General features: G+C 39.5%; 1 pseudogene; it reads right to left on the bottom strand.

Annotated features, from left to right (window-relative positions):
• Positions 1-12,943: 12,943 nt before the first annotated feature.
• Positions 12,944-43,341, bottom strand: LOC128069590 (40S ribosomal protein S3a-like; annotated as a pseudogene).
• Between the last annotated feature and the right edge of the window lie 28,748 nt (positions 43,342-72,089).

The following is a 72,089-nucleotide window of genomic DNA, read 5'->3' as shown; positions in this document are numbered from 1 at the left end:
TTCCAGTCTGATTGAGAGGATTCATGATGCATTTCAGATCTTTCCTCTCTCTTGACACTTCCTGTCATTTTCAAGACACATCTTGTCATGTCTGAGACTCTCCCTGATGATAATGAGCCCCTCCCCCTCCCATGTATTTGAAACACTCTGTGACATGCATGACCCTTCTTGATGTATTTGAGACCCTCCCTTCTGGACAGGTATGTGAAGTATTTGGGACTGTTCCTGAGACATGTCCTGGCTTGTTGGAGATGCTTCATGATATGTCTGCAACTTCCTGACTTGTGTGAGATACTTCCTCATGTTCTGGAGACTGTTCCCTACACACTTGCTATTCTTTCTGATAGTTTTGAAAATCTTCTTGCTGTCTTTGAGACACTTCCCAACTGTTTGAGACCATTCGTGACATATCTGAGATTCTTCCTGTCTCTCTGTAATCATTCCTGACAGATTTGAGAACGTTCCTTTCCTATTTGTGATTCTTCCTGACGTATTTGAGAGTCTTCATAACATCTTTGAAACTCTTCCTGACATCTGTGAAATCTTTTCTAACTTGCTTGAGACTCTTCCCAACTTATTTGAGAATCTTCCTGACATGGTTAAGACTCACAGATGAACTTGAGCCACTTCCTTCAGTTCAGTAAACCTGGGTGATTTATTTATGGTCCATCCTTACTACCTTGAGAACATTCCTCACTTATTTGAGATGCTTCCTTATGTATTTGAGACTTTCCGTCTCTGTTCTAGACTGTTCTGGAGAAGTTTGAGACGCTTCCAGTCATGTGTGAGATTTTTCATCACATATCTGAGAACCTTCCTGACATATTTAAATCCCTTCCTGACATGTTTTAGAGCATCCATGACTTCTTTGAGACTCTTCCTGATATACTAGGAACATTTATTTCTACTTGCTTGAAATCTTTCCTCCTTAACGTACTTGAAACCTTTCTTGACAAGTTTGAGACTCTTCTGGAGGTATTTAGATGTCTTTATATCTGTCTGAGACCTTTATGTATTTGTTGGACTTGTTTGAGACTATTCCTGATGCATGTGAGACCCTTCCTCTCTACTTGCGACATTCCTAATAGGTTGGAGAAACTCCTTGACCTGTGTGCTACTCTTCCTGATGTATTTGAAAGCCTTCCTAATTCATTTGAGTCCCTCCCTTCCTGAGATGTTGATTCTCTGGGTTGTATCAGAGATACTCCATTTTCTTTCGAGACTCTTACTGACTTAATCATAACTCTTCCTTATTACTTTGAGAAGCTTCCAGTCTGGTTTGAGAGGATATGTGATATATTTCAGATCCTTCTTCTCTCTTTGTGACACTTCTTGTCATGTTTGAAGCACATCTTGACACGGTGAGTCTCTTCCTGTCCACTTGAGATGTACCTGCTATGTTTGAAACACTTACAAAGTTGAGGCTCTTCCTGACTGACTTTATCTGATTTGCCCAAGACCCTTCATGACATGTTTGAGACCTGTATTTATTTCTTTATTTGACACTCTTCCTGACAAGTTTGAGACATATCATGACCTTTCTCAACTATTGGAGACTGTTGCTCTCAGTCTGAGGCATTTACCTATTTGAAACACTTTCCAACTACTTTGAAAGTGTTCCTGGTTTGGTGATGGTTGAGACACTTTCTCTAATTGTGACCCTTTGTGTTTGAAAGGGTGAAATACTTTTGAAACACATTTCAAAACACGTTTGAAAGGGTAAAACGTGTTTGAAACACTTCCTGACAGTTTGAGACCCTTCCTAATAGACGACACTTTTTCTAAATTGCTGGACTGTTTAGGACCATTAGAATGGGCTTCTCTGGTGGCTCAGACAGTAAGAATCTGCGTGCTATGCGGGAGACCTTGGTTCAATTCCTGGGTCAGGAAAATCCCCTGGAGAAGGGAAGGGCAGTCCACTCTAGTATTCTTGCCTGGAAAATCCCATGGACAGAGGAGGCTGGCGGGCTACAGTCCATGGAGTCACAAAGAGTTGGATGCAACTAAGCAACTAACACTTTTACTTTCACTTTAGGACCATTAGAGACATATTTTACATTCTGCCTGACAAATTTGAGATACTTCCTTACCAGTGTCAGATCCTTCCTGGCTTGTTTGAGTTGACTCAGTTCAGTTCAATTCAGTTGCTCAGTCATGTCTGACTCTTTGCAACCCCATGAACCGCAGTACGCCAGGCCTCTCTGTCCATCACCAACTCCCAGAGTCCACCCAAATCCATGTCCATTGAGTCGGTGATGCCATCCAACAATCTCATCCTCTGTCGTCCCTTTATCCTCCTGCCCTCAATCTTTCCCAGCATCAGGGTCTTTTCAAATGAGTCAGCTCTTCGCATCAGGTAGCCAAAGTATTGGAGTTTCAGCTTCAACATCAGTCCTACCAATGAACACCCAGGACTGATCTCCTTTAGGATGGACTGGTTGGATCTCCTTGCAGTCCAAGGGACTCTCAGGAGTCTTCTCCAACACCACAGTTCAAAAGCATCAATTCTTCGGCACTCAGCTTTCTTCACAGTCCAATTCTTACATCCATACATGACCACTGGAAAAACCATAGCCTTAACTAGACAGAACTTTGTTGGCAATGCAATGTCTCTGCTTTTTAATACGCTGTCTAGGTTGGTCATAACTTTCCTTCCAAGGGGTAAACATCTTTTAATTTCATGGCTGCAATCACCATCTGCAGTGATTTTGGAGCCCAGAAAAATAAAGTCTGACACTGTTTCCACTGTTGAGTTGACTACTCTATTAGATATTCCTCTTGACTATTTTAGTCTCTTCCTGCAGGTAACATGACTCCTGGTATGTCTGAGATCCTCCCTAATGTGTTGCCATCTTTCCTAACTATTTGACCCTTTCTCATAAAATTTTAAGAGTTTTACTTTTTGAGATCCTTCTTAGAGATTTGATACTTTTCTTGATTACATGACACCTTTCCTTTGAATTTGAGACCTTTTGTGATGTATTTAAGATGTTCATTTCAGTTTGGAGCCCTTACTAACACATTATGAAATCTTCCTGACTATGTTGAGATGATTTCTGTTGTATTTGAGACACCTCCTCTCTCTTTGAGAGCATTTATGATACATTTGTGACACTTCCTGATCTATTTAAATCTTTCCTATATGACTGAGACCCTTCTTGTTTTATCTATGACCCTTCCTGAGATAATTGAAACTCTTCCTTACTATATGGCTTCCCCAACAGTCCAGCTGGTAAAGAACGTGCCTGCCAATGCAGGATAAGAGACATGAGTTCAATCCCTGGATCGGTAAGATCCCCTGGAGAAAGAAATGGCAGCCCACTCCAGTATTCTTGTCTGGAAAATTCCATGGACAGTGGAGCCTGGTGGGCTACAGTCCATGGGTTCACAAAGAGTCAGACACGACTGAGTGTACTCACATACACATACACACACACTTTACCATATGGCTCAGCAATTTCACTTCTAGGTATATACTCCCTGAGAAATAAAAACTGATGTTCACACAAAACTTGTATTCAAATATTCATAGTAGCATATATTATATTGTTTCTATTTGGGGGCTATTATTAATTTCTATTATTAACATAAAAATAGAAACAACCCAAATGTCTATCAACTGATGAATAAATAAAATGTGATATAGCCATACAATGGAATATTATTCAGCCATAAAAAGAAATGAAGTAACTCATATATACTACAGCATAGATGGATCTAGAAAACATTACACTAAGGGAAAGAAACCAGGGAAGAAAAGGTCACATATTCTATGATTCCATTTATATGAAATGTCAAAATAGGCAAATTCATAGAGACAGAAAGTAGATTAGTCATTGTCACTAGCTTTGGGTAGGGAGGAATGGTGAGTGACTGCTAAAGGGCATGGGGTTTATTCTTAGAGTGATGAAAATATTCTGCAATTAGATAGTGGTGATGGTTGCAAGACCTTGTATACACACTAAAAGTCACTAAATTATATACTTTAAAGTGGTGAATTTTGCTGGATGTGAACTATGTCAACAAGAAACTCTATCACAAAAACAACAAACTCTTCCTGATGACTTTCAATTTTGAGAGACTTCTTGATATACTTAAGCTCTGTTCTGACTTTAAGTCCTTTAAGAACATCTTTGAGACACGAAAACATACTCCTCCTGATGTGTTTTTATTTTAAGATTACACGGCTTTATTTTTCTCCAGCTTTATTGAGATGTACTTGACATTTAACATTGTGTAAATTTAAGGTATACAATGTGATCATCTGATACACGTGTATATTGTGAAATGATTATCACAATAAGGTTAGTTAACATCTCCATTACCTAATATAATTACCTTTTCTATGTGTGTGGTGAGAACATTTAAGATTAACTCTCTCAGCAACTTTCAAGTATGTAATAAACTATTGTTAAATATACTCACCATACTATACATTAGATCTCCAGAACCTGTTCATCTTATAATTATAAGTTTATACCCTTTGACCAACATATCCCATTTCACCCAACACCACTACCCCCACAACAGCTGCTGGCAACTGCCATTATATTCTGTTTCTATGAGTTCAGCCTTGTTAGAGTCCATATTATAAGTGAGATCATTCAGCATTTATCTTTATCCAACTTATTTCATTTAACATAATGCCCTTAAGGTCCATCCAGGTTTTCACAAATGGATTTCCTGCCATTTTATGGCTGAATAATATTCCTGCGTGTATATGTATATATCACATTTTCTTCATCCATTCATCAACTAATGGGCCTTTAGCTTATTTCCTTGTATTGCCTGTTGTGAATAATGCCACACTGAACATAGGAGTGCAGATATCTATTTCAGATCCTGATTTTATTTCCTTTGGATATATACCCAGAAATGGGATTGCTAAATCATATGGTAATTCTATTTTCAAGTTTTTAAGGAACCTCTATACTGTTTTCCAAATGGCTGTACCAATTTACATTCCCACCAACGTCAGCAAATGTTTTTTTCTGCATCCTTGCCAACACTTGTTATCTCTTATCTTTTTGATGATAACCATTCTAGTACCATTCTAACAAGTATGACCTGATAGCTCACTGTGATTTTGATCTGCATCTCCGTGGTGATTGGTGATATTGAGCACCTTTTCATGACTTGTTGGCCACTTGTATGTATTCTTTGCGAAAATGTCTTTTCAGGCCCTTTAACCATTTTTAGCTGTTGTTTTTGGTTTTTGGGGGTTTTTTTGCTATTGAGTTTTATGAGTGTCTTATCTCTTTTGGATTTTAGCCTATCATCAGATACAAGGTCTGCAAATATTTTCTCCCATTCCATAGGTTGTCTTTTCATTTTGTTTATTTCTTCTTTCACTGTGCAGAAGCTTTTTAAGTTGCTGTAGTCCCACTCATTTATTTTTGTTTTCATTGCTTGTGCTTTTGGTATCATATTAAAAAATCACTGCCAAAAATCATTAAGGAATTTTTCCCTGATTTTTTTTCTGGGAGTTTTATGGGTTCAGGTCTTATATATAAGTCTTTAATCAATTTTGAGTTAATTTTTGTGAGTGATGTAACATACAGATCCATTTCATTATTTTACATGTGAATATCCAGTTTTCCCAATACCATTTACTGAAAACGCTATCCTTTCCCCAGAGTATTCTTGGCTCCCTTGTCAAATATTGTTGACAGTATGTGCATGGTTTTGTTTCTGGGTTCTCAGTTCTGTTCCATTTGTCTACGTGTCTATTTTGATGCCAGTAGTATACTGTTTTTATAACTATAGCTTTGTAATATACTTTGAAATCAGGAAGTACAATGCCTCCAGCTTTGTTCTTCTTTCTCAAAAGTTCTTTGGCTATTTACAGTCTTTTGTACTTCCACATGAATTTTAGGATTGTTTTCCTATTTCTGTGGAAAATGTCATTGGAGGACTTTCCTGGTGGTCTAGTGGTTAAGAATCTGCCTGTCAATGCAGGGGACATGGGTTTGATCCCTGGTCGGGGAGGACTCCACATGCTGCAGGTCAGCTGGGCCCATGCACCACAACCACTGAAGCCCACTTGCCTAGGGCCCATGCTCCACAACAAGAGAGCCCACCGCAGAGAGAAGCCCATGTACCACAACTAGAGTGTAGCTCCTGCTCACCACAACTAGAAGAAGCCCACAGTGTGCAGCAATGAAGACCCAACACAGTCAAACAGAAAGAAAGAAAAAAAATATTTTTTAGAAAAATTTTTAAATGCCACTGGAATTTTGAGAGAGAGATGCACTGAGTATATAAATGGCTTTGGAAAGTATGGACATTTTAATAATATTAATTCTTCTAATCCATGAAGACAGGTTATCTTCTCCTTTTTTGTGTCTTCTCAACTTCTTTCATCAAAGTCTTATAATTTTCAATGTACACATCTTTTACCTCCTTGGTTAAAATTTTCCCTAACTATTGTATTGTTTTTAATGCCATTATTAATGAGATTGGTTTTTTCCATATTTCATTGTTAGCATATAGAAATGCAACTGGTTTTATATCCTGCAACTTTTCTGAATCTACTGATTTGCTCTAGCAGTTTTTTTTGTGAAGTCTTTAGGATTTTCTACATATGAGATTTTATTATCTGCAAACAAAAACAATTTTATTTTTTGTTTATATATAAGTCACAGGTATACAACATTATAATTTGACAGCCATACACACTATAATGTGATCACTCCCAAAAGTCTAGTTACTATCCATCCCCATATAATTGACTCCCTTCATCCCTTTCACCCACCCCCACCCCCTTTCCTCTCTGGTAATCAAGCTGCTCTCTGTATCTATGAGTTTGCTTTTGTTTTGTTTTGTTTAGATTCCACATATAATTGAAATCATACAGTATTGGTCTTTTTCCTTCTGACTTATTTCACTTAGCATAACACTCTCAAGGCCCATCCATGTTATCACAAATGACAACATTCTTTTTGGCTGAGTAGTATTCCGTTGTATATATACACCTCATCTTCTTTATCCATCCCTCTGTCAATGGACGCTTATGTTGTTTCCATCTCTTGGCTATTGTACATAATGCTGCAATGAATATAGGGGTACCTACATTTTTTCAAATTAGTATTTTCATATTCTTGATATAAATACCCAGAAGTAAAATAGTTGGGTCATATGGTAGTTCCCTTATGGCTCAGCTGGTAAAGAATTCACCTGCAATGTGGGAGAACTGGGTTTGATCCCTGGGTTAAGAAGATTCCCTGGAGAAGGGAAAGGCTACCCACTCTAGTATTCTGGCCTGGAGAATCCCATGGACTATATAGTCCATGGGGTCGCAAAGAGTTGAATATGACTGAACAACTTTCACTATCCACTATTGTAGTTCTATGGCTTCCCTGGTGGCTCAGATGGTAAAGAATCTGCCTGCAATGCAGGAGGCCCAGGTTCAATCCCTTGGTGGGGAAGATGCCCTGGAGAAGGGAATGGTGACCCTCTCTAGTATTCTTGCCTGTAGAATTCCATGGACAGAGGAGCATGGAGAGCTACACTCCATGGGGTTGCAAAGAGTCATACACAACTAAGTAACTAACACTTTCACTGTCACTTTTCATGGCAGCTGCATTCTTATTTTTTTTTAGAAATCTGCATACAATGGCTGCACCAATTTACAATCTCTCCCAACAGTGTACAAGGATCCCCTTTCTCCATATCCTCTCCAATATTTGTCATTTCTTATCTTTTTTATAATAACCACTCTAATAGGTGTGGGTGGGATGATATCTTACTGTGGTTTTGATGTGCATTTCCCTAATAATTAGTGATGTTGAACATCTTTTCATGTGCCTTTTCATCTTTTCATGTTGGTCATCTATATATCTTCTGTAGAAAAATGCCTATTCATATATCTGCCCATTTTTAATTAGACTATTTTTGTTGTTGTTGAACTGTATGAGTTCTTTATATATTGATAGTAACACCTTATTGGATTTGCAAATATCTTCTCCCATTCAGTAGTTTGCTTTTTTGTTTTGATAATGGTTTTCTTCACTGTGCAAAAGCTTTGTAGTTTGATGTAGTCTCTTTTGCTTATTTTTACATTTGTTTCCTTCGCCTTTGGAGTCAAATCTATAAAAACATCACTAAGACCTATGTCAAGGAGGTTACTGACTATGTTTTCTTCCAGGAATTTTATGGTTTCAGGTCCTACATGCATGTCTTTAATCTACTTTGAGTTCCTATTTGTTTGTGGCATAGGATAATGGTCTACATTCATTCTTTTACATACGGCTGTTCAGTTTTACCAGCACCATTTATTGAACAGACTTCCCTTTCTTCACTGTATATTCCTTCTCTTTTGTCATAAACTAATTGTCCATACATGTGTAGGTTTATTTCTGGGCTCTCATATCTGTTTCATTGATCTGTGTGTCTGCTTTTGTGCTGGTACCATACTGTTTTGATTAAATAGCTTTGTAGTATAGTTTGAAATCAGGGACCATGATACCTCCAGCTTCAGTCGCCTTTCTCAAGTCACTCTTTGTGATTCCATGGACTGTAGTCTGCCAGGCTCCTCTGTCCCTGGGATCCTCCAGGCAAGAATCCTGGAGCAGGTTGCCATTCCATTTTTTCCATTTCTTCTAGGTCATACAATTTTTTACTGTATAATGCATAATAGTCCTTATTATCCTTTATATTTTCCACAGAGCCCCCACTCCTTGGGTGGAAGATCTACTTCAGGTGCAGTACACTGAGAATACTGGGGCATCGATCACTCATGTCCCAGCTTGTTCTTGAGGCAGAGGTTTCATGAAGGAAGAGGAAAACTGAAAAAACCAGAGGCTACCAAACCCTGCTCAGTGCTCAGCTTCTAAAGCAGAAAGAAGCATGTGACTTTTCCTCTCCCCAGCTATGGAGCCATGGCTTAGAAATTTTGCCCAAAGGGAGAGGCAGACCATAAAACAGAGCCCTGGACTCTTTCCAAAGGAACTAACTCAAGTCTAAGGATTCTATCAAAAACAATGCAGGAACAGTGGAAAGTGATTAGGAGGAGACTGATAGTTTCATTAGAGGCACAAACTAAATCACAGGCCAGCTAGTTTACAGGGAGAGCCAGTGAGAGTGACAGCTAGAATACCCCTTCTAGGGTCAGAAGAACCCTCAAAGATTGACCTCAAACACTATCCCTCTAAACTAATCTGGATTTAAAGGGTTCCTTCTGTGGGGCAGTTTATGCCCCAGGGCATTGTTGAAAGCAATAGAGCAATCAGCCATCAATTAGTGGGTTTAACAGCTGGGTGTGATCAGGGAAAAAGAGCTTCAAAAAGAGTCCTGCTAAAACTGTCATCCCAGACTGATTGCTCATGCCCAAGACTTTGCCCTTGGAGGAGCAATATCAGAGGTTTCACACTGAAGGGGAAATCAACTTCACTAAAATAATCCAGCCAGTCACTAAGCAAGTAAACAAATAACAACAACTAGCCTCAGGGGCAAGAGAATCAGTGTCCAGAATTGCTATAATACTTTATATAAAATGTCCAGTTTTCAAAAAAAATTACAAGACAGGAAATAAAACAGGAATGTATGATTCATACACAGGGAAAAAATCAGGTAACAGAACCTGTCTATGAGAGCAGTAAGATTTAACAGACCAAGACATCAAAGTAGCCATTACAAATATATTCAAAGAACTAAAGGAAATCATGCTTAAAGGAGAGAAAGGTATGATCACTATGATTGACTGAATGTCTGTGTTCCCCTCAAAACTCACATGCTGAAGTCTAATCCCTAATGTTATGGTATTTGGAGGCAGTTCCTTTGGGAGATAATTAGATCACGAGGGTAGAGCCCTTATTATGGGATTACTGTCCTTATAAAGAGACCCCAGAGAGATCCCTTGCCCCTTTTGCCTGGTTAAGGTTCAATGAAAACTCAACTGTCTATGAACCAAGAAGCAGATCTTTACCAAATATGCCACCACATTGATCTCGGACTTCCCAGCCTTCAGAACTGTGAGAAATAAATGTTTCTTGTTAAAGCTACCCGGTCTGTGGTATTTTGTTATAGCAGCCCTAACCAACTAAGAGAATAACTATGTCTTATCAAGTAGGAACAGCAATAAAGAGATTGTTGTTGTTCAGTCAGTATTCTCTGGAGATATAATAAAGAGAGGTTATTAAAAAAAAAAGAACAAAATGCAAATTCTGGAGTTGGAAATACAATAAATGAGACTTTCAGTATCTGATTCGGCAGGTAAGAAGCTTTGGAAGTTGCCACTCTGTCTTAAAACCTAGTGAAAAGTTGAACAGACTGAAAAGGCAACAGCTCTTCTTGGATTTGTAAGAGGGGAGAACATAGGGCAAATTACTACCCCAAGATGGAAGAGACAGACAAGTGAACACAGGAAGTCACAGCTTACTTGAACAGAGACTCACCAGTAGAAATGACCATAGGAACCACTGTAAGGGTAGAAAAATCTGAACTGTAATTGATGAATTGCTAGAGGCTCAGTATGCAACTCTGAAAGCTAAAAACTCCAGAGGGACTCAATTAAGGGGGTTTCCATAATATTGTGAGATTCACCTCCAGGATTCAACCAATTTCCTACAGTTAATATTGGAGTAAAATCCCCTCATAGGGATGGGGAGAGGAAAGGAAGTATTTTGACATGCACTATCACACTCTATTCTTAACAATATCTGCCTTCATGGGAAATTAATTAAACAGAGTCTAACCTGTTGAGGTATTATCAAAACCTAACTGACCTAGGGAGAAGGGAAATACCGAACTACAGCCCATTATAGACATACTGCCCCAACTATAGGAGAAGAAAAGACTAGAAACTCTTGTGAAGCTCACAGTCCAGAGGCATAGTGTCACTAACAGACAGATCTAATCACAGGAATGTATAATCCTCTCCGTCCCCCAACACTTCACCACCACATTACTAAGGCCTGTTTACAGCAGTTCCTTTTACGCAGTACATCATGTCTGGCTGTTAAGAAAAAAATTACAAGATACCGCAAAGCAAAAAACACACTTTGAAGTGAGAGTAAGCTTCAGAAGCAGACATGGGAGGAATGTTGGAATTATCAGATCAGGAATTTAAAACAACTATGATTAAACTACTAAGGGCCCTAATAGATAAAGTATGCAGCATGTAAAAACAGATGGGCAATGTAAGCAGAGAGATAAGAATCCTAAGAAAGAGCCACAAAGAAATTTTAGAGATTAGAAACACTGTAACAGAAATGAAGAATGCCTTTGATGGGCTGATTAGTATACTGGACATGGCTGAGGAAAGAATCTCTGAGCTAAACAATACTTTAATAAAAATCTTCAAAAACTGAAAACAAAGAGAATACAGTGTGAAAAAAAGAAAAGCAGATAAAAATATCCAAGGTCTATGGAACAACTTAAAAACAAAAAGTATAACATCAGCATGATGAGAATATCATAAGGAGAAGAAGAAGGAACAGAAGAAATATTTGAAACAATGAAAACAGAATTTCCCCCACATCAACGTCAAACACCAACCACAGATGCAGGAAGCCCAGGGAATGCAAAGCAGGATAAATGACAATAACACTACACCTCAGCATATGATTTTCAAACTACAGAAAATCAAAGATCAAGAAAAAGCCTAAAAGAAGTCGGTGGTTTAAAAAACAAACAAAACAGCAAGAACTATAACAAAACCTCACAACATCTTACCTATAGAAGAACAAAGATAAGAAGTACAAAGATAAGAACTACTCCTCAGAAGCCACACAAACAAGAGGATGAAGCGAAACATTTAAAGTGTTGAGAGAAAAAAGACCCAACAACCTAGAATTCTTTACCCTGCAAAATTAACCTTCAAAGGTGAAGGAGAAATAAAGACTTTCTTAGCCAAACAAAAGTTGAGAGAATTTGCTGCCAGTAGACCTGCCATGCAAGAAGTGTTAAGAGGTGTTCTTTTAAGAGAAGGAAAATAACATAGGTCAGAAACTCAATCTGTATAAAGTAAGGAAAAATATCAAAGAAGGAGTAAGTAAAGGTAAAATTAAAACTTCTCTCTTTCTTATTTTTAATTGATCTAACAGACAACAGTTTGTTCAAAATAATAATACCAACAATGTATTTGATTATGTATGCTTAATGTATATATCACATATATAGATATATACTTATGAATGCTTAGATATGGACTTCCCTTGTGGCTCAGTGGTAAAGAATCCACCTGCCAATGCAGGAGATGGGGGTTCAATCCCTGGGCCAGGAAGATCTCCTGGAAAAGGAAATGGCAACCCCCTCTAGTATTCTTGCTTGGGAAATCCCATGGACAGAGGAGCCTAGATGGCTACAGTCCATGGGGTCACAAAACAGTCAGACATGACTTAGCCACTAAATAACAACAGTAAACAAAATTAAGTCAAAATCACTATATTAATTTCAGACAGAACAAACTTCAAAGCAAGAAACATTATCAAAGATAAAGAAGGGCATTACACAATGATAAAGGGGTCAGTTCCGCAAAAAGACATAACAATCATTAATGTGTATGTGCCTAACAATAGAAGGTTAAACTATGTGAGTCCCAAACTAATAAAATTGCAAAAAGATGTAGATGAGTCCACTATCATAGTTGGAGACTTCAACTCTATCAGAAATGGAGAGTGCACAGAAACATTCTCCAAGACCATATGTTAGGCCATAATACAAATGTCAATCAATTTAGGATTGAAATAATAGGAAGTATGGTCTCTAATCACAGCAGAATGATATTAGAAATCAATAAGTGAAAGAAATTTAGAAAACTCACAAATAAGAGGAAATTAAACAACACTCCACTCTTACTTGCTTGAAGCCTTTTCTGAAGTGTTTGAGGTTCCTCCTTACTATTTAAATCTTCCTATCAGACTGAGACACTTTTTGACATGTTTGAGATCCCTCTTTGTCACAAATAAAACTTAATTTGTCACCATTAAAAGTCTGAATTTTTTTAACTGATTCTTGGACTGGGCTCATATCCATCAGCCTATTCAACTTTAGTACCTGTCTCATCCTTGATAGCTTTCCAGAACTATTACCATCACCTCATGAAGCCCCATGAGTTTTCCAGATTCAAACTTGGGCTTCTTCAGTACCCTTACTTCTCTAACAATGACATCATGGAATGGATAAGCACTTTGGCAAATCTCATCTATGCCTTTTCCAGTACTGTCTGGAATCAATTTATTGACCACTTCTTTCAAGTTATTTGTCTATAACTCTAGGGTCATGATTTTCATCATCTTCTGGATTTGGCAGACCTGTTGCTGCTGAGTGTAAGAGATCTCCCAAATATAATTGTTGCATTTTTAAATAAAATAGACAAACCAAATAACTTTCAGTAGTCTTGACACTGACATGAGCTTCAATCACAGGCTGCCATTTTTTGACCATGGAGTGCATTTTGTCATAGGTAAACTCCATGCCATAAAGTTAGGTAGCTTTGCCCCGAATAGCCTCAGTTATTAGCTTGAGTATTCTAAATGCAACTTCATCATCCTGCAGATCAACAAGGCTCATTTCAAAAACATGATATAATTTGAACTCTGGAGTTCTCATGACTAGTGTTTTTCCAATATTTCTTGTATTGAACATAACTCGTGCTTTCACATCATACCAATCTTTCTAAGGAACTGGATCAACCACTTTCTTCTTGGTTTCCTTTTTGCCACCTTTCATTAGGTACCTGTTCCTGCCAACTGTCAAGGCACTGCTGCTCAGAGCACTTCATTCATTTTGAGACTCTGACTTCTCTATCCTGACATGTGTTTGATTTTTCCCTATCTATCTGAGATTCTCCCTGACTTGTTCTACCCTCTTCCTGATGTATTTGAGACCCATCCTTATATATATATATATATATATATGTAGGTAGGTATTATATATATATGTATGTATGTATGTATTATATATATATATATATATATATATATATATATATGGGAAAATTAGTAGCCTTCTCATAGCCTCTTATTTTAAAACTCATAAATTTTTAATTTGGCTTTAAAATTTCCCCCTCTCTGACAAGACAAAAAAAAGTGGAATTTTCCTCCCTTTTCTCTTCCTTAATTTGGTAGCTCCCACAGAATAGTTTTTAATTCTAAGCAGTGAAAACCAAGGGGGAAAGGGTTGCTGAAAACTGGAGTATTTATTCGTAACCAACAATTACTTGGACAATCACATGGGCTCCCCTGGTGGCTCAGTGGTAAAGAATTCACCTGCCAATCCAGGAGACATGGGTTTGACCCCTGGGTTGGGAAAGATCCCCTGGAGAAGGAAATAACAACCTACTCCAGTATTCTTGCCTGGGAAATCCCATGGACAGAGGAGCCCGGCGGGCACAGTCCACAGGGTTGCAAGAGAATCAGACATGACTTAGTGACTAAGCAGCAACACCACACCGGTACCCAAAGGCCCACCTGAATTTTGTAATTTAATGTCTGTGCATGCAGCAGAAGCCCAGAACATTTTGAGATGCAGAATAGTATCAGATCACCATCTGGATCATAAATAATTTATGCATTTTAAATACTTTGGAATCATATGGGTCAGGCAATAAATAATATACTAAATCTCAGTGAGAAAAAGATTCTCCAAATGTTGTATCTGTGAATCCAATTTAAATCCTAATGACAGTTTTGAGAATTTGATCAGAATGCAGGAAAGGCCCCTAGTGCTTATGTAAAACCAAATGAACATTATTCTTGACTTCTTTTTTAATATACCAAAGAACAGCTGATCAAATTAAGGTTAAATCTCCGCTGTCTAGTCATGGGAGCCAGCTAGAATTGAATTCCACATCCAATACCCTGTCTTTGGATAAGACTTTGAAGTAAGACTCCCTTATCAGATCCTGACCAAATGGTGACTTTACATGCTGGGTCCTGAGTTTGAGAAATATGGTCAATGCTTTAGGGATTCTTGAGAGAATTTGCTGAGGTATCTGCTTATTTTCCTTTTTTAGTTGCACTAGGCCCTTGGTGCTACATGCGGTCTTTCTCTAGTTACAGTGTGCAGGCTTCTCGTTGTGGTGGCTTCTCTTGTTGCAGAGCACGGGCTCTAGGCACCCAGGCTTAGTTGCTCCAGAGCATGTGGGATCCTCCAAGACCAGGGATGGAACCTGTGTCCCCTGCATTGGCAGGCAGATTCTTATCCACTGTACCACCAGCAAAGTCCCTGAGCTATCTGATTCTTGAAGAAAAGACAGAACACAGCAGAAAGAGAGTCAGGGGGCTGATCTTAGTTGGTGGTAAGATGGTAAGACAGAGCACTGAGCTGCCTCAGACCTTGGGAGTGGGGCACTGGCAGGGGGTAAGGTCAAGCTGGATGTTGTCATGAAGTCACAGCAGAAGCCCTTCCAGGGTGGAACCAGGGGCCTGACGCCTAGAAATAAACTAGGTTAGGAGCTGGCAAGGTAACTTGACCACTGACCTTCACCAAGCACTTGTCAATGACTTTGGTCAGTCTTTACAGGCCCAGCCATCCACCTGCCAACTCCTCTTCGGGCAGTGCCTTAAAGGCCCTGCAGATGAGGCTTCAGTATTACACTCTCTGGGGTGGATTTCAATGAGTTGATTGGGCACTTTTTTTTTTTTTTTTGGTCTTATTGGGAAATAAAGGATCATGTGCAGTTCCTCTGAATTTGAATATGTGTGGACACAAATGTGTGTTTTGGGGTACTTCAGACTTTTATTTCAAATATACTGAAAGAGTTCTTTTGGACTTAGATGTCTGTTTTACCATCTATCTCTTTGGATATACACAAAAAGGAAAATTATATTACAAAATAAATTGGTGAAGGTATTCCTCAGGCTTCTTCACTCTGAGTATAGTGATAGATTTACTTCACATTAAGTATATAAAATGCTACCAGTCCTAAAGTCACTTATATGTAAAATCTAAAAAAATTAAAATAAATAAGCTTGTAGAAGCAGAGGATAGAATGGTGGTTGCCAGGGGCTGAGGGTGGGGGAATAGGAGAGATGCTTAAGGGTGCAAACTTGCAAGTAGTAGATAAATAAGTCCTGGAGACTAATACAGAGTACAGTGATTATAGACACCCAAAATTGTATTATAAACATTAACCTTACTAAGAGACTAGATCTTAATTGTTCCAAACACTGAAGAAATGATTCTGTGATACGATAAAGGTGTTCACTAACGCTACCATGGCAATCATACTGTAATGTAAATAGACCCATCTATATGTCATACACTTTGAACTTACACAATGTTTTATGTCAAATATATCTCAATAAAGAAAATAAATTATATATATAGTTGGTGGGAATATAATTTGATAACAACCGCTTTGGAAAATAGTTTTACAAAGTCTACTAAAATTAAACATACGCCCACCTTATGACCCAGCAATTCTACTCCTGAATACATACCTAAGCGAAATCAGTGTATATGTTCACCAAAATACGTGTATAAGAATATTCACAGCAGCACTGTTCATACTAGTCAACATTGGCAACAACTAAAATGTCTATCAACAGGAGAATAGATAAATACATGGGTGGTATATTCATACAACAGAATAATATACAGCCACAAAAAAGAACAAATGACTAAGATACACACTAACTGGATGAATATCACGGACACCATGACGAATGAAAGAAGCCAGACACAAGAATACATACTGTATGATTCCACCTGTAGGTGGAATCACATTCAAAAACAGACAAAACTAAAAGATTGTGTGAAAATTAAAGTGTTAGTCACTCAGTTGTGTCCAACTCCTTGAGACCCCATGGACTGTAGCCCACCAGGCTCCTCTGTCCATGGGATTCTCCAGGCAAGAATACTGGAGTGGGTTGCCATTCCCTTCTCCAGGGGATCTTCCCGACCCAGGGGTCGAACGTTGGTCTCCTGAATTGCAGGCAGATTCTTTACCATCTGAGCCACCAGGTAGGCCCAAAGAACTGTGATAAAAGTCAAAACAATGATTACCTCTGAGAAGGGGCTATTGTTAACAAGAGCAATGAATGCTCATTGTAAAACACAAACAATGCTGCCTGGACCTCTCTTTCCTGGTCTATCTACAACATTAACTTCTCACCATTAAGTCTTTGTTTTAGTCAGGGAGGCCTACCCTGACCACACTACTATAAATTGCAATCCACACTCCTCAACCCTAGATCCTTTATATCATCCTTTTCCACTTTTTCTATTATGCTTTTTACCTGCTAAAATACTCCAGAATTTACTTTTTGTATTTTTTGCTTACTACTTTGTCCTCTTGCTAGAACATAAGCTCCACATCCATGCTGGGGAATATAAAGACCCAGCCCACTTGCCCCAATTCAGGGCATCACCGTAGGTTAATTCCTGCTCCAGACCTCCCCATGGGATCCACTGAGACCTTTGTTCCAACTGCTTCCAAACTCAACTTTTCCCTCTGCCCAGTCAGACTTCACTCACTCCCCAAAAGTATTGATTTCTAGAGAACTTCCCAGTAAGTTTCCTGCATGTGAATCAGTCTCAAAAGTCTGTTTTCTGGAGTATCTGAACTGTGACTCTGAATTCACGGAAACAGAACAAGGCAGGATCAGGTACAGGGGAAGAGTCACGAGTCCAGATTTGGACACGTTATCTTTGAAGCAACTTTGCCATATCTAAGAAATGTCAAGCAGGCAGTTGCATGTATGAGAAAAAGAACAGATTTTTTGCCCCTCAAGCTACTCATGATATAATCAATAAGATAAGATGTGCTCCCAAAAAACCCATAATATGAGGTTGTTGTTGTTGTTCAGTCACTCAGTTGTGTCCTACTCTTTGCGACCCCATGGACTGCAACACGCAGGTAATATGAGCTAGTGTATTACACAAGATTATAGATGATGTGCTAGAGAGGTTCAGAGATGGTCAGGAAAGATCGCATGGCAAAGGTGACATTTTTTAATGTCATCAGTGAAGATGGGAGTGGAGGCAGAGCAGTGTGAGTTAGGCCTGAAGATAAAACACCCAGAGCAACACAGGGGGCAGGGGGCAGTTCAATTTGAATGGAGGGTCAGATGCGCAAAGGGGCTTAGTGGGACACAAGGTTAGTAAGTGTATTAACCATTAACCAGAGTTCTCCAGAGGGAACCAATAGGATATGTGTATGTATTGAAAGAGGTTTATTATCAGGAGTTGGCTCATATGATTATGGGTGAGTGCTCAGTTGCTAAGTCGTGTCTGACTCTTTGTAATCCCAGGGATTGTAGCCCACCAGGCTACAGTCTGGGATTCTCCAGATAAAAATACTGGAGTGGGTTGCCATTCCCTTCTCCTAGGGATCTTCTCGACCCAGGGATCGAACACGCCTCTCCTGCGTATCCTGCATTGGCAGGTGGATTCTTTACCACTGAGCCACCTGGGAAGCCCCACATGATTATGGAGGCTGGCAAGTCCAAAATCTACAGGGTGGGCTGGAAATCTGGAGACCCAGGAGAGCTGATGCTACAGTTCAAGTCCAAAGGCATATAGGCTAGAGACTCGGGAGAGCTGGTAGTGCAGTTCTAGCCTGAAGACCAGCTACTGTAGAGCCAGGAAGACCAATGTTGCAGGTGAGGTCTGAAGGCAATCTACTAGATAATTCTCTCTTGCTTGGGGGAGGCTGGTCTTTTTGCTCTAGTTACACCTCCTAATGATTAGATGAGGCCCATCTACATTAGGGAGGGCAATCTGCTTTACTCAAAGTCCACCAATTTAAACGTTAACCTTATCCAAAAACACCCTTACAGAAACTAAATATCTTGGCACCCCTTGAGCCAGCCAAGTTGATATGTCCAGTAAACCATCACAAGAAGGTATGGGTCAACTAAGGAAAGACCTTGAATGCTAGCAATCAGGTTATGGAAACTTACAAAAGTTTAGAGGCCAGAGGATTGGAATGAGAGATCCTGGAGGCAGAGAGAGAACTTAAGAGACTGTAATCATCTCGGCAAGAGGCAAAACAGGATAATGACAGTGAGACTGGAGGTCAGTAAGACTTTGAATGCTAGAGATTAGACTGTTTAGAGGCCAGAGGGTTGGAATGAGAGAGCCTAGAGGCAGAGAGAGAATTTAGGCGACTACTGTGATAATCTAGGCAAGAGAGAAAGCAGGATAAGGGCAGGGAGCCTGAAGGGAAGAAACAGAGACAAGCAATGTGGAACTGACAAGACTTGGCAAGTGACCAGTCCTAGGGGATGAGGGAAAATACGCAGAGAATGACTTTGTAGTTTCAAACCTAGGCAACTAAGAGAATGGTGAAGCCACTGAGAGCAATGGAGGGATCAGTAGAGAGAAGATGCCTGTCTCCCTGAGGGCTCCTCTTGTTGCAGACTTTGGGGCATGTTCAGGGTATCAACTGATACGGGATTTCCCTGGTGCTCCAGTGGTTAAGAATCCACCTGCCAATGCAGGGGACACAGGTTAGATCCCTGGTCTGGGAAAATCCCACATGCTTTAGGGCAACTAAACCCGTGTGCCACAACTACTGAGCCCACACACTCTAGAGCCTGTGCTTCGCAACAAGAGAAGCCACTACAAAGAGACCTGAGCGCTTCAACCAGAGAGTAGCCCCTGCTTGCCGCAACCGGAGAAAGCCTGCTCGCAGCAACCAAGACCCAGCACAGCCAAAAATAAATAAGCAAAAATAGATATTTTTAAAATTATTGTGTAACAAATCACCCAAAAATGGTGACCTAAAACCAATAAAATATTTCACTCACAGATCTGAGGGTGACTGGGCTCACATAGCTGTTCTCACCCATTGTAATGATGAATTGTATTAATTTTGTGTTGGTAACAGGAAATTAATTCTTCACATAGGTATTATTAAATGGCTGATAGAAGTAAACATTTCTGCGTATTACCTACTGAACTTTTTTAAAAATTGAACACCACTTTTATCTACTGACACTGATTAATTCGAGATCTACTTCACTGCCCTAAAAGAAAATGATCTGCTGTGCTTCCTCTTCTATGCTAAGAAAGCATTCTGAGTTAGAGTATGAAATGTCTAACATGCTTTAGAAGTAAAGATTGGTTGAATGAGGTATCTTAAATTAATTTTAGATCTCCCTTTAATTGCAGTTTTATTGCACTTAGATGTTAATCACCCAGTCGTGTCTGACTCTTTGTGATCCCATGGACCATAGGCCACCAGGCACACTTGATCTTAGCCAAAAGGCTGAGAAGCAATGATTGTAGTTTTCTAGGATTTTATTAAATATTCTAGATCCAGTTGAAAATTTTAAAACAACTTTATTGGAGCATAACTTACTACCATAAAGTTCACCCTATTTTTAAAAGCTCAATCCAATGATTTATAGCCAACTGATCAAGCTGTGCAGCTATCACCACAATACAGCTTTAGAACATTTGTATCATCCCAACCCCAGGCAACAACTGTCTCTACAGATTTCCCTCTTCTGGACTTTTCATATAAATGGAATTGTACAATATATATTCTTTTGAGTCTGACTTCTCTCATTTACCATGATGTTGTCAAGGTTCATGCATGTTATAGCATGCATCAATAGTTCATTCTTTTTTATAGCAAAATAATATTCTACCATATGGATACACCACATTTTATGAATATCTACATACAAGTCTTTGTATGAACATAAGCATTCATTTCTCTTGTGTAGATCCCTAAGAGTGGATTGGCTGAGTCATATGATGAATTTATATTTAACTTTTTAAGAAACTAACAAACTGTTCTCCAAAGTTATGGTACCATTTTGTCTTACCTACCACCAGTAGGGTTCCTCGGAGAAGGCAATGGCACTCCACTCCAGTACTCTTGCCTGGAGGGTCCCATGGACGGAGGAGCCTGGTGGGCTGCAGTCCATGGGGTCACAAGGAGTCCAACACTGCTGAGCGACTTCACTTTCACTTTTCACTTTCATGCATTGGAGAAGGAAATGGCAACCCACTCCAGTATTCTTGCCTGGAGAATCCCAGGGATGGGGGAGCCTGGTGGGCTGCCGTCTCTGGGGTTGCACAGAGTTGGACACGACTGAAGCAACTTAGCAGCAGCAGCAGTAGGGTATTTGGTCACATTCTTGCCAGCATTTATTACTGTCTGCCATTTTTATTATAGCCATCCTGCTGCTGCTGCTGCTGCTAAGTTGCTTCAGTCGTGTCCGACTCTGTGTGACCCCACAGACGGCAGCCCACCAGGCTCCCCCGTCCCTGGGATTTTCCAGGCAAGAGTACTGGAGTGGGGTGCCATTGCCTTCTCCTAGTAAGCATGAAATGGTACCTTATTGTGGTTTTGATTCACATTTCCCTCATAACAATGATGTTAAGCATCTTTTCATGTGCTTATTAACCATTTGTACATTGTCTTTGGTAAAAAGTCTATTAAAATCCTTTGCTCATTTTTAATTGAGTTTTTTGTCTTTTTAAGGCTGTAAGAGTTCTGGAATAACAGGTTGAAACTGAATATAATCAATACCATCTTTCTGGAGTACATATGGTATTATGATTCAAATGCCCTAGAACAGTATTTATTTTTGTTTATCCCTCTAAGTAGGCATTGTGGTGGATACTACAATGCACTACCCAGCTCTTCCTTCTTGATGTCCAACTTCAAGTGTATGGGTCAGCAGACAGCCCTTAGATGTCAGTCCTCCAGGGTCTGCCTCAGCTACAAAGAACCACCAGGCAGCCCACATCCAATGATCAGTGCAGGTGTATATAGTTCTGGTCATTTCCACCCACCTCTGGACAACTCGGCAGGACTACTCTAACTCCAGCACACCCCATAGGGTCAGCCAGGTCTGTCACCAGGCTTGCACCAAAGCTTAACTTCTCCCTCTTCTCAGTCCTGCTGTCTTCCCCTCTATTCTACAGGTGTTGATTTCAAAAGCACTTTGTCCCCCATCTTTATTGAGATATAGCTGACAAATAACATTGTGTAATTTAAGGTGTACACTGTGTTTATTTTCTATATTTGAAATTTTGCAAAATGATTACTATCATATCATCATTTCTTTGTTGTGGTGAAAACATTTAAGATCTACTCTCTTAGCAACATTCAAATATATTGAAACAGTATTATTAGCTATAATTTCCCATTAGATCCCCAGAACTTGTTACTCTTATAACTGGACGTTTATACCCTTTGACTAGCATCTTCCCATTTCTCCCATCCCCAGCCCCTGGTAACTCTGTTTCTCATAGTTCAGCTTTCTTAGATTCCACAGATTAGTGATACCAGGTAGTATTTGTTTTTCTCTGACTTGTTTCACGTACACACATAGTACTTGTTTTTCTCTGACTTATTTCACATAGCATAATGCCCTCAAGGTTAAAACAAGTTTCACAAAGGACAGAATTTCCTTTTTTTCTCATGATTGAATAACATGGGTGTGTGTGTGTGTGTATGTGTATATATCTCACATCTTTATGTTCATCCTTTAATGGATACTTCAGTTGTTTCCATATCTTGGCTACTGTGAATAAGGCTGCAATGAACATAGGAGAGTAGATATCTTTTTGAGATATGGAAGTGGGATTGCTGGGTAGTTCTGTTTTTAGTTTTGTGAAGACCCACTATAGCGATTTTCCAAAATGGCTGTACCAATTTACATTCCAATCAACAGTACATGAGGGTTCCTTTTGCTCTCATCCTCACCAACTCTCATCTCTTGTTTTCTTGATAATAGCCATTCTAATGGGTGTGAGGTGATATCTCATTGTGATTTGTATTTACATTTCCCTGATAACTAATGTCAGGCATCTTTTCATATGTCTGGTGGGCATTTTTATACCTTCTTCCAAAAAACTATCTATTCAGGTCCTTTGCCTATTTTTCAATTGGACTTTTTTTTTTGCTACTGAGTTGTGAGTTCTTTATATATTTTAGATATTAACTCCTAACAGATCTATGATTTGCAAATATTTTATTCCATTCTGTACGTTGTCTTTTCATTTTATTGTTCATTTCTTTGGCTGTGCCAAAGATTTTTAGGTAGCTGTAGTCTCACCTGTTTATTTTTACTTTGTTGCCTGTGCTTTTGGTATCATATCCAAGAAACTGCTGCCAAGACCAATGTCAAGGATCTTTTCTCCCTATGCTTTCCACCAGGAGTTTTATCATTTTCAGTTCCGTTCTGTTCAGTCGCTCAGTCGTGTCCATCTCTTTGCAACCCCATGGACTGCAGCACGCCAGGCTTCCCTGTCCATCACCAATTCCCAGAGCTTGTTCAAACTCATGTCCATTTATCGTTTTGGGTCTTATGTTTAAATCTTTCATCTATTTCAAATTAATTTTTGTTAGTGGTATAAAATGGGGATCCAAATTCATTCTTCTATATGTGATTATCCAATTTTCCCAATATTATTATTGGGAAAAACTATTCTTTCCCTTTTGAGTATTCTTGGCTTCCTTGACAATTAGTAGACCATACATGTGTGAGTTTATTTCCAGGCTCTCATTCTGTTCCACTGGCCTATGTGTCTATTTTTTGCACTAGTATCATACTGTTTTCCCTTCATGGATCACAGCTTCATTGTGGGGAAGGGGCTTGCAAAACTCAATGAAGCAATGAACCACTCTGTGCAAGGCCATCTAAGATGGATGGGTCATAGTAAAGAGTCCTGACAAAATGCGGTCCACTGGAGAAGAAAATGGCAACCCACTCCAGTATTCTTGCCTTGAGAACCACATGGACAAAATGAAAAGGCAAAAAGATATGATGTCAGAAGATGAGCCCCCCAGGCCGGAAGGTGCCCAAATATGCTACAGGGGAAGGGGGGAGGGGAATTACCATTAATAATATCTCCAGTAAGAATGAAGCAGCTGGGCCAAAGTGGGAATGATGCTAAGCTGTGGGTGTTTGGTGGTGAAAGTAAAGTCTGATGCTGAAAAGAGCAATATTGCATAGAAACCTCAAATGTTAGGTCTATGAATCGAGGTAAATTGGACATGGTCAACCAGAAGATGACGAGAGTGAATATGAACATCTTAGGAATCAGTAAACTAAAATGAAGGGGAAGGGGTGAATTTAATTCATATAACCATTATATCTACTACCATGGGCAAGAATCCCTTAGGAAAAAATGGAGTAACCCTCATAGTCTCAAAGAGTCCAGAATGCAGTACTTGGGTGCAATCTCAAAAATCACAGGATAAACTCATGTACACCCGTGGCGGATTCATGTTGATGTATGGCAAAACCAATACAGTATTGAAAAGTAAAATAAAGTTAAAAAAAATTTTTTTTAAATCACAGAATAATCTCTGTTCATTTCCAAGGCAAACCACAGTAATCCAAGTCTATACCCCAACCATTGATGCCAAAGAAGCTGAAGTTGACTGGTTCTACAAAGACCTACAACACCTTCTACAACTAACACACACACACAGAAAGATGTCTTCTTCATCACAGTGGATTAGAATGCAAAAGTAGGAAGTCAAGAGATATCCAGGCAAGTTTGGCCTTGGAGTACAAAATGAAGCAGGGCAAGTGCTAACATTGTTTTGTCAAGAGAACAAGCTGATCACAGCAAACACCCTCTTCCAACAACACAAGAGATGACTCTATACATGGATATTACTAGATGGTCAATACTAAAATCAGATTGATTATATTCTTTGTAGCAGAAGATGGAGAAGCTCTATACAGTCAGCAAAAACAGGACCTGGAGCTGACTGTGGCTCAGATCATGAACTCCTTCTTGCAAAATTCAGACTTAAATAGAAGAAAGTAGGGAAAAACACCAGGCCATTCAGGTATGACCTCAATCAAATCCCTTACAATTATGCAGTGGAAGTGACAAACAGATTCAAGGGATTAGATCTGATAGAGTGCCCAAAGAACTATGGACAGAGGTTTGTGACATAGTACAGGGGGCAGTGATCAGACCATCCCCAAGAAAAAGAAATGCAAAAAGGCAAAATGGTTGTCTGAGGAGGCCTTACAAATAGCTGAGAAAGGAAGAGAAGCTAAAGGCAAAGGAGAAAAGGAAAGATATACCCATTTGAATGCAGAGTTCCAAAGAATAGCAAGGAGAGATAAGAAAGCCTTCCTCAGTTATCAATGCAAGGAAGTAGGGGAAAACAACAGAATGGGAAAGACTAGAGATCTCTTCAAGAAAATTAGAGATATCAAGGGACTATTTCCTGCAAGAATGGGCACAATAAAGGACAGAAACGGTAAAGACCTAACAGAAGCAGGAAAGATTAAGAAGAGGTGGAAAGAATACACAGAGAACTGTACAAAAAAGGTCTTAATGACCCAGATCACCACAATAGTGTGATCAGTCAGAGCCAGACATCCTGTGGTGTGAAGTCAAGTGGGCATTAGAAAACATCACTATGAACAAAACTAGTGGAGGCTATGGAATTCCAGCTGAGCTATTTAAAATCCTAAAAATGATCCTAAAAGATCCTAAAAGTGCTGCATTCAATATGCCAGCAAATTTGGAAAACTCAGAGTGGCCACAGGACTGAAAAAGGTCAGTTTTCATTCCAATCCCAAAGAAAGGCAACGCCAAAGAATGTTCAAGCTACCATACAATTGCACTCATTTCACATGCTAGCAAGGTTATGCTCAAAATCCTTCAAGCTAGGCTTCAGCAGTACATGAACCGAGAACTTCCAGATGTTCAAGCTGGGTTTAGAAAAGGCAGAGGAGCCAGAGATCAAATTGCCAATATTCATTAGATCATGGAGAAAGCAAGGGAATTCCATAAAAACATGTACTTCTGCTTCATTGATTATGCTAAAGCCTTTGACTGTGTGGATCACAAAAAAACAAACTGTGGGAAATTCTTAGAGATGGGAGTACCAGACCATCTTACCTGCCTCCTGAGAAACCTTATGCAGGTCAAGAAGCAACAGAACCAGACCTGGTACAAAACTGGGAAAGGAGTACATCAAAGCTGTATACTGTCACCCTGCTTTTCTATATATAAGATATCATCTACACAGAAAGACAATTTTACTTCTTTTTTTTCATTTTGGATACCCTTTTATTTCTTTCGCTTGCCTAATTGCCATGAGCACTTCTTAATTATTCTACACACTAAACTCCATCTCAGAATCAGCTTCCTGGAAAACCCAACCTCCCACAGGCAGTTTTCATTTTAATTCCTCGGAGATTGGCACATGGACACACACCCATGCACACACACTATCACTTGACTGGCCCAGCAGTGGGCACCCAACCCAAGATGAATGGATCACAGCCTTTCCCTGAGAGTAGTGAACTTGGGAATTTGAGAGACTGAGTAGCTGCCCTTCTCTGGTGCAAACCTGGAAAACAGGCGAGTAGCAAAAAGTAATACCGCATGTTTGATTGCTCACTCACTCCAAGCGGGTCTCCAAGGGAACCTAGAGCCATGATCAACCGTTGCCCAGCACCTGGGAACATAGCCCTGGGAAGGCTTTTTATGTTCATGATTGATGATTTTGTTGTGCACACCTGGAGCAATGAACCATGCTGTACCAGCTTGCCAGGATTGCTTTGCACAAACATCAAGATTGATGCTGCACACCTAAAGGGAACTAGCTGTCTACCTGGGCTCTACAAGGAGATGAAGGGAGCAGGAATGTCCATCTCTGAAGCATGCTATCTAGCATCAGGACAACCACACAACTGCCTTCTCCACACTCCATAGTGAAGCCAGAAAGTCTCCTGCAGTCTTTTGGTCTTAGATCCAAACCAGAAAACAGTAAACAGTAACCTGGAGACTAATATCTCTGCCTTGGCAATCATTTTTTCTCCTAGAACAGATTTACCACAAGAGCTCAGAACATATCCAACTGTCTCCAGAGTCACCTCGGTTACACACGCCTGTATTATCCACCGGTGAATTTTGAACCTGGAAAATCTTTGACTCTCTTTGCAATTAACTAATATCTAATCAAGAAAAGTAGAGACAGTGCTCATGAATAGCCAAGTCATACATCAGTGGTTCTTCTTTAAACACTGGCTGCTTTCTCTAATCATAAAAGTGATATTCTCTGTAAAAAAAAATGTTTTTTTAGAAAATACAGACAAGTACAAAGAAGAAAAAAAAAGTCACCCATAATTCCACCACTCAGGTGCCACCATTTCAGATATATTGGTGGTACCGTGTACTGTACTGTGCTTAGTCGCTCAGTCACGTCTGACTCTTTTGTGACCCCATAGACTGTAGCCTGCCAGGCTCCTCTGTCCATGGGATTCTGCAGGCAAGAACACTGGAGTGGGTTGCCATTTCCTCCTCCAGGGGTATTCCCTACCCAGGGATTGAACCCACGTTACCTGCATCTCCTGCATTGCAGGCAGATTCTTTACTGCTAAGCCACCAGGGAAGCCATAAATACTAGTTAATATGGTTTCAATGTTTCTCCTTGCACACATATAGATATGCACATATTACCTACATAAGTAAGATCCCATTAAGCATGCTGTTTTGAAACCTGCTTTTCTCATTCAACAAATATGTGCCTTTGTCATCATTTCTAATGTCTCCATTAAAAAGAAGCATTATTAACCTATTTAATCACTCTCTCACTGTCAGACATCCAAGCTGGCTCCCAATCTTTATTAGTATTAAAAAAAAAATGCTTCTAAGGACCTGCCCGTACATATGTCCTTGCACACTTTTCAGTTTATATTTGCTACTCAGGTGACCCCAGGTCCTCCAGCATGCACAGTTCATCTTTCCCTTTAATATCTAAATAAAATGCTAATGACTCCATCCCACAAACCAAGAGAAGTCCAGTGGCTCTTCCAAGATCTCCAAAGGGCCTCAGGGGATTCTGTCTCTCCTGGTCACCTCTCACTCTGTTTTTCCTGTTTATCCCATGTATTTCACCTTCTTGGGCAGCTGCAGCCTCTCAACATAACTGTTGCTCTTCCTACATCTGCACAAAATGCCGCTACTGCATGCCACCCAAAGATAGCAGAGTTACGAGGAGGTTTGGAGTAAATGAACGTCTATCACAACACAGCAGGAAATAACTTCAAATTCATACCAGGTATTACTGTCCCCAGGAAGTCGCTGGCCATTCTCCACCACATGGGGACTTCTCATTGATGACATGCCTTCATGGACCGTGATGTCTTGCCACGTTCTTGAGACCTTCAGCTGTCTCTATTGACTTCATGTCTTCCCTTTCTCTGTACCTAAACTTCCCACCTCCTCACCCCGGTAAGCCCTGAAAATTTCAAATGCTTCTTACTTTATTATTTACTTCCTCCCACACCGCAAGCAACTACTTCTTCCTCAACTTATTTCCTTCATTTGGCTTCCAGGACATGGAATTCTCCTGGTCTTCTGCCTTCTTCACTGGCCACTCCTTCTCGGCCCCTTAACCTCTCCCTGACTTGTAAACATTGACATGTCCCAGGATCGAGACTTTAGAGCTCTTTTTAAAATATCTGTTTATTTCACTGCATCAGGTCTTAGCTGTGGCACTTGGGCTCTTTACTGTCTCATACGAGACAGTGTCTCACTGTCTCACATGAGTCTGTTGTGGTGCACAAATTCTCTAGTCGTGGCACATGGACTTTAGTTGCTCCACAGCATGTAGGATCTTAGCTCCCCTACCAGGGATCGAATCTACATCCCCTGCATTGCAAGGCAGATTCTTAACCACTGAACCACCAGGGAAGTCCCTAGACCTCTCTTCTATCTTTATTCACTCCTGGGTGATCTCATCCAGTCTAATGGCTTTAAATATCATCTCTACACTAATGACTCAAATTTACATCTTCTGCCCCGACCTCCAGACTCATATGTCCAACTGTCTACTTCACATCCTCACTTGGATGGTTAATATGCATCTCAAACTTAATCACTGAAAAACTAAATTCTGCATTTCTCCCAGACTCTTTCCTTGCCCAGTAGTCCCCATCTCAGGAAGTGGCAGCTCCATGTATCTACTTGCTCAGGCCAAAACTTTGAAGTCATCTTTGACCCTTGTCTTTCCATCAGCACCTCACATTTGGCCTGGTAGCAAATCCTATCAGTTCTTTCTTCAGAGTATATTCTGGCTCTGACTACCTCTCACCAACTCTACCACTAACCTCCCCTGCTTCCAGCCTCCTGATAGCCTCCTTCCTTTATGGACCACTGCAAGAGATCCTACAAGGCCTGTTTCCTTTTTTGCCCTTCTATGATTTATTCTCCATGAATATCCCTTTAATATTTAAGCCAGCAAATGTGACTCTCCAGTTCAAAGCTTTGTAACTGCTTCCCATCTGACTTGTCTCAAATCAAAAGCGAATGTGGTCCATTACCTGTCTCCTTCTCCAACCTCACCTACACCACCTTCCCCTCTTGCTCACTGCAGTACAGCCACACTGGTGTCCCTACTGTCCCTCGGCTAAAGAAGCTCTATCTCATTTGGGGGCCTGTGCACGTGTTTGTCCCCCTCCTGAAATGTTCTGCTCCCAGAGATATCAGCATAGTTGCCTCCCTCCATTCAATCACGTCGCTGAGCCAATAACACCACCTCAAAGAGGCCTTCCTTGGACTTCCCTGGTGGTCCAGTGGTTGAGAATTCATCTGCCAATGCAGGGGACATGGTTCGATCCCTAGTCTGGGAAGATGCCACATGCCACAGAGCAACTAAGCCCAAGCACCACAACTTCTGAGCCTGCGCACTCTAGAGTCCAGGCCCCGCAACAAGAGAAGCCCCCGAAACGAGAAGACCATGCACTGCAACAGCAGACTAGCCCCTGCTCACTGCAACTAGAGAAAGCTTGTGTGCAGCAACGGAGACACAACGCAGCCAAAAGATAGAAATAAATAAAAGAAGCCTTCCTTGACCACCATATCTAAAAATGGCACCCACATCATTCTCTAATACTTGACGCTACTTTATTTCCCTTCACGGTGCTTAACCTGACATTCGATCACACTGTTCATTTTTGGATCGCCTCTCTCCCGCACGAGGGCAGGAGCTTGGTCTGTTTTGTTCACGGCTGTCTTCCCATCATCCAGATGAGGGAGAGACACAAGGAGGAACTCCACGTGCTCTTGTTTCTTCTTTGTTTACCTTATGCCCATCCAAGTTCTCGTCAATTAGAATGTACCATCAAGGTTCGTACAGGTGCTTTCTTCAACACCAGACACAGTCACCTCTGAGATGAAGTATGCCCACCTCTAGAATTCAGGAGCCCAGCAGTTACACATTTATACATATTAGGCCACTTCTTTCGGATGAACCCATAGAAGTAGAATTACTAGGTCATGAGCCAGACTTCCCAATTACCCTCCAGAGAGAGCAACACTAAACCCTCTCCCATCAGCAGTGTTGTGTTTCAGTATATTCTGGGGCTTCAGGCAAATGACGACGACGATGATGATGATGACGGAGACAACAATGATGTCTCCCTTACTCTCTGTTAACTAGAAAATACATATATATTTCTAGGGGCAGGGAAACTATATATTTCTAGGGGCAGGGAAACTCCTGGGTCATCTTGTCACTGAAGAAGATTCATGGGGTGTGCTGACTTTGGAGAGTAAAGATGTTCCCTGGCAATTTCCATATCTGAAATAATGTTCTCACCAACACCTTCAATTTTTTCCCATGGTACCAAGTCAAGTTCATTCATTAATTCATTTACTTCAAAATGATTTTTCATCACCTACTTTGTACATAAACTCTAACATCTGCCAAACTGAAGGATATTCCTTCAGCTTGAAATAACAGGACTTTCAGCCATCATGGTATTTAGCACTACAGGTGCAAAGACATTACTTTGCCAACAAAGGTCCATGTGGTTTTTCCAGTAGTCAGGTAGGGATGTGAGAATTGGACCATAAAGAAGACTGAGTGCCAAAGAATTGATGCTTTTAAACTGTGGTGTTGGAGAAGACACTTGAGGGTCCCTTGGACTGCAAGGAGATCAAACCAGTCAATCCTAAAAGAAATCAACCCTGAATATTCATTGGAAGGACTGATGCTGAAGCTGAAGCTCCAATACTTTGGCCACCTGATGCAAAGTACTGACTCATTAGAAAAGACCCTAATGCTGGGAAGGTTGAAGGCAGGAGGAGAAGGGGACAACAGAGGATGAGACAGTTGGATGGCATCGCCGACTCAATGGACATAAGTTTGAGCTACCTCCAGGAGATGGTGATGGACAAAGAAGCCTGGCATGCTGCAGTCCATGGAGTCACAAAGCGTCAGACACGGCTGAGCGACTGAACAACAACAACAAAGGTGCTTTCACTTCCATTATCTTATTTGGATACTGGTATGAGTTTGGGTAAATTCCGGGAGTTGGTGATGGACAGGGTGGCCTAGTGTGCTGCGATTCATGTGGTCGCAGTCAGACATGACTGAGCGACTGAACTGAACTGAACCAAACCAACTGGGTACAATTCAGCTCATTTCATAGGTGAGAAAACAAGAGGCACAGAGGGGAAGGATTTGCCCAGGGTTTCGTATTCATCAGAACCACAAGTAGGAATCCTTTGAGTTTCTCAGAACGTGCCACCCCCTCCATATTCCAACGTCCTGCCAGGTTCAACACCACCGAAAGCAGATTTATTGGGCCATTGTATTTAAAAGGATGACATATTTATGCATTCTGAATTCTAAGCTGAGGGACAGTAGAATGGAAAAATAATTTTTAAAAGCCTTTTGCTACATGGAAATCAATGAAGTTAAAACACACCCTCTCACCATACACAAAAATAAGCTCAAAATGGTTTAAACACTTAAACATAAGATATGACACCATAGAACTCTTAGAAGACATCATAGGTAAAACATTCTCGTACCAAAGTTTTCTTAGGTCAGTCTCCCAAGGTAATACAAATCAAAACAAAAATAAACAAATGGGACCTAATCAAACTTACAAGTTTTTGCATAGCAAAGGAAACCACAAAGTGAAAAGACAACCTACATAATGGGAGAAAATATCTGCAAACAATGCGACTAACAAGGGCTTAATTTCCAAAATATACAAACAGCTCATACAACTCAACAACAACAACAAAAAAAAGCAAGCAATCTAATCAAAAAATGAGCAGAAGATCTAAATAAACATTTCTCCAAAGAGGAAATATAGATGGCCAATAGGCACATGAAAAGATGCTCAACATCACTAATTATTAGAGAAATGCAAATCAAAACTACATGAGGTAGCACCTCACACAGGTCAGAATGGCCATCATTAAAAAGTCTACAAACAATAAATGTAGGAGGGAACCCTTCTACACTGTTGGTGGGGATGTAAGTTGGTGCAGCCACTGTGGAAAACACTAGGTGGTTCCTCAGAAAACTAAAAAATAGAACTGCCATATAATCCAGCAATCCTATTCCTGGGCAAATATCCATACAAAACTAAAATTCAAAAAGAAACATGCATCCTTAGGTTCATAACAGAACTATTCATAATACGTGAGACATGGACGCAACCTAAACGTCTGTCGACAGATGAATGGATAAGGAAGATATGGTATGTACAATGGACTACTACTCAGCCATAAAAAAGAAGGAAATAATGCCATTTGGAGCAACATGGATGCAACTAGAGATTATCATATTAATACTAAGTGAAGTAATCATAAATAGACACTTATCACATATCACTTATAAGTGGAATCTAAGATAGGATACAAATGAAACTATCCATGAAACCAAAATAGAATCACAGGCTTTGAGAACAGAGTGGTGGTTGCCAAGGGGAAGGGGGTTGGAGGAGGGATGGAGTGAGAGATTGGGGTTAGCCGATGTAAGCTTTTATACATAGAATGGATGAACAACAAGGTCCTACTGGATATCACTTTCAATATCCTATAATAAACTATAATGGAAAAGAACATTTTAGAAAGAATATATATATAATACAAACATGTATAACCGAATCACTGCTGTACAGCAGAAATTAACACAGCAATGTACATCAACTATACTTCAATTTTTTTTTAATCTATTGAATTTTTTTAAGTGGCTTTTGTTTCGACGTCATTTCAGTTATCATGATAGTGGGGGCTGGGCTGAATTGTGCTATAGCAGCTTGATTAAGAGAGGAGACTCCACAGTTTCCTAGAAGCTCATTCTCTTGTATGATTCCGGGTTAGAGTTTGCCAAAAGTGGAACCTGTGTGAAAACTAACTGTAGGGCAGAAGGCAAGCAGCAGTCACTGCCATTGGCAGCCACCACCCCAGCAGATATAGAGATGGACAGAAACAGAGGTACCCTGCAGAGGCTAGCTTATCCGACTCTCCCGTGCTCCACCTCAAGCTCGCGTTTCCTACCACTGGCTCCGCTAGCCAACGGCTGACTCAGGCCCTCCCCCCGAGGCTTGTCTGTGGCCCCACACAGGCAGGAGCTACACAGAAGCAGGAGTTACAGAGGCCTCGGCCTCCCATAAACCTCTCCACCAACTCTCCCTTCACCGCCGCACTTGGGCGGCTGGATGCGCTTGGCTTCTTGAACTTTCCGGAACCCTCTGATTTGTCCAGTTCTACCAATGCTTCTGGTAGTGGCTAGTGACTCTCTGATCTTCTGACTCCCCGCTTTTAGACCTTCACTCCCCCTGTGCCTCCCACATCAGCAAAAGGATTCATTCTTAGAATATCCACAGTGGCTCAGCTTCCCTGTCTAAATCTTGACAACACAATATGGATTTTGCCTTACTTTAAACAAAAACTAACATAAGAAAAGAAATATTCCAGATTATAAGGCAGAATTCCAACTTCTATTTAGAATCTCTATGGCCCATGGGTATAGGGGGTAAAGGGACATTATTAAATGACTAGTGGAGTCATATAATATACAATATAATATATATGTTATATAATATAACATATGACATATAACATATAATATATATGGGCTTACCAGGAGGTACAGTGGTAAAGAATCCATTTGCCAAAGCAGGAGACGCAAGAGATGAGGGTTTGATCCCTTTGAGTAGGAAATGGCAACTCATTCCAGTAGTCTTGCTTGGAAAATCCCATGGACAGAGGAGCCTGGTGGGCTACAGTCCATGGGGTCACAAAGAGTCGGACATGACTGAGCACACATACACACACAAATAATACATAATAGTGTCCCTTAAATATAGACTGAAGTGAGAAACATGATAGAAAGGAACAACTGAGAAAATACAACTTTATCTTGCTTTCATGAGATGAAACAGATGGAAGAGTGGAAGGGATTGGCAGAGAAGTTGTTTCTGTAGTCCAGAAATTTTCAGTCAAGTTTTACCATAATTCTTTAGGATATAGGGGGTTCAGGATGGGGAACACATGTATACCCATGGCAGATTCATGTTAATGTATGGCTAAACCAATACAATATTGTAATTAGCCTCCAACTAAATAAATAAATGTATATTAAAAAAAAAAGAAAATAGTCCAGTCTCCATCCTCTAAGTAACCATCATCTGTGAATTGAAAGAGAAGGGAGTGATTCTTACCTAGGAAACCCAGCTCTTTAAACATAAAGTATGAAATTACATGTGAATAAAAGCAAAGACAATATCCAAGGATTTTAAACATTGTAAAACCCAACAGCCTCCTGGTACTGCTAAGGCGTATAGTCAAGGCTTTAAATGTTAAATAGGTAAGTGTGTCAAAGATCCTCTCCTTTCTCCTCTCAATTCTACCTCCCTCTCTGCAACAATCAGAGAAAGGAAGTTTTAAAAGTTTTCAACAAGAATTTTGAAATTCAACATCCTTCTCTTAGGAGCACTGCACGTATGATGAATAAACACTTGGCTGCATTGTTCTTTCAAAATCAAACTCTCTCCCTCCCTCCTTCCATCTTCACACAGTGAACATTTATCACCCAGTGTCTTTAAAACATGCCCGCTTCAGGTGGCTGGTCACTTGATCAAATAAAAGGTGACAGACTTTGCCAATTTCCTTTCCCTACTCTGAATTAATAAACCGAGCTCACAGAGCAGTAAAATTTTATTTCCACGAAGCAAATATAGATTGCTTTCTCTTTGAGTGCTGTTTTAAAGTCTGCACACTCTTACTTGTGACCCAAGCACCTACCTATATTCTTGCAGCGTTAATGCTGACAGGCCAAAAAGTATGAAATGCTGTGAGCCAGTCAGCCCGTGAATGCCTCATTTGCTGTCGGCCACATGAGTGCACACGGGGGCCAATATACAAGCCAGATGACCATCAGCTCATCCTCACAGACACAAAGGGGATCTGCGGGTCTTCTCCACTCCTGGGATTCCTCAGGACCCAAACTCTTGACCTTGTGTGTAGTTTTTTCTCCAACTGGTTGTGTTTATCACTGGAGGCCTGAATTAGTTTCCTGGGACTTCTGTAACATATTACCACAAATTTGGTGGCTTCAAACAACAGAAATTTATGCTCTCACAGCCTGGAGGCCAGAAGGTCAAAATCAAAGTGTCCACAAGGCAGGGCCAAACACTTTCAAGCCTCTGGTGGTCGCTGGCCTTCCTTGGCTTGTGGCCACGTCATTCCAATCTCTCCCTCCACTACTGCACCTTCAACTCTGCCTGCCTGCTTTTCTTCTGTCTGTCTCAAATCTCTCTCTGCCTTTCTTTTCTAGGGACACATGTTATTGGAATTTAACTCCCCCCTCACCAGAAAATCCAGGGAGATCTCTGCATCTTAAGATTCTTAATTTCATGTGCAAAGACCTTTTGCCAAATAAGGTCACATTCACAGATTCCAGGGATTAGAAAATGAACATATCTTTTGGGGACCACCATTCAAACCACTATAAGGCCTTGTCACCCTGGATTCAGAAGTCTCTCTTTTAAGAGATGTCCAACCAATTAATACAACATTGTAAATTAACTATACTTCATTTTTTTAAAAAAAAGATACCATGTATACAATAAACAACAAAGATGTACTGTATAACACAGGGAATAATATTCACTATCTTGTAATAACCTATAATGGACAAAAACCTGAAAAAGAATATATATATGTAACTGACTCTACTTTGCTGTATACCTGAAAGTAACGCACTATTGTAAATCAACTATAGCTCAATGAAAAAAAAAGAAGTTAAAAAAAAGTCTTCGAACCAATCTCCATAGTGATGTACTCATTAATGTTACCTATTGTATGAAGAGGGCTTCCTTGATGGCTCAGTGGTAAAGAATCCACCTGCCAGTGCAGGAGATGTTAAGAGTCAGGGTTGATCCCTGGGTCAGGAAAATCCCTTGAAGAAGGGCATGGCAACCCACTGCAGTATTCTTGCCTGGAGAATCCCAGGGACAGAGGAGCCTGGAGGGCTACAGTCTGTGGGGTCGCAAAGAGGTGGACACGACTGAAGCAACTGAGGACGCACGCACGCTTTGTATTCAGAAAGGCTCCCTAACACCGCAAAGGGCTGCATTTCTCTCGAGAAACCCTTTGAAGTGGTTCATCCCAGGTTTCTTTTCTCAGCATTGTCATCTCTATATTTTTCTCCATCCTCGTCTACCTTCACTCAACTTTGCTGGCTCCCATCTTCCAATTCCCATGGCTAGAAATCCTCCCTACACAGAGTACTGTAGCCTAGGCCACTTCCTCCAAATTTTGCCTACATATCCATCCCCTTTCTCAAATAAAGAATCCTACAGTCACCAGACTCCACTTTTTCTGGTGGTGAAGAAAAGGTGTTCAGCAAATTTAGTCCCTCTGAGGATTTTTTAATATTTGCTTTATTGAGGTGAAATTCACATAAAAGAAAATGAGGGACTTCCCTGGTGGTCCAGTGGCTAAGACTGCACTCTCAATACAAGGGGCCCAAGTTCAATCCCTGGTCAGGGAACTAGATTCCACATGCTGCAACTAAAGATCCCACGTGCTGCAAAGAAGATTGAAGATCCTGTGCGCCACCAAGGCACTAAGACTTGGCACAAAAAAATAAATATTTTTTAAAAAGAAAGAAAAAAAATAAACTATCTTTAAGTATATAATTCGATAGCACTGAGTACATTCACAGTGTTATGCAGCCATCACCGTTACCTAGTTCCAAAACATTGTCATCACCTCCAGAGAAGACCCTTACCCACTAAACAGCCATTCCAATTTCCCCCTCCTCCAGCCCTAGGCAACCACTAATCTACTTCCTGTCTCTATAGACTTGCCTGTTTTGGACATGGCATATAAATGGAATCATACAGTACGTGGTTCTTTGTGTTTAGCTTCTTTCACTCAGCATCCTTGTTTCTAAGGTTTATCCATATTGTAGCAGGTATCCTTCATTCCTTTTTGTCTGAATAATATTTCATTGTATGGTTAGACCACATTTTCTTTGTCCATTCGTCTGCTGAAGGTTAGACTTATTTTTAAGCATTTCTAGTCCATCACCTTCGGAGAAGGCAATGGCACCCCATTCCAGTACTCTTGCCTGGAAAATCCCGTGGACGGAGGAGCCTGGTGGGCTGCAGTCCATGGGGTCGCTGAGAGTCGGACACGATTGAGCAACTTCACTTTCACTTTTCACTTTCATGCATTGGAGAAGGAAATGGCAACCCACTCCAGTGTTCTTGCCTGGAGAATCCCAGGGACGGGGGAGCCTGGTTGGCTTCTGTCTATGGGGTCGCACAGAGTTGGACACGACTGACGTGACTTAGCAGCAGCAGCAGACCACCACCTTAACCACTCAGCCACATTTTTTAACATTTCTTATTGCAGAGTTTCATCCATTCATTTCACAAATATTGACTGAGTGATAACTATGTGCTAGGCACAGGAAAAGGAGCTGGGGATATAGCACTTAACAAAACAAAACACAAATCTCTGCCCTCATGAAGCTTATATTCCAGTGGGAGAGACAGATTACAAATAAGATAACTAAAATATATAACATGCTAGAGAAAGTGCTAAGAGGAAGAAAGGGTTGGATAGTGACTGGGAGAGATCAGAAGAGAAACATTTGGGGTCACTGGTCATTTTCTGTTACTGATCCAGGTGCTGGCTGCATGGGTGTGCTCAGTTTGCTCAGTGAGCTCACACTAAAGATTTGTGCACTTTTTATTTTTTTAACAATTTTTTTAATATGGACTATTTTTAAAGTCTTTACTGAATTTGTTATAATATTGCTTCTGTTTCATGTTTTGGTTTTTTGGCCACAAGACATGTGAGATCTTAGCTCCCTGACAAGGGATTGAACCTGCACCCCCTGTGTTGGAAGGCCAAGTTTAACCACTGGACCACCAGGGAAGTCCCCACTTTTCTGTACATATATGACACTTCAACAAAAAGTTTTTTTAAGCCAATGTGCTTCCATTTCCTTTTAAAAGGGGCTTATTGCACCCGTCTGTGGTGCTGACACTAACAAAATGCCTGTGTGAAACCAGATGGTTTTGCTAAATCGCTGAACCTGTTCTTGAGTGGGTTTAGAATGCGAGGTGCTGGTTTCAGCACTTGGCCATTCACACATGCCCTTCAGGATTCTGGATCATTCTAGATCTCTCTGTCTAACCATAACTGTCCATAAACAGCCAAGGTTTACCATGACCTTGTTGGCAACTTCAGCTTATTACTTGATTTGTTTAAAGCACATCTCTGTCACTGTCTTGAGCCCAGTTTGGCTTTTTTCTTTGTGACCTTCACAGGAACAAAAATGTTATGTTTAGGGGTAGAATGGCTAAGGAAACACAGGAGTGGAGAAGAAGAGCAACAGGTTTAATAATAGGTAATAATGTTCAGAGGGGAAAGGGTCACCCTTGGAGATCAACTAAGGAAAACAGTTGAGAGTTCAGTGTTCTGTCCAGTACAACTCAACCTAAATCAAGAAGTTGCCCCTCACACACGGTTAAATTGAACTGATTTCAGGAAAAGATGGGTAAATAATAAAAACTGACTTTAAGGACAGTCCATACCTCCTAAACATGTAGAACACTTCAGAATTCTAGCCAAAATTCTGTGGGCACAGACGCAAGATAATTTTACCTTCTCACAATGTGATGAAGGACTCTTCATTCATTGTATGAATTATTACTGATTTAAATCACCTCTTTAAGGTGTTCCTCATTAGAGAAGACACCCATACCCTTTCTCCTTAGGTGTGCATTTCTTGCTTCTGTCTTAAATAAACTATTTCTCTGTGTGCTCTCCCACATGTTATACTGAGTCTCTCATAATAAACTTTTATACTTGTTTTTCCAGTTTTCACCTCCTTGAAACATTCTTGCATTCAAAGGAGAGGAAAGTGTCAGGGCCATTTTGCTTCTTGCCTCGAGTCCCTGGTGGTCTAGTGGCTAGGAGTCCTGTTTTTCATCCAGGCTACCCAGATTCAATCCCTGGGCAGGGAACTAACCTCTCTCTCTTCAGGATGGCTCACTGCTGTATCTCTCATCATGACTGAGATGAGTTTGGGATGTAAAGGTAACAATGACATATGCTGACTGAGAGGCTGCTGGACAATGGGGTGGGAGCATGTCCTAGAGGATGAAATTTCAGAGAAGAAGGGGAGGGCATGGAGCTTAGAAAAGTCCTAACCAGAGGGGACACTGATTAATACAAATAGGGAGGAAGTTGGCCAAGGCAGTCAGGAAGAGGCGGGTGGGATTCAGTTAAGAGAGGAGACTGCAGAAACCCTTGATCTCGTTGCAAAATGGAGAGAAATGTTTCTTGAGAGATATCTGCTAGCTCCAGGGACCGGGTTGTCAAAAGAGTTGAATTCTGGCCTAGGGCCAGTGCCAAAAAGGGTGAGATACCTAAGATGTCTCCCAGAGCCAGTCAGACAGCCTGAGGGAAAAAGAAGTCAGAAATGGAAATGTCTGATGTACATATTAAATTGTAGCAAACTGTCTTCAGAGATGAGGCAAAGCCCCCCAGATTCACAGACCAAGAAGATCTAGCTTGTTGATCAAACTGCCTCACCTTTTGGAAACAGAGATGCGTTGGTGACCGAAACAGAGCAGGTAGAGCCCTCAGTGCGATTGTGGGGCTGCAGGCTGTAGGCTTTAGAAGAGATAGGCTTTGAAATTCCTCACATCATGTGGTAGAAGAGATAAAAGCCCTCCATAGGGACCCATTGCATAGAACAAAGATCCTCAGAACATTCCTTTCTCAGGTTCTCAGTGAGGGGAGGGAGGTACCATTTTGATATATGGGTTTTGAAATTATAATCCCAATACCTAAATAGGTAAACATCAGCTTCCCAGGTGGCTCAGTGGGAAAGAATCCACCTGCCAATACAGGAGCCGCAGGTTTGCTGCCTGGGTTGGGAAGAGTCCCTGGAGAAGGAAATGGCAACCCGCTCCAGTATTCTTGCCTGGAGAATCCACATGGACAGAGGAACCTGGTGGGCTACAGTCCATGGGGTCGCAAAAGAGTTGGACACGACCGATGCAACTGAGCACGCAAACACTCCAAGTAAACATCACAGATTCCCAGATATTTTTCCTACAGTCAGTTTTTCACCTGTGAGGGTTTGGTCACCTCCTAGTAAAAATAAAGCCCTATAGTAATCACAGTCCTTTACAGTCAACAACATACTCTAGATAGTATCTCATTGGATTATCTCCTCAAGACCTTGTGAGGAGAGGCACCCTAAAGGTCCAAGCCTTTGAGAAGTAAGGAGCCCGCCAAGAAGGGGGTCATTCTGGAAGCTCCTGGTTACACCAGTTAGGGTCAATGCAGTACCCTGAGACTGTATTCACGCCTAGCTCCAAAGATGGAGGAGATAGACTTGTCATTGGAACCCAAACGGGAGAAATCCCATAGAGAGGGCTGCCTTAAGAAGAGCTGTGACCTGCTGACAAGGAACACAGGCAGAGTGAGGTGACTCTGCTGGAACAGAGTCAGGGAAATAGATGTCTGACTTCACTCTGCCTCCATCCTTTGTGCTTTGAGTGACCGGCATTTTCTTCATTCATTCAACCCTCTTTCCATGTCTTTCTTCACTAATTGAACCCTTCTGATGTGATTTTCTTCATTCATTAAACACCTTTTATATGCCATGTCATCTTATTTTTTTTTTTTTATTACAACAGACTTTATTTTTTTTTTAAGTTTTTTATTTTTTTAATTTTAAAATCATCTTAGTACTTTATCCTCATAAGCCCCAGAGGTAAGTGGTATTATCTCTACGGTGGAGGTAAAAAATGGCAACACAGAGAGGTTAAGTGACTTGGTCGAGGTCACTCAGTTAATAGATAGGAGGGCCAGGATGGGACCCAAAGTTGCTGCCACCAGAGCCTGCTCTCTCAGCCACCACCCTGTGCTGCCTCCACAACACCCTCCAAGCCTCCGTATGATTAAAACAGTTGGAAGAGTCAAATGAGAGAGGATAGGAGATGCTCTTCCATTACGGGAGGCCTTGCTCTTGTCATCCTTTGAAACCCCGGAAACCGAAACAGATTGGCTTCAGGGCCTGAGGAACGTGGCCAGTTGCTTTGGTGGGGGAGCAGCTACAGGAGAAGAAAGGAAAGCTGAGCTGAGAACAAGGGGAGAACCAGGTACCAGAGACTGACCTGCTTGGAGTAGCAGAGGAGAGGCAGGATGAGTCCCCCGGAGCAGCCTGGGACGCCACCAGGGGGAAGGGGGCTGAGGTGGGGAGACCAGCCACGGTGTGGCCTCCGCAAGCTGCCCACAGGGCCACCAGGCCAACGGCTCTGACTTTGTCAGAAGCAGAACTGAACAAGCAAGAGAGAGAACTACACCTCAAAGACATGCTGCAGGTTTTTCAGCAGAGTCAGGGGAATCAGGGTGTCAGCCCAACTCTGCTTGACCCTTGGGGTGCTTATTACTGGTGGTGGGGGGTGAGAGAGGCATTCAACATAACAAACGGCTTTCCCCAGTTCTCTCCATACACACACAGACATAGGAAAGAAACTTGCAGTTACTAAAGGGGAAAGGGGGAGGAGGATAAACTAGGAGTTTGGGACTAAAATATACACACTACTATATATAATATAGTGGTAAAGAATCCTCCTGCCAATGCAGGAGTCACAAGAGATGCTGGTTCGATCCCTGGGTCAGGAAGATCCTCTGGAGAAGGAAATGGCAACCCACTCCAGTATTCTTGCTTGGAGAATCCCATGGACAGGGAAGCCTGGCGGGCTACAGTCCACGGGACCACAGGGAGTCAGACATGCTTGAGTGACTAAGCACAGCACACAGCACATACGTGAAATAGATAACCAGGCTTCCCTAGAGGCCCAGTGGTTGGAAATCCACCTGCCAAAGCAGGAGACCCTGGTTCGATCCCTGATCCAGTAGGATCCCCCATGCTGTGGAGCAACAAAGCCCGTGCACCACTACGATTGAGCTTATGGTCTAGGGCCTCAGCTACTGAAGCCTCCGGTTCTAGACCCTGAGCTTTGCAATAAGAAAAGCCACTGCAATGAGAAGCCTGTGCCCTACAGCTAGAGTAGCTGCCGCTCACCACAACTAAAGAAAAGCCCCCGCTGCAGCAAAGATCCAGCACAGCCAAAAATTAAAAATAAATTTAAAAAAATAGAGAACCAACAAGGACCTACTGTATAGCACAGGGAACTCTATTCAATATATTGTAATATACTATAATGGGAAAGAATCTAAAAAGGGACAGATACATACATAGGTACCACTGAATCACTTTGCTGTACACTGGAAACTAACACAACATTGTAAATCAACTATACTTCAGTAAAAAAAGTGTTTTTTAAAGAAAGTATAAATTAAATCCTACCTTGACCAGTTGAATGATGCAAAGAGGACACCGTGCTCGCAAATTTCGCGTGATTGTTCCACAACTTGAAAACGACAGCGCCAAGCTCCTATTTAGTCACGCAGGGCTGGGATATGTGTATTACCCAGATCTTCTTTTTTATCACCAATCACCCAATGAGCAAATATAAGTCCTCTTTTACATAGAAGAATTTGAGGCTCAGGGTTTTTGTTATTGCTCAGGGTCACCAGTGCCTGAGAAAGCTGTTTTCAAGTCAGGGCCCTTAAACCCCAGCACCCCAGCTCTTTGTTTCAAGGAACTTTAATATACTCTGTATTTGTGAAAATCAGAAAATGGAATTCAGTAGAAGGTGGTCCCCTTGAAGGAGAAACAAAGTGGCTACCAAAGCCACATAGGGGAGGAATGGGGCTGTGGCCATCTGAGAACACCTCCAAAATCTTAGAACAGGCTGACCATGAGCCATAAAATGTAGCAATGTGCCTTTCAAAAGGTCTGCCACAACAATCCTTCTTTGTTCTTCTTGCACAGTTGGCACACCGATATTTTGAGCTGCTTATTATACAAACTTCCAAGCAAACAGAAAAGTAAAGAGCACGACAACCCCCCAACATGTCCCTCCTCCAGTTTCAATCACCTCTCATATCTGTTGGGGTTTCTACCACCTTTGAGAACCTGATGAAAACCATGGGCCCCCACCCCCGCCAAGACAATACTCAGACATACCATCCCTCATACCTTTTCAGAGGGGTGTGAACTTCCCAAGGTGCATTCAGGAATTTCCTGGGACACATGGATCCCAGGTTAGGAGCCCTGGCTGCAAGGATACAAGGGTACTGCTGTATGTGGAGACCCCATCAGAAAACTCTGCTGACCCTCCATATAGATTTCCAACAGCTCTGCGTCTTTTTCTTTGCTTCCACCATCATCTCCTGCCTGGATGCCTCTAAAGCCTCCTCCTGAAGCAGTGGGTAATCACGAGTCAAATCCATTGCACCTGCCTTCACTAATCAAGGTCGTTTGAAGACTTGCATATCCTCCAAGTGGCAAGTAAGCTAAACAACAAGGTGTTCACCAGAATTATTTTCCAGGAACTTGGAATCAGTTGTCTAGGTTGAGCTGAGCTCATTAAGATTGAATAGGACCAGAGATACTTAGTTTTCCTGAGTCTCTCCCTTGTACAGATTATTAAATTTTTGCTTGATTTTTTCCTGTTTAAAAAAAAAGGAAGGAAGAGGGGATGTATTTATACATAGAGCTGATTCACTTTGCTGTACAGTAGAAAAGTGAAAGTGAAAGTGAAAGTGAAGTCGTGTACGACTCTGTGACCCCATGGACTGTAGTCTACCAGGCTCCTCCGTCCGTTGGATTTTCCAGGCAAAAGTACTGGAGTGGGGTGCCATTGCCTTCTCCAGAGTACAGTAGAAACTAACACAATACCATAAAGCAACTATAATCCAATTAAAACAAAAAAGATTGGATAGGACCACTGACCCCCTCCCCCCAAACTGGGCATGCGGACACCCGGAAGTGTTTGGCTCAGTGACCTTCTGACATCAGAGGGCCAAAATGTCCACCCCCAGTTCGTGCTAAGAGCAGAAGCCTGTAGCTTAGTAGGTCAGGCCTGCACAGAACTAGATAACAGTACCTCTTTCCAATCACCTTTCCCTGTGCCTCAGTGATGGCCTGCTTCTTAATTTTTTATCCCACACATATCTTGAGCCCCTTGCTCCTCGTTCTACCAGCTCCTCACTTGACTGCCTTGAGAATAAACTCTCTCTTTGCTTCAGACCTGGGCAAAACGATTCTGGTTCAATAACATTAACTAGTCTATGGAGACTAGATGCTTGCCCAGCCCACAGTCAGACCATGTCATTTACTGGCTTTCAGCCCTTGGAAGAGTTCCCGTTGCTCTGTGAATGATCTCTCAAGCCCTTACCTCAGCGTGCAGGGCACTGAGAGCTTTGGCACCCCTTTGCTCTCATATCTCATTCTTCTCATCTGCTCTCACTACTCGCAAGTCACTTAGTCTTTGTAGGGGAGGAAACATAATTTTCCATCTACCCTTCTAGGCTCTTGGCTGAGATATTCCCTAACCCCATAGCAATAAAACAGATTAACAGGAAGAAAAAAACAGAAGTTGAATAACATGCATAGCTCCTGTATACATGAGAGAGAACCAGGAAAACTGAGTAACTCCTGGAAATGGCACAAAAGGAAGGAAGTCGCTCAGTCGTGTCCGACTCTTTGCGACCCCATGGACTGTAGCCCACCAGGCTCCTCCGTCCATGGGATTCTCCAGGCAAGAATACTGGAGTGGGTTGCCTTTTCCTTCTCCAAGGGATCTTCCCGACCCAGGGATCGAACCCAGGTCTCCCACATTGCAGGCAGATGCTTTAACCTCTGAGCCACCACCTTAAATCCCATCTCCAGCTAAAGACAAAGGAAGATGTTGGGAAGTGGAGGGAGAAGCCAATTATGGCTTCAATCAAAGCTTAGGTAAGGGGGCTTCCCTGGTGGTTCAGTGGTAAAGAATCTGCCTGCCAATGCAAGAGAAATGAGTTCGATTCCTGGGTCGGGAAGATCCCACATGCCTCGTAACAACTAAGCCCGTGCGCCATGGGAACCACAACTACTGAAGCCCTAGAGCCTGGGCTCCACAAGAGAAGCAACTTAAATGAGAAGCCTGCATGCTGCAACGAAGCGTAGCCCTCACTCACCACAACTAGAGAAAAGCCCGCCCAACGATGAAGACCCAGCACAGCCCAGAATAAAAAAATAAATAAATAAATAAGCACAGGTAAGGTTCTAGGGCTGACACATGACTGCCGTCTCCATTGCTGAGAGTTTCTAGAGGTTTAGTCTCGCTCCTTTTCCTGGTACTGGAGAAGGCAACACCCTTACAAATGGAGATTTCCCTTATAAATGTAAATGTCTCTTACAAAAGTAACTGCTAGTGGGTTTTCAGAGCTTTCCCTATGTCTAAAATTAACCAGCTCAAAAGAATTACGCTAAAGAGGCATATTTTGAGGTGGTAAATGCTGCTCCCCTTCACCTACCAACAATGAAAACATGCCAAGCTCTTCCCCTGCCTCAGATCCTTTGTACTTATGGTCTCCCAAGCCTATAAATCAAATTTTCCCCCTATTTCACACACAGCTGGCTCGCTTATATCTCATCTTAGATATTACTCCTTCCCTTACCACCCTAGTCAGAGTAATTTGCACTACTCCCCTAACCGCCCCCCCACCAACACACACCCTGATTCTACATCACAATGTTCTATTTTCTTCACAGCACTTACTATAGCTGCAGTTATTTTTATGGATTCACTTAATCATTGGCCATCTCCCAAGTAGGTTCTAAGCTCAAAATAGCAGGCCCTAGATTTCTTAGCCCTACTACCATCCTACACCCAGAGCAGTGCCTGCCATAGATTAGGCACTCAGTAACTATTTGCACTTATTGTTAAACTTGCCTTCTGTCAAGATAAGTCATGATCAGACCCTTAGGACATTGTGTCAAGTTTGGTTTCTGGATAAAGGAGCTGGTGAAGAACCTGAAGATGTAGGAGGAGCAAAGGCAGATGAATTAGTCAGCTTGGGCTAATGGATGGATGAAGATAGTCAAAACATACACACTTCCAATTACAAAATAAATAAGTACTAGAGATGTATACGGCAACCCACTCCAGTATTCTTGCCTGGAGAGTCCCATGGACAAAGGAGCCTGGTGGGCTACAGTCCATGGGGTCGCAAAGAGTTGGACACGACTGAGCGACTAACACACACATACAGAGATATATTACACAACATGATAAATATAATTAACACTGCTATATGTTATATATAAAAGTTAAGAGAGTAAACCCTGAGAGTTCCCATCACAAGGAAAAAAATGTATATTTTCTCTGTTTCTTTAATGTTGTTGTATCTGTTGGGTTGGCCAAAAAGTTCATACGTGTTTTTCTTCACAATGGGATGGAAAAACTGAACGAACTTTTGGGCCAACTCAATATATGCAATGATGGATGTTCACTAAACTTACTGTAGTAATCATTTCATGATGTTGTATGTCAATTCTATCTCGATAAAACTGGAAGAAAAAAATTTTTAAAGAAAGATAAATATGAGCTCACCAACTGGAAATGCAGGGTAAAGCATTCCACACAACAGGAACAGAAGTCCATCGGTTGCTTCTCCCTTTCTTTTCCTTGCAATTTATTCATTGAAGAAATGGAGTCATGTCGCCTATGGAAAGACCTGTTATGCTAAGTTTTGCTTTTTTATATACCCAGTGTGTCCTTAACAGGTTCATCTTGCCCTTCTATTTTAAATATAATAAATAAATTTTCTATATAAATTTATATATTTTATATAAACTGGTAGTGAAACCTAGAGTTTTATTAGAGACAGATTTTTTTGAAAAGAATGTTTCATAGGTGGTGTTGTAAATATCTGTCAGGAGGTATATAATATCTACTTTTTTGTGATATGGTGGCCATCAATGATCAATTCCTAGATCTATTACTCATTAACTGTTATTATATGGAAAATAATGATGTTCTAATTCAAAAGTTCTCAAATTTTAGACTCAGAATTCTTAACAGTTATTAAGGATCCCAAAGAGCTTTTGTTTATGTAGGTTATAGCTTATGATATTTACCACATGCAATATTAAAACTGAGAAATTTTAGAATGTTTGTATTAGTGCATTTAAAAATAATAATAGTAAGCATAACATAAATAGCATATTTTATGTAAAATAACCATTTTTTCTTTTTCCAAAAGAAAGATAATTAGTGAAAAAAGTGGCACTGTACATTTGTGTAAATTGCTTTAAGGTCTGGCTTACTAGAAGAGAGTTCAGTTCAGTTCAGTCGCTCAGTCGTGTCCAACTCTTTGCGACCCCATGAATCGCAGCACGCCAGGCCTCCCTGTCCATCACCATCTCCCGGAGTTCACTCAGACTCATGTCCATCGAGTCCGTGATGCCATCCAGCCATCCCATCCTCGGTTGTCCCCTTCTCCTACTGCCCACAATCCCTCCCAGCATCAGAGTCTTTTCCAAGGAGTCAACTCTTTGCATGAGGTGGCCAAAGTACTGGAGTTTCAGCTTTAGCATCATTCCCTCCAAAGAAATCCCAGGGCTGATCTCCTTCAGCATGGACTGGTTGGATCTCCTTGCAGTCCAAGGGACTCTCAAGCATCTTCTCCAACACCACAGTTCAAAAGCATCAATTCTTCGGCGCTCAGCCTTCTTCACAGTCCAACTCTCACATCCATACATGAGCACAGGAAAAACCATAGCCTTGACTAGATGGACCTTAGTCGGCAAAGTAATGTCTCTGCTTTTGAATATACTATCTAGGTTGGTCATAACTTTTCTTCCAAGCAGTAAGCGTCTTTTAATTTCATGGCTGCAGTCACCATCTGCAGTGATTTTGAAGCCCCCCAAAAAACAAAGTCTGACACTGTTTCCACTGTTTGCCCATCTGTTTCCCATGAAGTGATGAGACCAGATGCCATGATCTTCGTTTTCTGAATGCTGAGCTTTAAGCCAACTTTTTCACTCTCCTCTTTCACTTTCATCAAGAGGCTTTTTAGTTCCTCTTCACTTTCTGCCAAAAGGGTGGTGTCATCTGCATATCTGAGGTTATTGATATTTCTCCCAGCAATCTTGATTCCAGCTTGTGTTTCTTCCAACCCAGCGTTTCTCATGATGTACTCTGCATATAAGTTAAATAAGCAGGGTGACAATATACAGCCTTGACGTACACCTTTTCCTATTTGGAACCAGTCTGTTGTTCCATGTCCAGTTCTAACTGTTGCTTCCTGACCTGCATACACATTTCTCAAGAGGCAGGTTAGGTAGTCTGGTATTCCCATCTCTTTCAGAATTTTCCACAGTTTATTGTGATCCACAGAGTCAAAGGCTTTGGCATAGTCAATAAAGCAGAAATAGATGTTTTTCTGGAACTCTCTTGCTTAGAAGAGAGTTAGATTCTCATATCTCCTATATTCAATCTGTTGTAACATGTTGGTTTGGTTGAAGTATATTCAGTGGAAGAATACCCAGTCTCATACCAATCTGTAGTTTAGAAAAGGCTAGAGCATTTCAATAGCCTTTACAGATAATCGTGGATGTACTTTTTAGGAAGAAATGGTAATTTCTTCAAGGATACTTGCGATGTGGAATCTGAAACCACATCAATGTACTTTTCATAACCTGTTTCATTAAAATCTATCCTGTACTTTGAGTGGATCTTTTACCCATCCATGATTTTGTAACATCATGCATTAGTCATTTCAAAAATATTGGTTCACTGAGTTATGCAAATATTACAAATGTTGACACATCTCATTACACAATATCCCCCAAATCACATTTGTTAATATCACCAAGAGTCTCATCTGAAAAGTCTTTAAATGTTGACAAGATATTAAACTCACAGGGGTGGATACAAGTTTCCAAAATTCCAATTTTCACTTGAAAGCTTGAATTTTATCATTGGCAATAAATACTGTCAAGTTGTTTTTGTTGAACTGACAAGGTTCACATCTTAATTTTCAAGAAAATCTCTGCCAGATACCTCTGTCTGAATACCCATAGTTTGCCTGTCAGTGAAAATAGCTTTCCACCGAAAAAAAAAAAAGTGGCTAGTTCAGCTCTCCACTCAAATAATTGCACAATCGCTTTTCCTGGAGACAGCCATCATATTTCAGAGGGTAGCAGAAATGCCTGGTGCAGACTTCCCATTTCATCACACGGAATATTATAAAGACACATATTCAAGTGTTGATTTAATAAAATTAATAATTTTTACTACTTCAGCAAAGACATCCTTAAGTGAAACTTGTGATTTTTTTTTTGAACATGGCAGTAAAAAATAAGTGACCACTAAGACAATGAGTACAGCTGCCTTAACTCATGCTAAAGCACTAGCAGTTTTAGCTTTTCCGCCATCAATGTAGTGTCAACCTAGTGAAAAAGGTAAATAAAATCTTAATAATATTATGAAAATAGTTTTGACTTCATGGATCCCTGAAATGATCCAAGGGTCCATACTTTGAGAATCACTGTTCTAATCCTATCATTCCTTTTTCATTTTTGTTTATATATTTCTATATATATATATTTTTTAAGGTGCTGATCTCTTAAATTCAAACGTATTTTAACAATCCTGCATTATTCCTTGCCCTCCCCCAACATTTATTGGTTGTGACATCACATTTTGCATTGTTTTTTTATACACCCCTTAACTACTTATTATGGATATAGATTTTACTTTTGTCTTTTAATCTTCCTACTGGTTTTTTGTGGTTAATTTGCTACGTGTACTGTATATTTGCCTTTACCAGGAAGATTTTTTTCCTTTCATAATTTCCTGTCTCTAGTTGCAGCCTTTCCTTTTTAGCTTTGAGAAGTCCCCTTAACATTTCTTATAGAGCTGGTTTGGTGGTGCTGAACTCTTTTAACTTTTGCTTGTCTGTAAAACTTTTGATCTCTTCATCAAACCTGAATAAAAGCCTCGCTGATTAGAGAATTCTTACTTGTAGGTTTTCTCCTTTCAGTATTTTAAATATATTGTGTTACTCTCTTGGCTTGAAGAGTTTCTGATGAAAAGTCAGCTGATAGCCTTATGGGGGTTCCCTTCTACATAACATGTTGCTTTGCCCTTGCTGCTTTCACTTTTATTTTGGGCAGCAATGCAAAGCATGTGGGATCTTAGTTCCCTGAACAGGGATCAAACCCACATCCCCTGCATTGGAAGCAGGGAGTCTTAACCATTGGACCACCAGAGAAATCTCCCCCCGACTGACCCCCTGCTTCTTTTGGTGTTCTCTCTTTATCCTTAATTTTTACCGTTTTAATGACAATCTGTCTTGGTGCGGTTCTCTTTGCGGTGATCCTATTTGGGATTCTGTGCTTCTTGGACCTGGATGCCTGTTTCTTTTCCCATGTTAGGGAGGTTTTCAGCTATTATATCTTCAACTATGTTCTCTGCCCCTTTCTTTCTTCTGAGACCCTACTAACATTGCATTAATGGTAATGTTACTATATTTGACGTTGTCTTAAAAGTCTCTTAAACTGTTCTCACTTCTTTTTATTCTTTCTTCTTTTTTAATTTTCCACATCAGTGATTTCTACATAGAAAATTCTAAAGACACCACCAAAAAATTTCTAGAGTTTGTCAATGAATTTGGTAAAGTTGCAGGATGCAAAATTAATATATAGAAACTTATATAATTTCTACACATTAACAATGAACTATCAGAAAGAGAAATTAGGAAAATAAACCCATGTACATTGCATCAAAAATACCTAAGAATAAATATAAGTTGGTAAAAGATCTATAATCAGAAAACCGTAAGACACTGATGAGGGAAAATGAAGAAGACACAAACAGTTGGAAAGATATACAGTGTTCATAGATTAGAAGAACTAATATTGTTTAAATAACCCTACGACCCAAAGCTAGAGATTCATTGAAATCCTTATAAAATTACCAATGGCAGTTTTCACAGAACAAGAACGAATAATTCTAAAGAAATGGAAACACAAAAGACCCCAAATAGTCAAAACAATCTTGAGAAAGAAGACCAAAGCTGGATGTATTACATTCCTTGACTTCTACAAAGCTACAGTAATCAAGATAGTATGGTACTGACACAAAAACAGACAGATTGGTGCAACAGAATAGAGAGCCCAGAAATAAACCCACACATTCATGGCCAATCGACGACAAAGGAGGCAAGAATAAACAATGGAGAAAAGAGGGTCTCTTGAATAAGTGGTGCTTGGAAAACTGGTCAACTACATGTAAAATAATGAAATTAGAACATTTTCTCGCCATATGCAAAAATAAACTAAAAATGGAGTAAAGACCTAAATGTAAGACTGGAAATAAAACTCCTAGAAGAAAACATAGGCAGAATACTCTTGGACACAAATAATAGCATTATTTTTTTTGGATCTGTCTCCTAAGGCAAAGGTAACAAAAGCAAAAATAAACAAATGGAATCTAATTAAATGTAAAAGCTTTTGCACAGCAAAAGAAACTGTCAAAATGAAAAGACAACCTACTGAGTGGGAGAAACATGTGCAAATGATATGACTGATAAAGGGCTAGTATCCAAAATACACCAACAATTCATACAACTCAACATCAAAAGAACAAACAGACCAATGAGTAAATGACCAGAAGAACTGGATAGACATTTTTCCAAAGAATATACAGACTGCTAACAGATACATAAAAAGATGCTCAACATCACTAATTACCAGGGAAATGCAAGTCAAAACCAGAACGAGATATCACCTCACACCTGTGTGAATGGCTGTTATTAAAAATGCAACAAATAAGTGTTAGTGAAGATGTGGAAAAAAGGGAACCCCTCGGTACTGTTGCTGGAAATGTAGATTGGTGCAGCCACTATAGAAAACAATATGGCGATTTTTCAAAATATTAAAAATAGAACAACCATATGATCCAGCAATTCCACTTCTGGGTATTTACCCAAAGAAAACAAAAACACTAACTAGAAATGCCGCATCACTAGGTTCATTGCAGTACTGTTTACAACAGCCAAGATACAAAGCAACAGATGAATGGATAAAGAAGAGGTGGTATAAAAAATAAAGAAAACAAAGAAAGATGTGGTTTATGTACACAATTGAATATTACTCCACCATAAAAAAAGAACAAAATCTTGCTATTTGTGACAACATGGATAGACCTAGAGAGTATTATGCTAAGTGAAATAAGTCAGACAGAGAAAGACAGACACTTGATGATTTCACTTGTAGGGGGAATCTAAAAAGCAAAACAAATGAACAAATACAGCAAAACAGAAGCAGAGTTATGGATACAGAGAACAGGTGATTGCCAGAGGTGGTGAGGAGAAAAAAGAAATAGGTGAGGGACACTAAGAGGTACAAATTTCCAGTTGCAAAATAAATGAGTTACAGGTATGAAATATACAGTGTGGGAAATATACTCAGTAACTATGTAATATCTTTTTAAAAATAATTTAAAAAATAAAGACCTTGATTTTATTAAATATACTTTTTCTCTTCTATGCTGAAAATCTTGGTTCCTAATGATATTATAACAATTAATTATAAGTCTTATATTACTAAATATATTTGACATACATTTAAATTTAATAGTTATAAGTAAATATAATAAAAATTTGAATTAAATATAATTTAATAACTATAATAGACATGGATCACAATAAACTGTGGAAAATTCTGAAAGAGATGGGAATACCAGACCACCTAACCTGCCTCTTGAGAAATCTATATGCAGGTCAGGAAGCAACAGTTATAACTGGACATGGAACAACAGACTGGTTCCAAATAGGAAAAGGAGTACATCAAGGCTGTATATTGTCACCCTGCTTATTTAACTTCTCTGCAGAGTACATCATGAGAAACGCTGGACTGGAAGAAACACAAGCTGGAATCAAGATTGCTGGGAGAAATGTCAATAACCTCAGATATGCATATGACACCACCCTTATGGCAGAAAGTGAAGAGGAACTACAAAGCCTCTTGATGAAAGTGAAAGAGGAGAGTGAAAAAATTGACTTAAAACTCAGCATTCAGAAAACGAAGATCATGGCATCTGGTCCCATCACTTCATGGGAAATAGGTGGGGAAACAGTGGAAACAGTGGCAGACTTTGTTTTTGGGGGGCTTCAAAATCACTGCAGATGGTGACTGTAGCCATGAAATTAAAAGACGCTTACTCCTTGAAAGGAAAGTTATGACCAACCTAGATAGCATATTCAAAAGCAGAGACATTACTTTGCCAACAAAGGTCCGTCTAGTCAAGGCTAAGGTTTTTCCAGTGGTCATGTATGGATGTGAGAGTTGGACTGTGAAGAAAGCTGAGCACCGAAGAATTGATGCTTTTGAACTGTGGTGTTGGAGAAGATGCTTGAGAGTCCCTTGGACTGCAAGGAGATCCAACCAGTCCATCCTAAAGGAGATCAGTCCTGGGTGTTCATTGGAAGGACTGATGCTAAAGCTGAAACTCCAGTACTTTGGCCACCTCATGCAAAGAGTTGTCTCCCTGGAAAAGACCCTGATGCTGGGAGAAATTGGGGGCAGGAGGAGAAGGGGACGACAGAGGATGAGATGGCTGGATGGCATCACCCACTCGATGGACGTGAGTTTGGGTGAACTCCGGGAGTTGGTGATGGACAGGGAGGCCTGGCGTGCTGCGATTCATGGGGTCGCAAAGTTGGACACGACTGAGCAACTGAACCGAATTGAACAAACATATAGTATTATCAGAAAAAACATATTATTTTAAATATATATTTGCTATAAAAAAATATAATATTCAGTTTAAGATTTTTTTATGTCTTTCCTTTTTATTAGGTATAGCCCATTAGAAACTTAGAGTCAAATTTACCATCTTTTGAAGTTCACTTAAAATCATTTGTCTCCACGTGATTAAGCCATTAACTTAGTACATAGATCCATTTATTTCATGTTGCTTTGGATTTTTAGATATCGCTTTTTAAATTTTTTAAATTAAATTTTGCTTTATAATTATGTTAAGTATTGACATGGTTCTAAAGTTACATCTCTAATTCAAAGCATCTTCAGAAAAAAATCTAGGTTCTATCTCTCCACTATTTCCTTCTTCCTTCCATAGGTAACAGTTTATTTATTTTATGATCCATCCTTTACATTGTATCCTAAAAGTACAGGTCCTGTTTGAGGAGGAGGGTGGGGTGGAGGGAAAGAAAAATATAGGTACATACATAGCTGCATTCTTCCCCCTTGCTATGATAAACTATGTTCCTTTATTTTTCCACTTTACTTTCTTTTTACTTAACATTAAATCCCAGAGAATACGTTATAGCAATGCATAAAGATATTCTTTGTTTTCTCCTATATTTAAATAGTATTCATAGTTGGGGACTTCCCTGGCGGTTTGGTGGTTAAGACTCCGAGCTTCCACTGCAGGGGGCATGGTTTCATCCTATCCTTGGTCATGGAACTAAGATCCTGCATGCCAGGCAGTGCAGCCAAAAAAAATTAGTATTCATTGTGTAGATGTATCAGAATTTATTCATCGAGGCTCCCAAAAGTCATTTGCATTGTTTCCAGTTTCTTGCTATTATAATTAATGTTGCAATAAATATTTGTGCTTTCATTTTTTTATAGTGTACCCTTGGGATAGATTCCTATAAGAGAGAATATCAAAAGAAAATGTCAAACTTTTGGATTTTTGCTAACCTGGTAGGAGAGAAAACATACCTCAGTGTAGTTTTAATTTGCCTTTCTATTATGAGCAAGACCAAGCTCTTTCCATATGGTAAAGAGACATTTGCACTTGTTTTTTTGTTTTGTTTTGTTTTGTTTTTGCACTTGTTTTTCTTAAATTGATCATTTTTATATTTAGCCTGCTTTCTAGAATTGTCTTTTTCTGCCCTATTTTTAAAAGTTTCTCATACATTAGGAATAGTAGTACCCCATTATCTGTGCTCCAAGTTGCAAATATTTTTTCCCATTTTGTCATTTATGTTTTTATTCTATCTAAGCTGTTTGGGGGTTGGTTGTTTGTTTTGCATGCAACAGTTATATTTTTATTGAAGTGTAGTTAACTTATAATGTGTTAATTTTAAGTGTACAACAAAGTGATTCAGTTATACACATATATACATATATGTGCATTCTTTTTCATATCCTTTTCCATCATAGGTTATTACAAGATATGGAGTAGAGTTCCCTGTGCTATACAGTAGATCCCTGTTGCTTACCTACTTCATATATAGCAGTCTCTATCTGCCTGCGTGCTCAATCGTGTCCGACTCTTTGCGACCTCATGGGCTGTCACCCGCCAGGCTGCTCTGCCCATGGGATTATCCCAGCAGGAATACTGAAGTGGGTTGCCATTTCCTTCTCCAGGGAATCTTCCCGACCCAGGGATCGAACCTGTGTCTTCTGTGGCTCCTGCAATGGGAGGCGGGTTCTTCGGCTACCAGCTGCTGCTGCTGCTGCTGCTGCTGCTGCTAAGTCGCGCCCATATATAGTAATGTGTATGTGTTAATCCCAAACTCCTAAAGTAGCTCCCCCCGTCCCCTCCGCCCCTCGTTCCCTCCCCGACTCCGTCCCCTTTGGTGACTATAAGTTTGTTTTCTATGTCAACAACAGTTATATTAATGTCACCACATTTATCTGTTTTTTTCCTTATGGCAATTGTATTTTGAGTCATAGTTGTCAAAGATTTTTATAAGGCAGCAGTGCTACTTTTAAGTGTGATCCTTAAATCAGCAACAAAGTCTGCATTTCCAACAGATCTATTGAATCAAACTCTGCATTTTAACAAGATCTCCCTAGGTAGTTAATTTGCACATTCAAATTTGAGAAGCCGGGTTCTAGAGAATTTCACTCACTTCATCTTCTAGAACTAGTGAGGCGGATGACTGGTTCTTAATTGGAAATCATTGGTGAGCTCTTATCTACAGCTGCTGAGGAAAAACAATGAAGAAAGAGGCCAACACCAGCAAAGGGTGTAAATGGAAGTCTGTCTCAATAACCAATAATAAATTCAGATATGAGAATCTTCTATTAAAATGGTCTTTAAAAACATACGTTTTGTAGTGCTACAATTATTTGATTGACTTATCAATCTATCATTTTGTGAAATATCTGTGGACAATATACCAGTGAAAAGAGGGCTTTGGTTATTTTCCAAATGAATAGCACTGTCTCCTGCTGTTAAGCTTTTCACAATTCTCATGACCATGGACTTCGCAGAGGATAAAATAAACCTCTTCAAGGCTTGCTGCACTGCACAAGCAAATTCTGTCCCTCTCCCACAAGCTGCAAAGATGGTCATGTGACCTACACTAACTATATGGGTGGATAAAAGATTCCATAGAAAGATTCTTGTCGTGCCTTTGTAACTAGCACCATGTAGCTGTTTGTCAGTAATTTTCATTTCTGCCAGAATGTGTTATCCTATCTCCTTTGCCAATGGATTATGTAGAATTTACTCAATAAGAATAAACACACTGGAGAATTAGATCTTAACTCAGCTGTTTATAACAGCTTTTTGCATTTTTCATTGTCTTGGAATGCAAAAGGGTTTTACAGGAATGATTAAAGCAGGAATCAGCCATGATAATATGGTGCTGTCGTTCATTTTTAATACACGGGCTTGTACTCAAGAGCCACCCAGAGTTCCAAACACTACTAGAGAGAAAACTAACCACTTTAAAGTCCAGAACTGGGCCTGTGATCATGAGGAGCATGTATCAATTTGACAAGTGACTTCTTGCTCTAGTTCCCTTTTGACTTTTCTAGTATTTCTGAGGCAAAGTTCTTAAAATTTAGTATATCACTTTAAACCTAGATTTTAGGTTCAGAGAACATTTTAAAAACTGTGTGGAAAAACACTCCATAAACCATAAAGCATCATCTTTATTTGGGTTATGTAGTGGGATTATGTTTCACATTTCAGCTTTATAAAAGACAGGAAGCCTAACATTTCAAATAATGAACATTACTTGCTTAATGAATCTCCCTAAATAAAGTGGCAGCTTTCCACAGTTTCGTGGAAGGAATAATAAGCTTGACTCTGCCATACCTGGTGACCTACGCTTGTAGGAACTATTTCCATGAAATATTTTTGTGTAGTCATAGCATCAACTTTTTCCACAGTGCAAATAGTTGCTAGTTATTCTCTTAAATCGCTAATGGAAATATAAACTGGTATAACCCTAGAGGTTAATTTTGTAAAATTTATCAAAGTTACAAATGCATACATCTTTTGATCCATCAATTCTAGTTCTAGAGATTCATGCTACAGAAATATTTACACATGCAGAACAATGTATGTACAAGATTATTTCGAAGAGCAAGGATTAAAAACAACCTCAATACCCATCAGTGGGAGGCTAAGTCACATAAATTATGGTACATCCATGGAATACCATGCATCTGTGAAAAACAATGAGGAAGCCTTCTTTGTAGTGATTTGGAAATATATTCAAGATATATTGTTAATGGGAAAAAGTAAGGAACAGAAGAATATAGTATGCTACCACTTAAGGAAAAGGGGAACATTATATATACAGATTCAAACACCAAAGAGAAAATATGTAAACATAAAGAAATATATATCTGTATTATATAGAGAGAGATATATACACACAAAGAGCAAATAATATTGTTGTGGAGAGGAAAGCTAGATGTCTGGGGAGTGCAGAGATGTAAAGGCGACTCTTCATTACGGACTCTTTTATACTTTGAATGCAGAACTATGTGAATCCATTACTTATTCAAAATGTTTAAATGTTTGAAAAGATAATATATACATCTGTACTTGTCTATTTCCTTTTAAAGCACAGTTGCCTATAGATAGCGGAGTCTGACCATTTGGCCATGTTGCCACCCTTCTGCTTCTTGATGGCTGGAAAATTTCTTCACCAGAGTCACTTCTCTATGTTATGTGTGACCCAGCTGATAGCCCACCTCTTCCCACAGCTCCATCCACTTTGACCCATACACAGGCTCAGACTGACTCCAGCCCTAGGACCAAACACCCACCTTGGATAAGGAGGTGATAGAAGGATGTCCCTGGTGGTCTAATGGTTAAGACTCGGGGCTCCACTGCAAGGTACCACAGGTTGGATCCCTGGTCAGGGAAGTTCTGCATCCTGCACAGCGTGGCAAAAAAAAAAGTGACAGAAGACCCCAACACCAAGTTGACCCAACTGAAATTTGACTCTTACATGAAGACCAGTAAGGCAATGCACATGTTGTTCCCGACATGTGGTCACCTTCCTTGTCCTGGATATCCAACCCTCACTGTTGATAATATGCCCTCCATAGGACTGCATCCTGCCAGGCTTTTGTCAGTACCAGTTCCAGAAACTGAAGCCTTCGCATCTGCTAGCAGACGTCCCTTAAATAGACTCCCTGTTGGCCTGCCTGCCTCTGTCTCAGAACACTGCCTTCCTCTAGAGCCTTGGTCACCAAGTTCTGCCCTCTGGCTGAGAAATCTCATTCCTCTGTTCCCATGTTTGGTCCTCCCATGCTTACCATTTTATTTGTTTTTCCCTGTCAGACTCTAATAATGGTAATAATACTAAAGAGACTGACAGGGAAAAACAAATAAAATTTACCATTATGACTTCCGTGCTATGTTAGACCTGCTGGAATGAATTTTGTCTTTGTGCCTAGAACTAGGACACAAGGGCCAAGGTTCAGCCTGTCCCCTCCCGATCTGTCTCATCTCATTGCTCAACACTAGACAAGCTGGACACTGCAGCAACTACACTGTTAAAAAAATGACCCTTACTGAAGGGTCTTCTGTGCTTCCTCTGAAATTTAGTCTGATTGAAGTTTTGTTTAAATGTCTCTAATCCCTCAGTTTTTCATTGGCAATAGACACATTTAATGGAGGCTTAAGATTTCAACTTTTAAGGACAATGCCAAGAAACAGATTAACTATAATCACTCACCATCACAAGAGATTAGTAGAAACCATGGAAGGTATTACAGGACTTAGAACACTGCTTCTCAAACTTTAGTGTTTATCAGAAGGGAGAACTCATTAAAGCAGAGTGCTGGGCCCCACTTCCTGATGTTCTGATTCAGTATGCTGTATGCCTAGGCTAGGGCCAAGAATTTGCTCTTTTTAAAAGTTCCCAAGTGATGGTTAATGCTGCCGGTGCAAGTGTAGAGGTTAAGATGAGAAAACTGAAATATAGAGGGATTATGTGACTTGCTCAAGGTCCCATAGCTAATACATAGTGGAATCAGAATTTGGAACCCAGGTATTTTTACTCCAGAATCATCACTGCAGTCTTTTTGGTGAAAACAAACAAAAAATACAACACAAACAAACTTCAAATCTAAAGCAAAACATCATAATTCCAGAAGGATCATTGTGATTTAACGCTATTAAATATATTGATTTTTTGGCAACATCTATTTTTTCAGCAGCCTGATATTCTCTAACGCTATTAACCATTAAACATGTTTCCTCAAGAGTTTTAATTATTTTCAACTTAGAAGAAAAGTATTTATTGAGCATCTGGTATAGTATCCAGGGATAGTAGTCATCAACAATGCACTTCAGAGAAGCCTCTACTTCACTCAGCAAAATAGCAGTAATTTAAATTGTTTCTAGTTGAATTTTTAACAGTTTAATACAAAGCTATAATTTCATTACCAATGATTCTGTTGAACCGAAATGTTCCATGGGATCTTTTCTACATTTCTCACAGTGGAATCTATATGCATTTGTAAAATTTGAAGTAGACATGCAAACAAGTCAGCAACTGTCCTTACACTTATAATCATGAGTCTAGCCAGGTACTTACTCTATCAATTACAAGACTAGAAATAGTCAACTACAATTCCTTCCCCTAAAAAAGTGCTAGAGGTATGGCATTATCATAAAGCAGAGCAAATATTTTTAATGTATCACTAAATTTTACTGACATGTGACCAAAAAGAGTCATCCACACAGATAATGTGAAAAAATATAATTATCACTTGCTTTAAGATAATCTCTTATCTATTGATACACAATATATCTTATAATGTGTAATTTCAACTGACTTCCTCATCCTTGACACTAAGAAATGTTTCTGCCTCTGCCACAGCATTTTATCTTTACAATAAAAGCATCATAATCATTTAGACTGAAAACCTAGTAAGCTTAGAAGGCAAAGAGAAATGCTCTTGACACACCAGTGAACTATAGGTAGGCAGGCTCTCTAGGTACCTGCAAACTTTGTTCCATTCCAACAAGGGGCATCAGTAACAAATTGAACAAGTGTCCTCATTGGTGAAACGGAGATTCTGAATTATTCAAGGCAGTTGTCCCGATAAAGTGATCTATTGTGATAACAACTACATGTGTGTGTTCATAGTAACTGGGTCTAGTAATACTTAGAATATTAGACTTCAATGAAACTGCAAAACAGAGTGCTTTATTACTGGATAAACCATTGGAATAGAGCTTAATAATTTAGAACATATATGCAATTTCACTCTCACTGTTGTTCAGGACACCAACCTGCAAAATAAAATTTGTGGATATGTACCATGATACAGTAGACAGAATTCTAAGAGTTGCAGAAATCTGAGTTGATATCCCAAGCACACAGAATGAAATGCTATTCAATATATGGCTGGGCAAAGAACAACTTCTGATGAAGGAAATTCCAAGAGTTGTATTCAGTCAATTTCCAGAGTTTACACAGGATCAGGGATCTTCAAGTTTTTACCAGTCTGAGTAGAGAAACTTTGATTCCAGAAATATCATACCTTAAGAGTATAGCTAATCTAGCCCTAAAGAAAAGGCTATTCTAGACCAACCTTTAAAATTCTTAAATGAAAATCTTGAAGGGATCAAGCTGACCTACAAATAAAATAACTGTCTGCCAAAACAAGTCCAATAGTATTTAAAGTAAGATGGCAAATTCTAAGACTCAACGATGTAAAATTCATAATGCCTGAAATCCAATCAGAAATTACTTAGCATGCAAAGAAATAGAAAGCATGACCCATAAGGAGAAAAATTAATCAATAGAAACAGGAGAAGAATTACAGAATGATAGGGCTAATGGACAACAGTGATAAAACAGCTATTGTAAGTATTCCCCATATAGTAAAGTAAAAATAGGAAGTATAGTAAAAGAAAATATAAACAGAATGAAAATAGAAATGGAAGATAAACGGAAACTCTAGATATGAAAAACACAATACTTAAATTTACAATTCCACTAGATGAGATTAACAGCGGATTAGAAAACACAGAAGACCAGAGGACTTAAAGACGTAGCAATAGAAACTATCAAAATGCAGATAAAGAGAAAATGGCTAAGAAACAACCCACAGAGCCTCAGCGATCTATAGGAAAATATCAAGCAGTTTAACACATGCACAATTGAAATCCCAGGAGACGAGAAAGAAAAAGAACATGAAAATATTTGAAGAAGTAAGGGCCAAACTTTTTCCAAAATTGATTTTTAAAATCTGATAAACTTTAGTAGGTGAATGAATAAATAAATTGTGGTACATCCAGACAAAGGACTACAGTATTATTCAATGCTAAGAAAAAATGAGAAGATATGGAGGAATCTTAAGTGTGCATTACTAAGTTAAATCTGAGAATGCTACATATTGCCTGATTCTAACTATATGACAGGGCTTCCCTGGTGGCTCAGTTGTAAAGAATCTGCATGCCAAGCAGGAGACACTGGTTTGATCCCTGGGTCAGGAAGATCCCCTGAAGAAGGAAATGGCAACCCACTCCAGTATTCTTGCCTGTGAAATCCCATGGACAGAGGAGACTGGTGTGCTGCAGTCCGTGGGGTCGCAAAAGAGACAGACATGACTTAGTGACTAAACAACAGCAACAACAACTATATGACATTCTGGAAAAGGTAATACCACGGAGATAGTGAAAAGATCAAAGGTTGTCAGGCAGGGGCTGGGGTCGGAGTGGAGATGGGGATGAATAGCAGAGAGCACAGAAGATTTTTAGGACAGTGAAAATATTTTGTATTTATTATAATGGTGGATATATGTCATTATACATTAATCCAAAGCCACTGAATACACACCACCAGGAGTGAACTCTAATGTAAACTATGGACTTTGGATGATTGTAATGAATCAGTGTATGCTCATCTTCGTTAAAAAAAAAAAGTGTACCATTCCCATGAATGATGTTGATAATGGGAGAGGCTATGCATACATGGGAACAAAGGGCATATGGGAAATCTCTGTATCTTCTTCTCAATTTTAGTGTTAACCTAAAACTCTTCTTAAAAAGATCTTAAAAGTAATATTCTTTTCTTTTAAAAAATCCTATAAACAAACATATCTATATACTCAAGGTGTCCCAAACATGATAAACACAAAGAAAACTACATGAAGACACGTCCAAGTCAAACTGTTAGAAAACAAAGACCAAGAGAAAATCTCGGCAGCTCTCCACTTCAAGAACTTCTGGCCGCATCAGGTCTTCGTGGTGGCACAGGAAATCCTCCCTTGTGGCACACTAATTCTCTAGAAGCAGCAAGCGGGCTCAGTTGCTCCTTGGCATGTGGGATCTTAGTTCCCCAGTCAGGGATTGAACCCACATCCTTTATATTGCAAGGCAGGTTCTTAACCACTGAACCACCAGGGAAATCTCATGAAGTGTTAAATCAAGTTGTTTATATCATTCAAAATTAGAGAGAGAGAGAATCTTAAAAGCAGCCAGACATCAAAGTAATTAGCCTCCAATTAAAATAAATAAATTTATATTTTTAAAAAAAAGCAGCCAGAGAAGAAAGGCACATTATGTACAGAGGTACAAATGTAAAAGTCACTGTAGACCTTTCTTTATAAACTATGAAAGGCATAGAAGATCTTTAAATAAAAAAAGATATGTTGACTTAGAATTCTCTACTCAGAAAATATATCTCCTTCAAAAATGAAAGTGAAAGAATTTTCAGACAAACAAAAACTGAGAGGATTTGGCACCAGCACACATCCACTACAAGAAATGTTCAAAGTTCTTCCAAGCATATAACACCAGAAAGAAACTTAGATCTACACAAAGGAATGAAGAGTGTTGAAATGGTATATATGGGGTTAAATATATTAAAAGTTATTTTCTTAATTTTCCAATTACCTTAATAACTATTTAAAGCAAAAATACAACATGAATGGGTCTAGAGATTGTCATACTGACTGAAGCAAGTCAGACAGAGAAGGAGAAATACTGTATGACATTTCTTATATGTGGAATCTAAAAAAGGAATGATACAAACGGACTTACTTACAAAACAATAAGAGACTCACAGAAGACAAGCATAACTGCCAGGGGGAAGGAAAAGGGGAAAGGATAGGTAAAGAGGTGGAGATGGACATGTACACACCACTAGGTTTTAAATGGATGACCAGCCAGAACCTACTGTATAGCACATGGAACTCTGCTCAATTTTATGTGGCAGTCTAGATGGGAAGGGGGGTTGTCAGAGAATGAATACATGTGTGTATATATATATATATATATATATATATATATGGCTGAGTCCCTTCACTGTTCACCTGAAACTATCACAGTATTGTTAATTGGCTTTACCCCGAAAGAAAATAAAAAGTCTTTTAAAAAATTAAATATTTCAGTTCAGTTCAGTCGCTCAGTCATGTCCAACTCTTTGTGACCACATGGACTGCAGCACGCCAGGCTTCCCTGTCCAACACAAACTCCCGGAGCTTACTTAAACTCATGCCCATCAAGTCGGTGATGCCACTCAACCATCTCATCTTCTGTCGTCCCCTTCTGCCTTCAATCTTTCCCAGCATCAAGGTCTTTTCTAATGAGTTGGCTCTTCACAGCAGGTGGCCAAAGTATTGGCCTTTCAGCTTCAGCATCAATCCTTCCAATGAATATTCAGGACTGATTTCCTTTAGGATAGACTGTTGGGATCTCCTTGCAGTCCAAGGGACTCTCAAGAGTCTTCTCCAACACCACAGTTCAAAAGCATCAATTCGTCAGCACTCAGCCTTCTTTATGGTCCAATTCTCACATCCATACATGACTACTGGAAAAACCATAGCTTTGACTAGAGGAACCTATGTTGTCAAAGTAACGTCTCTGCTTTTTTTTTCATGATGTCTAGTTTGATCAGAGCTTTTCTTCTAAGGAGGAAGCATCTTTTATTTTCATGGCTGCAGTCACCATCTGCAGTGATTTGGGAGCCCAAAAAAATAAAGTCTGTCAATGTTTCCACTGTTGCCCCATCTATCTGCCATGAAGTGATGGGACCAGATACCATGATCTTAGTTTCCTGAATGCTGAGTTTTAAGCCAACTTTTTCACTCTCCTCTTTCAATTTCATCAAGAGTCTCTTTAGTTCTTCTTCGCTTTCTGCCATAAGGGTGGTGTCATCTGCATATCTGAGGTTACTGATATTTCTCCTGGCAATCTTGATTCCAGCTTGTGCTTCATCCAGGCCAGCATTTTGCATGATGTACTCTGCATATATGTTATATAACCAGGGTAACAATATGCAGCCTTGACGTACTCCTTTCCTAATTTGGAACCAGTCTGTTGTTTCATGTCCAATTCTAACTGTTGCTTCTTGACCTGCATACAGATTTCTCAGGAGGCAGGTCAGGTGGTCTGCTATTCCCATCTCCTAAAGAATTTTCCAGTTTGTTGTGATATACACAAAGGCATTGGCATAGTCAATAAAGCAGAAATAGATGATTTTCTAGGATTCTTTTGCTTTTTCGATGATCCAACAGATGTTGACAATTTGATCTCTCGTTCCTCTGCCTTTTCTAAATCCAGCTTGAACATCTGTAAGTTCACAGTTCACATATTGCTCAAACCTGGCTTGGAGAATTTTGAGCATTACTTTGCTAGTGTGTGAGATGAAATTGTGCAGTAGTTTGAGCATTCTTTGGCAGTGCCTTTCTTTGGGATTGGAATGAAAACTGACCTTTTCCAGTTCTGTGGCCACTGCTGAATTTTCCAAATTTGCTGGCATATTGAGTGCATCACTTGCACAGCATCAGCTTTTAGGGTTTGAAAGAGCTCAACTGGAATTCCATCACCTCCACTAGCTTTGTTCATAGCGATGCTTCCTGAGGCCTACTTGACTTTGCATTCCAGGATGTCTGGCTCTAGGTGAGTGATCACACCATCGTGGTTATCTGGGTCTTGAAGATCTTTTCTGTATAGTTCTTCTGTGTATTCTTGCTACCTCTTCTTAATATCTTCTGCTTCTGTTAGGTCCCTACCATTTCTGTCCTTTATCGAGCCCATCTTTGCATGAAGTTTTCCCATGGTATCTCTAATTTTCTTGAAGAGATCTCTAGTCTTTCCCATTCTGTTGTTTGCCTCAATTTGTTTACATTGATCACTGAGGAAGGCTTTCTTATCTCTCCTTGCTATTCCTTGGAACTCTGCATTCAAATGAGTATATCTTTCCTTTTCTCCTTTGCCTTTCACTTCTCTTCTTTTCTCAGTTATTTGTAAGGCCTCCTCAGACAACCATTTTACCTTTTTGCATTTCTTTTTCTTGGGGATGGTCTGATCACTGCCTCCTGTACAATATCACAAACCTCTGCCCATAGTTCTTCGGGCACTCTATCAGATCTAATCCCTTAAATTTATTTCTCACTTCCACTGTGTAATCATAAGGGATTTGATTTAGGTCATACCTGAATAGTCTATTACTTTACCCTACTTTCTTCAATTTAAGTCTGAATTTGGCAATAAGGAGTTCATGATCTAAGCCACAGTCAGCTCCCAGTCTTGTTTTTGCTGACTGTATAGAGCTTCTCCATCTTTGGCTGCAAGGAATATAATCAATCTGATTTCAGTGTTGACCATCTGGTGATGTCCATGTGTAGAGTCTTCTCTTGTGTTGTTGAAAAAGGGTGTTTGCTATGATCACTGCATTCTCTTGGCAAAGCTCTATTAGCCTTTGCCCTGCTTCATTTTGTACTCCAAGGCAAATTTGCCTGTTACTCCAAATATCTCTTGACTTTCTACTTTTGCATTCCTGTCCCCTATAATGAAAAAGACATCTTTTTTGGGTGTTAGTTCTAGAAGATCTTGTAGGTTTTCATAGAACCGTTCAACTTCAGTTTCTTCAGCATTACTGGTTTGGGCATAGACTTGGATTACCTTGATATTGAATGGTTTGCCTTGGAAATGAATAGAGATCATTCTATTGTTTTTGAGGTTGCATCCACATACTGCATTTTGGACTCTTTTTTACTGTGAGGGCTACTCCATTTCTTCTAAGGAATTCTTGCCCACAAACATTTACGTACAAAAAAAAGTAATAAATAAAGCAAAAATAATTATGATGTACTGTGGGGTTTATAACATATGTAGAAATGAACACAAAGGCCAGGAGAGGAGAAAGGAAACACTATTGTAGGGTTCTTATACCATATGTGCAATGATATAGTATCTGAAAACAAATTGTGATATGATAAATAAGCATTTTGTAAACTCTAGAGCAAATACCTCAAAACAAAGAAGTATGGAAAGTAAGCCAACAGTGGAGATGAAAAGGAATACAAAAGTACTCAACCAATCCAAAAGAAGACAGGAAAAGAGGGGAAAGAAAGTGAAGAACAGACGAATAAGATATGAAACAAAGAACAAATGTTAGATTTAATCATACTGATACATTAAATGTAAATGGTCCAAATGCTTCAATTCAAAGAAAAATTAGCAGGCAGGGTTTGAAAAACTAAAAATGTGAGACCTACCAGTATGCTGTCTGCAAGAAGAAAAAATAGGAGAGAAAGCCAAAATTATTATTGGAAACAATTCCCATAGAAATAGATAGAAAAGCAGACAGGAAATTGATAGGAGTAAGGAACACAACATAATCATTCAACTTGACTTAATTAAATTTAGATTTAATATTTAAATTAAAATTAAAGTACTTCATACAGTTAAAGAATATATGTTCTTTTCAAGTGCGTATGGTTCATTCACCAAAATAGACCATATGGGAGCCATAAATCAATAAATTTAAGATTATAATCATATAGAGCATGCTGTTTAACCACAACAGAATTAAATTAAACCAATAAGATCTGGAAATATCCGAATATTTGGAAATTAAACCACACACTTCTATAAAACACATAAGTGAAAGAAATCACAAGGAAATTTTTATAACTTTAAATATTTATATTATAAAAGAAGAAATGTCTAAAACTAATGATCTAAGCTTCTACCTTAAGAAGTTAGAACAAAAAAGTCAACTATAATTCAATTTTTAAAAAGGAAGCTAAAAAAAGAACTTATTAGACCCAAAGAGATTGCAAGAAAGGGAAAAGTAAAGATAGGAACAGAAATCAATAAACTAGAAAATGGACAAACAATAGAGAAAATCAATGAAACAAAAAGTTGGTTTTTTGAAAATGTCAATGAAGTTGATAAACCTCTAGCTAGACTGATCAAGGAGAGAAAAAAGACACAAATTATCAAAATCAGAGATAAAAGAGGACATATCATATGGATCATGGAGACTATATATTTATATAATGACTTAACACCATAAGTTTAACAACTACATGAAATGAACAAATTCCTTGAAAGACAAAAATTACCAAAATGGAGTCAACAAGAAATAGAAAAGAAGAAAAATCCTATGCCAATTACAAAAACTGAATTCACAAATAACCATTCCAGAAAGAATATTCTAGGCCCAGATGGCTTTATTGAATTCAACCAAACACATAAGAAAGATATAATGCTAATCCACCTTCTGAATACTCTTTTCAGAAAATAGAAGAGAAAGGAACACTTTACAACTCATTGTATGAGACTAACATTATCCTGATATAAGAAAATAAAATTACAGGAACTTCCCTGGTGGTCCAACAGCTAAGGCTCCTCACTCCCAGTGCAGGGGCCCTGGGTTCCATCCTTGGTCCCGGAACTAGATCCCACATACCACACCTAGCAGTTCATATGCCACAACTAAAGATTCCACATGCTGCAGCGAAGTTCAAAAGTCCCACGTGCCCCCCCAAGAAACAAAACAAAGAAAATAAAACTACAGACCAGTATTCCTCATAAACATAGACACAAAAATTCTGAATAAAATAGCAACTCAAATCCAGCAACATATAAAAAAGATACTACACTTGACCAAGTTGTATTTATCTAAGGAATATAGGTTGGTTTATCATTTGCAAATCAACCAATAAAATGACCATATTAACAGGCTAAAAAAAAAAAAAACTGAATAGGAATTTCCTGGCAGTCCAATGGTTAGGAGTCAGTGCCTCCACTGCCAGGGCCTGGATTGGATCCCCGAGGCAGCAACTAAGATATGGCAAGCGGCATAGTCCAGCCCCCCAAAAAAATTATATGATCACATCAATACAACCATCCCCCACATTTGACAATATCCAACGCTCTTTCATAATAAAATCATTCAGAACGTTAGGAATAAAAGACAGTTTTCTTAATCTGATAAAGAATGTCTATGCGAAACCTACAGCTAACATCATATTTAATGTTAAAGAATAAATGTTTTCCCAGTAAGACAAGGAACAGGGCCAAAACACTGATCTTCACTATTTACACTTAATATTGTACTAGCCAGTGCAATAAATCAGGGAAAAGAAATAAATGGCATACAGATTGGAAAATAAAAGGTAAAACTGAACTTATATGACATGATCATGTACATAAAACATTCTAAGGAATCTAAAAAAAGCCCTAGAACTAATAGATGAGATTAGCAAGTCTTCAAGACATATGAGACAAAAGTACAAAAATTAACTATATGTCTGTCTACAAGTAGAGAAGAGTGGGAAATTGAAATTTTAAAAATATCATCAATGATACCATTCAAATACATGAAATAAAATTTTAAAAATATATCCAAGACTTAGACATTGAAAACTTCAAAATACTACATAAGGAAATTAAAGAAGACCTAAATAAATGGAGAGATATAACATATTCATGGATTGGAAGATTAAATATTATTAAGATATCTGTTTTCCCTAAATTTAATAGATTCAATGCAATCCAAATAAAAATCCTACCAGTGTTTATTTTTTAAGAAATTGACAAGCTATTTCTAAATTTATGTGGAAATGCAAAATAACTAGATTAGACTAAACAATTTTGAAAAAGAAGAACAAAGTTGGAGGATGTACATAAACTGATTTCAAGACTTAGTAAACCATTGGATATCCACATTGGAAAAAAAAAAAGGTAGCTTTACCTTGTCTTACACCATACACAAATATAAGCTCAAAATGGATCTTAGTTCTAAATATAAAACCCAAAATAAAAAAATTTTATAAGAAAACACAAGAGAAAATTTTCCTGGTCTTAGTGTAAGAAGAAATTTCTTAGACAGGACCCAAGAAATGTGAACTAGATAAGAAGAAATTAATACATTGAACCTAATCAAAATTTAAAACTACTGTTCATTGAAAATCAATAATATGAAAATTAAAAAACAAGTCGACTGGCTGAGAGAAAATATTCCCTATATATATCTGATGAAAGGTCCGTATGCATAAAAAACTTTTAAAACAATAAGACAAGGACTTTCTGGTGGTCCAGAGGTAAAGAATCCGCCTGGAGATGCAAGTGACACGGGTTCCATTCCTGGTGTGGGAAGATCCCGCATGCCTTGGGGTAACTAAGCCCATTCACTACAAATACTGAGCCCAAGCTTAGAGCCTGCACTCTACAACAAGAGATGCCACTGCAACAAGTAGCCCCTGCTCATCACAACTAGAGAAAGCCCACACATAGCAGCAAAGACTCAGTCATAAATAAATAAATTTTAAAAAAATAAGAAAATCCCCAATATATAGGAAAAAATTTAAACAGATGCTTTAGGAAAGAAGACATGGCCTGTAAATACATGAAAAGATGTTCAATATCATTAGTTAGTGAAAAAATGTAATTTAAAACCACCCACTTAAAAAAAAAAATACCACCAACTAGATTGCTAAAATCAAAAAGGTTAACACTGCTAAGAGTTGACAAGAATATGAAGCAACTATAATTCCCATATGTTGTTATTGGGAATAAAAATGCTACAGCTGCTTTGGGGAACAATTTTGAAGATTCAAAGTTAAACATATACTTACTATACAATCCAAAAGAAATGAAAACATGCAAAGATTCGTGTACAAATGTGCATAGCAACTTTGTTCATAGTAGCCAAAAATTGGGAACAATATGAAAATCAGTAGAAATATGGTTAGACATATTATGGTATATCCATATGAAGGAATACTATTCAGCAATTTAAAAGAACAAACAATTTATACACACAACACCAATAAATCTCAAAACATTGTGATGAGAAATATAAGCCAGACATACTATATGATTCCACTCACATGAAATTCTAGAATGAGCAAAACTAATCTATACTGATAGAGAACAGGCCTATGGTTGCCTGGAAATATGAGTGAAGGTAAACAGTGACTGAAAAGATGACCAGGGGAGCTTTATGAAAGGCTACAAATATTCTATGTTAAAGGTTGACAAACTTCACCCCCATAGGTCAAATCTGGTCCACTGTCAATTTCTGAACAGTAAGTGACAAATGTCTTGTACATTTTTCTTAGAGCATTGAAAAAACTCAAAAGAAGCATGTGAACATTATATGGAATTCAAATTTCAGTGTCCCTAAACAAATTAGGGCTTCCCTGGTGGCTCAGACAGTAAAGTGTCTGCCTGCAATGCGGGAGACCTGGGTTCAATCCCAGGGTCAGGAAGATCCCCTGGAGAAGGAAATGGCAACCCACTCCAGTACTCTTGCCTGGAAAATTCCGTGAATGGAGTAGCCTGGTAGGCTACAGTCCCTGGGATTGCAAAGAGTTGGACACAACTGAGCAACTTCATTGCTACTAGTTGAAATAAATGCAGTTGATTCTCTATTCCAATACAACCATGCCTATTTGTTTATGTACCGTCTATAGCTAATTTCATGCTACAAAAGCAGGGGCAAGAGAGAATTTACGACCTACACACCTAAACCATTTACTATCCGACCCTTTAGAGAAAACTTTGCTAACCCCTGAGCTAAGCCATCCAATGCCATGCAGTTTCCACCTTGCTCACTACAATACTCTCTGAGCCCTGAGCTGCCATGTCATCAGTCTAGCCACCGGGAGCTACCATGCAGTGGACACCCAAGCCATAAGGAGAACCAAATGTAAGCACTCTGGCAGACAATCTGAGCTGAGCCCAGACGCCAGAGTATCTTATCCCAGGCACCAGACACCATAAAGGAAGTCTTCCGGTCATGCTTTGACCCAGCTGTTCAGCTCATCCCCAGACATTTCAGTCTCCCAGCTGAGGCCCCAGACTTTATACAACAGAGACAAACGAACCCCACCACTTCCTTTGTGAATTCCTGATCCATCTATAATAAAATACTAGTTGTTTTTTTGCCACTAAGTTTGGAGCACTTTGTTAATCAGCAATGCATTACCAAAATAGGTAAACCTACTTTAAAAAGAAAAGGATGGATAATTAGGAATCTGGTTTTAAAGCAAACACAAAAAGAAAGAGAGACAAACACGCTCATACAAGAAACCAACCAGTAAATATTTTTAAAGATTTTCCCCATTTGGTTATTACCTCTTAGAGAATGAATTTTCCACAAAATTCCAGCACATAACATCAAAAATATTCAAAGCTCCAGAGGGCTGCCACTATGAGTCATCATGACGCAGTCTGGGTAGAGCTGGCAAGGTTGCCTTTTATTTTTATGAAAAGGGATATGTTTATTTCAGAAATGCAGGATTGGTGTGCAATTTGAAAGTAAATGCTACTCACTATATTAACAGAATAAAGGAGCAAAATCATGAGTATTTCAAAATACATTAGAAGCATTTAATATAACATTCATTCATGATAAAAAAAAATTCTTCGAAAGCTCCAAATAGAAATGGGTTTCGTTAAAGTGATACCTCCTAAAACCCTACAGCAAACATCATACAGTGATGAAATATTGAAGGCTATGAAATT

Source organism: Budorcas taxicolor, chromosome X, assembly GCF_023091745.1.
Source record: "Budorcas taxicolor isolate Tak-1 chromosome X, Takin1.1, whole genome shotgun sequence".
Classification (NCBI taxonomy): Eukaryota; Metazoa; Chordata; class Mammalia; order Artiodactyla; family Bovidae; genus Budorcas; species Budorcas taxicolor.
Note: the sequence above shows the minus strand (reverse complement) of the source record. Positions and strands in the feature narration are given on the sequence as shown.